A 72089-nucleotide genomic window follows, 5' to 3' on the forward strand; every position below is an offset into this window, starting at 1 on the left:
CCATCTTTAACAAAAAAAAAAAACCCTTTGACAAATACTTAGGAATATAAACTCATATGGAACTTAGCCTTTAAAGGCTTTCTTCACAGAAACTTATTCAGAACTTGTATGAAAGGGTTGCCTCTGTTCGCCAGTCCCCATAATCAATGGTCACATTCGAGCTCAGTTTGGGGCTGTTTGAAGGCCCAGACTATAGATAAAAGGAGCCACCAAGCTACTTTGAATTTACAGAACAAGAAGGATCAACTGGAAAGGAATTTTAAAAAATTATGACTAATTCAACTGACCAAAATGCTTTTACCTAATGCAGAGGGTCTTGTTTTAATCCCAGCCATTTATATTTCTGAACATACCCAGTGTTTTATAACACTGTGGTTTTGTTGCATCACTGCCACTTCTTTTCAGTCAGAATGAATGTAAAAAAATTTCAGCAGAGAAGGTAAACTTGTCTTCTTTTTCCCTCTGGGATAAGAAATCATTGAAACATCTTAAATGTTTTCTACTCAGAGCTGAAGATTTTTTTCTTGTAGCCATTTTTCAAATTTCCTTTGCGAACAGAACATTTTTCGAAGAGCGTTGCTGCACTTCAGTACGATTTCTGAAAACAGTTCTGTGCAGAGTTTAGTGAAAACAATGTTCTGGACTAACGGGTTATGATGAAAAATGAAAACTTAGCTCTAGTCTGTATCTTTTAATTAATTAGCCGAGTAAGTTTAAATATACAGAAAAACTATGCCCAAGTGAAGGAACAGCATGTTTAATATTTTTGATGGTATTGTCCAAGCATAATACCTTCATAATTGCATTGAAATTATTTTCCAAGGTGTGTGTCCAGGAGCAAATCCCAAGGCATTAGAAATCTGTCTGCTGTGTATGTATCCCGGAATGAGTTATCTACTGTAAATCATTGCCAGGGAGGAGGACTTCTGAAGTTCCCACAACCTCTGAACGACACTGTAACTTACACAAAGGTTGGTGGCTGATCTTTCCCACCTACGTTGCACCTTTCCATGGGGAAGGCCCTTGTGAGATCTGGCTTGGGCTGTAGTAAACCAAAGGAACCTTTGCTCAAGCCATGAGCACAAATGTCCACAAAGTAGAGTTTCAGAGGACTTTGTTGTACGATACCTCGATGAGGAGGCACAGCTTTACTAGTACATCTGGAGGTTCCCGTGTTGGACATTTCTGAGGGAAGTTTAACATCATCCATTGTTTCAAGGAGCTGAGAGGAAGCGAGGTACGGGCTGAGAACTGAAACACACGTCACAGGGCTCTGCTGTTGAAGTTGTCTTTTTAAGGGCTAACAGTATAGTACGAGAAAAGGGAGGGTTGCAAAAATACAGAGGAAGAGTAGGCTGGTGACTTGTGTCTGGCAGAAATGCCTCTGTCGCTTTTGATCTGAAATTTACAGCGATGCCAGTAGTTATGACACGACTGTCACTCTAAGTTGACTTAACTGGACATGAAACAATAATGACAAACAGTCAGAATGACAGTTCTCCTTCTCTTCAGCAATGAGGTTCCTTGTATCTCAATTCTGCAACATTCCTTCTGTTCGCCCCGCCAGACAAATGTGCTTCTGTTATTATGACTTCTCTGTTTGACTCGGCGCAGCCTTGCTTTCAGGAGTTTCTGAGCTTTCTATTCAGTTTTTTAGTCATACCATTTATCAAAGCGAGAGTTTCTTAGTAACAGGTTTTAACATTAACTCTTTAATAGCGACTTTGCTGATGCAATCCATTATTTAAAAACATCTTCTTCCTTAAGAACATTACATTATTTTTCATATAAAAATATAGCCCTCTACGTTTCTTAAGTTGTTTTTCAGAACTGGAGCAACTACTATGCTCTATGACCGTAACTCTTTTTATCATTCTCCTATGATTCAGTAGCTTTTGCTGTCTTATAAACAATCTAACAATTAAGAGCTAATGTTAATGGAATAGATTGTTGTCATAGGATAATGGTTTCCTGCGGCTAGATAAATGCTGTGGCAATGCTAGGACATTTATTGAAAGTAATAGTGAAGACAAAGCTAAGAGATTTATTTTTAAAGCAGGTGCCACGGATCCAGTGACACCATTCTGTTACAATTGTTTTATTTCTGTTTCACTAAAAGACTGATGAAGATGGAAGCATTTTGCTTGATGTATGCGAGCGCAGCAAAGTGACAGTGCCTCATTTCACTGCTACTGAATAAGCTGCATTGCACTTGGCTCGGGAAGAGATTTATTGTGTGGCTCATCCAATCAGAAAACAGTTTATCCATTAACTCCAGCTTTAAAATATGTTGTATTTCTATGAACAAGATGGGGCTTGATGCTTTTTCTCACAGAAGCAGTTAGGCGTAGTTCACAGAGCAGGAGGAAAGCAAGGTCCTACAGTTCTTGTTCCACCGGTCCTCCCAGAATCCCCCTTTCCTCTGTTCCACAGAGGCAGCTGCCCGGGGAGGGCGAACCTGCCCATAGCGTGTTCCCCTCCTCCCAAATCAATGGTTCCTTGTCTCCCTTCTTCTGCAGCAGAGGCTGTTGCCTTAGCGTTGGCTGAGCAGAAATGGCAGCGTTCTTCTACCCAGCACTGTTGTGCAGGGGGTGGAGAGGAAAGGTTTTGACTTGTTTAGTGTTTCCTCTGTCTTTTGAGTTCACAGGAACTGGAGTTTTGGGAAAATACACCTTCTTCCTTTCCCATGACTTTGAAAATTGCTCACCCCTAGACGCTCCAACAGAGAACTGTGAAACGCGGAGCTTGTAAAGCTTCCTAGGCTCTCTACCTGCTCCTGTGGAATCGCAATAAAGCACCTGGATTAGACCAAGTGTCCAGCTCCCACAAAGCTGGAGCTGTTTGCATGGAAGCGCATGGGGTCCAGTGAATTCAACCAGCTTTCTCCAGGCAGATATGTCCCAGTTGCCCGGCCTAGGCCTCGACACATCATTTATTGTGAGCTGTAGAGCAGCTGTCCCAAGTGGCAGTGTTGTGTGTAAGACAGCTGAAGGATATCCCACAAAATATAAAAAATATGATCCCTTCCCACCCACAAAAGCTGGCCATTCCGAAGCATCTTTAAAGTTATATTGTAAAACAGCATAATGACTTTATATGACCATAAAATCCCTGCTAGGATTTCCTGAAGAAACAGACTAATTTTATTATTAAGGCCCAAGGACCTTGATATCAAACCAGCAATTCACTGTTCCAAGGACTTACTCTCTGGAGCTGCTCACAGCACAGCTCTGAATTAACTTCTAAGACCAGAGCTTGAAGGCAGTAAACAACTTCAACCTTTTCTTGACCCCAGACACATCTCACAAAAAGGAGTTCAGTAAATGCACAATTTCACTTTAACCCATGTGTAGACATTCTAAGAACTAATTCACCCTTCATTTTCTGAGCCTTAAGAAAATATTTATACTAAGGAACTGACAAGTGTTCCAGCACTTGTGCCAAAGAGCCGTCAGATAAGGATGAATTCAGAGAGCACCAGAGAGAACATCATGGAGAAAAAGCAGATTAGGGGTACCTGTAATCCCAACAGAAGGAATCTCAGCAGCCGTGAGGTGCATCAGGCCATCTGAAGAGCACACAGGTGACAGAGCTCCAGCAAGCACATACTCGTCCGACTAGATCTCTGCAGCTGCAGCGTATCAGACTTGATCTTCCAATGGCTGCGCTGTCTACAATCAGTTTAGGAGTCACAGGAATGTTCTAGGAGACTGCAAATTCCCACACCTTTAGAACATTGGAGTCACTTACCTAAGGACCTTTAAGGATGCAGCTGCAGGTATTGTAAAGTCCTATGATTTTGTCAAAATATTTTCTGTAGCAATTTAAAGGCCCAACTCTGGAATCAATGCCTTTGCACAAATCTGCTTTCAGCTTTTTAAGAGGAATTTTAAGTCTTCCAGGCTAGGTGAAAATGTTAACTCTTAAAGATCAACCAGAAACAATAAAACTAATTTCTTCCCATTTAGTATTTTTAAAAACCAGTTCTTCATTTGACCTCATAAATAGAGACGAGCCACGATTTCTGAATTTTTGAGATGGCCAGCGTGGTAACCAAACGTCCTCTCACCACATATTGAATCTGCTCAAGGAATCCTCCTCAATTCAAGGAGTTATTAAACCTCTTTTGTCGATAGGTTCTTCGTATCACACAGGATTGCACACAATCAATCAATATTTAACTTCCATACTGCATATTGCTCCCACAGAGGCCCAGAATTCCCCATCTCGGCTATCCTATCTTTAAAGTGAATCCCCAGCTTCTTGCAGCTCGTTTGACTAAGGCGGCTATGGATATCCTGCCTGGATCCAGCCCAGAGGCTTTATTTCTATTGCATGAGATGATTAATTATGTGGTTTCTTTCTGTTTGTCTGATAGACGCTGAGGTAAGAGAGCGATGGTTGCTTAGTGCGCTATTATTAAAAAGCTGCTTTTGATAGCCCTGAACAGGCTTGAGTTGTGCGCTACAACTAATCATAAAGCTGCTTTCTTGGAAATGTAATGCCTGTTAATACTATACTGTACTTTTATAAGTAAACTCATTTTTGATTGGCTGGAGTTTAACTATAATCAGTAATTAAGGGTCAGCCATCCAGTAAACTCATTAGTTTACACCAATTACATTTGGTTTAGTAACTAATGATTTCAAGGATCAAGCCATTTATTTCTACGCTTTCAAAGTATAATTATTGTGTAAATCAGATAGAGTGTAAATCTTTTCCATACGTTTTGGTTGGTAATTGAGAAATAAAATGGTTTCCAAATGCATTCTCTGTCCAGTTTTTGTTCTGCAGTAGGTCTCTCTGGGGACTCTTTAAAGTATATGGAAAAGGTGATGTCAACAGAAGTGTTCGCTGGGCAAACTGAGACAGGATTAATTAAGAGAGATGAAAGAGGAAAGCCAGCCCCTTGCAAATCGCAGTCCAGCCCTCAGCTTGGACATCACACCTTAAATGACAGTTTACAATCCTAAGTGTGATTCATGCAGATTGACAAGTATTCAAAATAGAAGAGAATTAAAACTCCTTTATGTTTAATGTATAAAGGCCTCTCCAATATGCAGTCTTTAAGATGGTGTAATCTCTGGAGCATTTTGCTTTGAAGTTTAATATGTAGTTCCTCACATCCACATAACATTTTCAACACGTTAAACAAATTAGTCTCTGGTTACAGAAGTTTTTAGACATTTACAAGTTGCCATTTAACTGAATTTAATATGTGCCGGCGAAGTTGCTCATGCACTTGTTCATTTAGAAAAATGCACTTTTGGAATGATTAATAAATAAACCAGCCTTTCCTATCCCTTCAACTTTGGTGTTTATTTGAAAGCAATCTACTTTAAAAAGACATTAATATCCCTAGAATTATGATTAGAATAATTGCTTTTACTCTTCTCAGAACACACATTTTTTCTCATTTCCCTTCAGCACAGACAGCTTTCGACTCAGATATAAGCTTCCTATTATTATTCCCCACTCCCCACCCCAAAAATGAAGAATAGGAATTATACACTTTTCACTAAGGAATAATTAATTTGTCTCAAGTATTAGAACAGAGAATTGTAGAATGACTTTGAATGGTAGTCTCTAAGGGGTAGCATTGTTTGTTCTCTTCGGTCTTTAATGAGCTTTAGTAAATGGCCAGGAAAAATTACGTTCTTTCTGTAATATGAGAGAAGCGAAGAATGAAGGAAGCTATAGAATCCCTAGGAGAAAAAGGAGCAGCCACACATACACGCACACACAGAGCTCCCTGTAGCACATCGCTTCCAACGGTTAGCATTCGCCTTTGGAACCGAGCACTAGAGCTGTAGTTTTTCCATTACAGTTTAAACATATAATCTCCTTAATATTTTTGTAGGAGAGAAAATGCCTGGATGTTTCCCACATACTGACAGTGTCTGGCTTATGTTGGGGGACAACTGCCTGTAGCCGAGCTCTGGAAGTCATTCTGGCTTCCTCTGCTTTGGCATTGATTTTGTCTTTCAAGATTCTTGGGTCTATTTTTGCTGCATTTCCACCTCTAAAAGCAATTTCCCTTTCAGTTGCCCCAGCTCGCTGCCCTGTCTTTGAACAGACTTCTTTTCCCTCCACCGCACATTCATTATCGCTCCTGTCCAGGACGGCAACGGGGACAGCAGGGGCAGGTGCTTGTCTCAGCTAAGGATGCAGACCTGTCGCCACGGATAGGAGTACGCTCAGGAGCACCTTTCCCTTCCCTCCAGCCTCCACACGTCCTCACTCCTTACCTTTTCCCACACCATGTCAGCTGGGCTGAAGCAGCTGTCGTTGCTGCTGTGGGGTAGAGAGAAGTCGACCCACAGCAGTCAAGAGAGAACAGCACGGGCTAAAAGGATCTTGGGGAACAGGAGCTCTCTCCAATCCATCCCACTGGAGCTTTTCCAGTTTGTATGGGATAATTAAATATTAATTGGCTTGCCATGTGTGCTTGCTCTCCAAGCATTACTGAGAGCAAGAAGAAGTTCTGTTACCCACTTCCAGGACATACTTCACTGCTTTGTATTGGGTGTTCGCTGGGGCAGGCCCTGCCAGACACGGTTTTCCCACTCGGGTGAGCATCCCCACTACAGTCACGTCAAGCGCAAGCTTTCCCACTTGGAGAAAGGTCTCAGGTCACACTCCTTGCAGAACAACACTAATCTCTTTGGCAGGGCACTAATTCAGGGGCAAGAGATTCCAGTTCTAACACCCTCAGGCAGAGGCTGAATACCTGTCTCCTGGATCTTGGTTAAATTGCACCAGCCAGGAGACTGAACCACAAAAGCTTGGGAGAGGAAGGGCATAGAAGCAAGGAGGACAGACGTGCAGAACGCAGTGGCGCTCTCTGTCATTGTTCTGTGAAAAAAAACCTGGCACGGATGTCCAGTTCCTGGAAAGCGGTGGAGCAAGCATGGTGAGCAGGTAAAGTAACGCATGGTGTTACCACACCTTAGTCTGATCGTGGCTCTGGATCATGGGAGGTGCTCTCATGACAGACATCAGATTGCTGACTAGAGTTCAGGGTCACGAGGGATGCGAACAGAGATGATGAAAGTGGAGAGCACGGCCTGGACCCACCCCAGTCATTTAGGGAAAAGATAAAAGTAAAAGGCTTCTGCCAAAGTAAAAATCATTTCTCTCTCCCATGGGTTCTCTTTGGTGCAATTGTTAGAGAAGAATAAATGGAGAAAGATGGTTGAAAGGCAGATAGGAGACAGCGAGGACAGGGCTAGTAAGTGAGGCAGAAATGTTGGAAAGAAGACAAAGAGGAAGAAACATAAGAAAGCAACAGGAGGATTGGACAAAGGAAAAGGAAAACCATGACTGAACAAGACACTTCACCTCTCATTGCCTCAGTCTTCTGGCAATAAAATAATAACAGTAAGACAAACACAGAGAATTTCAGTGCCTTTGAAGTCCATAAATATTTAGGAGACATTTAAGTGTCCTGTTGATCGCGATTGTTTTAAAAAGAAAGCAGGAAAATTTAAGAGAATGTTCTGACAAGACTGAATCACTGCTATCAAGCGGAAAAAAAGGAACAGGACTTATGTGCTTAATTTCGTATCTGTAACCAAGTATTAAAACCCACACCCAACCACACTTATGCTTTTTAATAGTAGAAAAGATTGGGCCTATTTCAGACCAGTAAAACACATGGTTTAAGGCATGCAGCCGCTCTTTCTTCAGTAACAACCTACTGTGACTCCTATAATTTATTCCTCCCAAGATTCATTTGAACATCTGCAGTATCATTATTTGAGTTTGTTATACTATTAGCTTTAAAATTTTATAAGCCATACAGTAGGATAGGTGACAAGTTGAAAAGTTAAGGAGGGTTAATTTAGAAGTTTTAAAGCAAAGCTATTTTTGAGTTATAGAAGTGCAAAAAAGCATCTGAATCCAAACCTCCATGGTTACATTTAAATAACTCAGAAACTGCTGAAAGGATTTTCTTCGAACCTCACTCAAGACAAATCCCTCTGGGCTAAGACCAAGCATGAGAATTTAACTCAAAAGGTGATTGTTGTCTGAAGGGAGTTTCCCCTCCTCCCCCTGTACCCCCCCTCCTCCTTTTCTTGTTTTGTTTTCAACGTTCTGAAAAAAATAAATAGCACTGAAAAGTAATGGTTTGGCGTGTAACTGTTTCATATCCATTTTATCATTATAATAAGAAAAACGCTGTTTGTAAAGTACCTTTTTATTAAAACCAGGCCCCCTGCTTTGCCTTTAGCCATTACCAGCAGTTGTAGTACCCACATCTAGCAGGCGTTTGATAATGCCGTAACTGGGCGGCTCAACGGAGAAGCATCGAGCTGTACTCTCAGCCCCATCTGCAGCTTCTCTGCATGCCTCAGCAGCTCAGTGCAGCTATAATACTACCCTAAATGGACAACTGAGGATTCCCCTTAACTGCAAGTCTGGAGAGCAGACAATCAGCAGCTCTGCAGCACTCTTGCCTTTGCTTCCCATCCCCAGTTCGTGGGAGGTGAAGCCTACTTCTACGCCTGAAGGCTGACCTAAACTATGTTTTGATTTCTCACTGGCCAAGGATTGGGAAAGCAGAAAGGGAGCTGGTAGTCAGGCTTTTCTCAGCTCACTGATTGTTAACTCAGTGCAGCTGGCGACCTCATTCATTCTTCCCCCTTAGAGCTGAGACCAAGGGACTCACCTGCTAGTCGAGTAGCTGTAGGAACCCCGGTAAAGGAAGAACTTGAACAACGAAGGTGGAGATTTCTATCTTCTCTCTCAAAGACTGTGAATTCAGCCCTCTTTAACAGCAGTATCGTGGGTCCTGCTAGCCTGATTATCTGGATTTATGAAAAAAAGAGAGATAGTGGGTTTTTTTCCCCCTGTTCATTTCAACTCTCTTCCATGTTTTTTTCTACAAATTGTCCCAGACCTTTCCCTCCCTCTTCAATCCAGGCTTGTTTCTGATTTTCTGGCAGCACCTCCCACAGTTACTCACTCATTTGTTTGTTTGTTTTTCCATTTGTAACTTTTGCCCCCTCCAAAGAGCTGGCTTGCCCAGGGAAATTACAGTAACTTATTTCATTTCCAATGCATTCAAAAAGGCATTTGAATTGTTCCTTTTCACTTAGAGCAGCTTCCAAATTTGGAACTTGTGAAAAACTGAAGGGGAAGGCTTGGAATATATTTGCTGAAATAATTCACCACATTTAATCCAGGCAACTCAGATACATGCGGAAACAGCTTCTCTTGCCTATCTTCCATATACATGACCTGGATTAAAAGCTGCTTTGGGCAAGGGCCAGCTCATTGTTTGTGGCCCTAACACAATGCAGCTTGCATGCTGTGGCAATACCGTAATACCTAAGGATTTGTTTCAGGAGACCCTGATTTTGAAAACAAAATACATGCTTCCTGATGACTGCTAACACCAAACAGTGGGAAGCAGAGCCGAAATGGGCACAAAGAGGAGAATCAGGAATCCAAAGTCTTGGGTTTGGTTCTTATTTGTTTTAATTTTGGGGAAGTCTACTGTAAGGAAACAGAGAGGCCCTGAAGTTGAGATCAAAACGTGGTAGCTAACAGAGGGATAAGCGGCTCCTGGAGCTCCTTGCTGTACCACCCTATGGAAGCAGGCAAATCCTGGCAAAAGCTGAAAAAAACAGAAAATCTAAAAAAATATATCACAATATTTAAATAATCAGAAAGCTTTTCCATTCATAAGTGTCCCATCTGCTCTCCACCACCAAACTTCTGGGGTATCATTTTTCAGTCAGCACTTGGCACTCAGCACTTTAAGCTGTCTGCTACTATCTCATTCATACAGCTTTTTCATCGCAGGTCAATATTATCTGACTAGGTTCAGATTAAATCTTAATACACAGTTCATCTGGAAAACCCCAGCTCCAAGTGCATTGAAAAATTGCAAACAAACAGTGCAGTTTCCATGGATGACAGCATATTAAAATGCATCCCGAAAGGAAGAGTAGCTGGAAAAAAGAGAACATGAAGGTACAATTGCAGAAGAATTGCCCTTCTTTTTCAGCTGAGATTTTATGCAAGAGTGAGGAGGAAGGTGGGAAAGAGAAGAAACGTCTGCCTCCCCAGTGCTGGCTCTGTAGCTGGTTCACATCAGCCATGGTAAGATAGGCAGAGAAACAGCAGATCTGAACACGCTACAGGACGATGTGAAATGAGGAAGAGTTCAGTGCAGTTCAAGGATGGCAAAGTGTAATGAAGGCAGATGGAAAGTGAGAGCTGAAACTGAAAGCGATGAGCTGAAGGAACCCAATATGAGGAGGTGTTCAAGGCCAGGCTGGACGGAGCCTTGGGCAGCCTGATCCAGTGGGAGGTGTCCCTGCCCATAGCATAGGGTGGAACTGTATGATCTTTAAGGCCCCTTCCAACCCAAACTATTCTATGATTCTATGACACAAGTTTAATTAATGAAGACAGGCAGAGCAAGCTGAACAGAGAGACTCCCTTAAAATATCAAAATTTATCTTTATTTGGGGCCACTAAAGTAAAAATAAAGGCAAGCTATGTAGAAAAAGCATGAAAGTTGATGAGCGCAAGATTGGGTTCAGGGATGGGAATACTGAGGAAACCTGAGACTGGGGAGAAGCTCTTCTGACAGACAACAGCACTATCTTTAGTGCTTAGTGCTGCCCTCCAAGTACCCAACACGCTGCTCCATTAGCAAAAGGGATCACAAATTACCTCCTAATCTGTTTAAGCTGAGTCAGCCAGATTCATTTCACCTGGTGATGAACATGGATATGAGCTAACCAGGCTGGCTTTACTTGTAGTGCATTAGGGAGTGCTTGCTTGGCCTCTTCTGATGGCAGAGCAGGGGCAAGCAGCATGAACGTGGTGTTGTTTTCAGCTAGTAAATGGTGTCTAGGCACTGGGGAGGAAATCTGCTTGGTCTAGGAGAACACGTGAACATGTCAGGCTGGAACCAATCCAGACACGTGGAAGGATGCAAATTTCTTGAGGCTGAGTAAGACTCCAGGAAAAAGTGATCATCAGCAATATAGAGTGCAAGAAAAGTTCACCTCTCTACGTCTCACTGATCTGAGTAAGAAACACTTTTAATGTCTTTGCTGGTGGTGCAAGGATAATCTCTGCAGAGGTGTATCTAAGTGCTTGGGAGAAACAACAGTTACTGGTTGGTTGGTAACTAACAGGAACCGAAACAGAAGGTTCATGATTTTACTGTCTCTGGTCCAATAGAAAACTGTAATCTGTGCTACTTAAGCTTCATATACCCAGCACTTGCAAATGCCAAGTAATCAAAATTTTCCCAACATAAAAGTGAGCAAAGTTGAGGAGCAACTGTGCGTACAGGATCACTGGGACAGTATTCAGTGGCTTTTACTCCAGGGTAATAGCTTAATACCCACAGTCCTTCAGGGATTTGCATCAAGTGAGCTGGCACAGTTAGGGAGCCCATCAAAACCTGAGCTTGCATACCATTAATTTACTTCTATTATCCAGAGTGGTTATGTTCTCCAAGGTAGGTCGATCATGGGAAGTTTGTTTTGCTTCAGCTATTGCTATGACAATTCAAAGAGAGGGAACAAGAATTTTGGTTCTAAAAACGGATGCAACTTAGAAACATTAAAATAATGTCTTAAACTGAAACATGGAACTATTCTTGGTAGCCCCCTCTGTGGTGCTCACTGTAATTATAGCTTAGAATAATCCCAAATCAACTTTTTGTAAGAGAGAGGCCACCCCTGCTGCACTTTTTAGAGGGACTGCAGCTCTAAAACCTTTGTGTTTACTTTTATATCAGTCTTCTACATTATCATTTAGACTGCAGCTTTCAATATCTGACTCAGTAGGACTTGTGTTTCTCAGTTCACCACCATTTATGTCCTTGTTTTGGGTGCCTGTCATGTTGCTGGTACTTTGCATTGCAAATATTAAGAAATAGAATTTGCAATCCAAGTCATTCACAGAACATTCTTATACAGCACATAATTTGCCAACAGCTAAATTAATCTTGCTTCACAATGTGAGGCTCTGTACGTGTGGTTTCTGATACAAAAGGTTCCAGCAAAATCAATGGTATAGGCATCACATTAACTCAGGTCCAGCTTTTTCAGGTCCATGAAGCTTAGTCATGTGCCTGCTAATTTAGAACTCAAATGTAAGCAAGAATCTCAGCTCTCCTTTTTAAACAGTGTGAAGTTTCAATCCAATTTACCTTGCATAGATGAAAACATAAATCAGTAGCTGGTCTCCACTGCACATACTAATTTAATGAGCTAGGGATTTGACCACATGTGTATATACGCTCTGGGAACCCGAAGACCTTTCTCTATATACTGCATTGGGTTTGGATGCGTGCCAAGGAACTATCTGCACACGCAAGGGAGGAGAGAAAGGCAGTCTGGCCCACCAGATAGCACCAAGGTCTAGAACAAGGATGTGAGCAACAGGTCAGGGATCAAGCACCATCCATACCCTCCAACTGATGATCGAAGACACGCACATGCTGCCACAAGTGGCACTACAGCCCGGACAGCAGTCCCAAAGCACAACCCAGGACAAAGGCTGGGGTCACCACCGCTCAGCTGGAAGGGCTTTTCAACCCCTTTCCTCAGTTAGGAGGTAATCCAGTACAAGACAGATGATCTCCTGGAAGAAAGCTCCAAGAAGAGGGTGATACAAAAGCTTCCTCAGACCTACATTTTGGCTCATTGCCTAGTGTGCTACAAAACAAAAGGCGTTTGGTGGTTTTGTCTAGGTGGTCTTCAGAGAAGCGTGTAATTACAAGCCTGTCAGAACGCAAAATTAAGTTGATAATAAAGACAGAGGCTAAATAATCATGCACGACCATCAAGTGTGCTCTGGCACGGTTCACATTTGCGTGACTTTTGTTGACCTGACAGGACTGTGACCTGAAATACAGACTCCAAAACAGCAGTGTTTCCTCAGCTTCTGTCTCCTCTTCGCCTTGTCCCAAAGACCACTGACCCAGAGGGATGAAGCCTTGAGGAAGGGATGGAGCCCTGCACTTATCATTCTCAGACATCCGTTTGTCTGAGTCCATTCATAAACAGCTCCCGTTTGCTTAAGCAGTCTGAGCCAATTCTCTTCACACACTTGCCCAGGCAACAGCATATCAAATCCCAAATTCTTGTTTCCGTGGTGTGAAATAGGGAAAACAGACTTCTTTGGGCAGGTGTTCTTGAGCAGGGAATCTCAAAAACATGACTATCAATGCCAGGTGTCTTTGGCTTCACAGCGGAGGTTGAAGTAAAGTTGAGGAAAAGCAGGATCAAGCTAACAAACAGGGGTGGGGTATAGGAAAAGAAAATGCTGCTGGAACATTAATTCATCATTTACTACAAAAGCAGAGATTGCAAGACACATCCAGATAGCACTGCTGCTGGTCACCTCTGGTGAGACTCCTCCCTGTCTGCTATCAGGTGAATTAAATCTAGGCCAGGTTTTGCTTAGGTGCCAAAGGAAAAAGAAATTATATTAACCATCTCTGTGACTCTGAACAACAGAATTAGTAATGATCTTTACACTTGAAATTTATTTTGAAAGCGTGTTTAGCTTAGCTTATCAGATCAAGCTTATTAAAAAATCAAAAATTAAAAGTCCTGTGATGTGAGAACAAGTGACACCGAGACTGAAACGTCAGCACATCCCCAGCCTGCGGGGTGGGAGGGCCATCTGCTATCAGCACTATGGAACGTACTTTGGGTGGAAAGTTTCCTTGCAGCCGCAGGCTTTGTTAGAGCAACTGCGTTTAGCCTTAGGCTCTTGTTCTATCTGCAACTCTAGTACAGAGCACCTCAAACCTAGGTCCTTGCCAAGGGCCCTAGCGTACGCTCTTCAAAAGGGGACTTCAAAAAGTCCTCTATGCTGGGCTGTCTTGGTAGGGCCAAGCTGAAACCAAAAGAGCTTCCTACAGGCACAGGAATCCCTGCTGTCAGGTCCCAGATCACAGTATAAATAAAACTTGTCCAGAAAACACACACACACAGAGGTTTTATCCCTTGAAGAAAAGCCAGCAGAAACAATCTGACGATATTACTTTCTCTCTCTCTTAGCTATATGGGAGTGTCATTTATTTTTGCATATTTTCATTATGCAAAGTCACATTGGACCTAAAAGGGCAAGTATCCCCTTCATACTGCTAGTGTTTGGCTTATTAGAAACTTTATCAGAATGTAAACACGGGAAGGTTTGCTGCAGAGTAACGAGGTTTTAATACCACACCACGCCATGTCAACAACTCAGAAATGTTTTAACAGGTTAAAACTATTTTTGGTAATTACAACAAAACAGAAAGGAAAAGCGTTCCCTCAAGCCGACAACATACATTTTATACAGAAAGACACAAGATACGAGACCATGAAAATTGCACAGACACAGATATTTGAGATGTAACTGAGAGGCAGAAAAATATATTAAAATGATCATCGATTGAGAAACACGGAAAGAAATCTCTCACTAGGAAAAAGCAGATTTTTGCAGGTCTCGGGGAAAGCACAACAGACACCATTTTTGTGACAGCATTTAACACTTTCACCTGAAATTCTAAAGCCAATTCTGGATATTGATGACTGTACCTTTTGATAGAGCTATTATTGGGCTTTTTACAGATAGAGAAATCAGGTTTTGGAATGACTGAGAGACTCCCCTAAGGTCAAACAGTAAGTCAGGGGCAAAGACAAAAACAGTCTAGTTCCCCCCAAGTCTCATTGTCAATCTACTCCAGTAACAGATTGTGCAACATGAAAAATTATCTGTTCCCTGTGAAAAGGTAGGTTTTGCTAGGAAAATAACAAGTTCCACCTGTCTCTCCAGCTGATATTAGCAATAGTGAAAATTTCATTCTGCTGCAAAACTGCCGATGCAGCACTTGTAAAAAACCTCCAAATTCATGTGCAGATTGGAAACTGCGGCGCTTGCAACAGCTGCAACCACCACACATTTTCAGAGGGTCATTTAGATCATTCAGTCACAGAATCGTTAAGGTTGGAAAAGACCTCTAAGATCATCCACTCCAACCATCAGCCCAAACCCACCACGTCTACAAAACCATGTCCTGAAGAGCCACATCCACACATTTTTTAGCCCCTCCAGGGATGGAGACTCCACCACTGCCCTGGGCAACCTCTGCCAGTGCTTCACCATTCTTTCAGTAAAGACATCTAAACTCATCCAATCCAACTCTGGGACAGACAGCAAAGCTCAGGTGGCTTGCTTGTATGTAAAACCCTCATGCCTGACGTGGGGTGAGGCGATGCTGCGCCCTGCAGAGGGTTGCAGCCCCCCAGTCAATATGGGACACACCAGCACCACAGCCCCACCACCCTCCTGCACTGCCAGCAGAGGGAAGATGCTGACGGGCCGTACGCACGTGCAAATGTTTAAATACTCGTCGCTGGGGACTACAGGAAAGCCTTACAATAGACATTTCGCCTTGGGATGTTTTCTCTACTCTATTGCAAAAAAGCAATAAAAATATGTGCTACTCCAAGGGCTCTTTCTCTGCTTAACCAGCCTCTTTATTATTATCCAGCTTCTCCCAGAACATACCCTTTCTCCCAACAAGCCTGTATTGCTCCAAAGGGCAAAGCTCAGGTCTCAGGCAGGGGTTGTCAACACACGCCTTTTGCACTTGTCTGGCTTCTTTCCATGACAGGTCAAACCAAGAAGGATTTGAGGGACGTCCATCTGCAGGCCTGTACAAAGCAGACACCTTTACCTTTAGTCAGGTAGCCTGTGCACACAGACCACTCGGGCCGTGAGCAACGCCGGCCCCACAGGCAGCCCCGTAGCCCAGCCCGTTGCACTGAAAGGACACTGGGCAAAAAGGGGCTTGGGAGTGCCAGCCATCCCCATCCCCAGCAACGAGCAACCTGATCCAGTGGAAGGTGCCCCTGCCCATGGCAGGGAGGTTGGAAATGGATGGGCTTTGAGGTCCCTTCCAACCCAAGCCATCCTATGAGAAACCAGCCGGAGGAAGCTTGGAAAGCCTGGTCTTTTTATTCTCCAGTATTAAGACTTTGATTAGCTCCTGGCGCAAGACCAACACTCCATCTGAAATGCTTTAGACAACCCATCTGTGCTCGGTTTGGGAGTCTGAGGAGCGCATGCCGTGGCCCACTCCTCACCGGTGCCAGGCGAAAACAAGAGGAGAAGGAGGGGGTGAGGAGCTGAGTGCAGAGGAGCTCCCTGGCCCCCATGCTCTCAGGAGGAGCACTCACCCCTACACCCTCCAGGGCCACCAACCTGTCCCAGGGGCTTCCTGGCCACCCTGGGGGTCACAGGCAGGGTCCTGGTAGCCCCCAGAGCCCGGCCACCGCTCCTTCTGCACCTGCCATGGCCACAGAGCCTCTCCCTTCCCATCTCACTCCCAGAACCCCCGGGGTCCCTCATGAGTCCCCACACCTCGTGATGAATTTCATAATTATTCAGCCCTTACTACCAACACCGAAATTCATCACTCAAAGCAAATTAGCCGAGATTCATTAGAATAAGACATCTAGTAGGCACATGTACTTTATTAGCCTCTTACACCAATAGTTTTAATTAGGTACATATTTCACAGCTCTAGAGCTGCTCGAGTGAAGGGCTGCTTTTATCTCTTTTATTTACAGTAACAAGCTATCAAACAAATACCACTATAATTAAACTCAGATGCAAAAAAAAAAATAAAGAAAAGGAGATATTTTTACATTTTCATTAATGGTGACCTACTCAAGCCTGAGGGCTGGTAAAGTTATAGAATCATAGAATGGTTTGGGTTGCAAGGGACCTTTAGGGGTCATCCAGTCCATCCCCCTGGCAGTGAGCAGGGACATCTTCAACCAGATCAGGTTGCTCAGAGCCCCATCCAACCTGACCTTGAATGTTTGCAGGGATGGGGCAGCCACCGCCTCTCTGGGCAACCTATGCTAGTGGCTCACCACCCTCATTGTGAAAAATTTCTTCTAAATATCTTGTCTAAGCCTCTCCTCTTTTAGTTTAAAACCACTCCTCCTTGTCCTATTGCTACAGGCCCTGCTAAAAAGCTTTCCCCTAACTTTCTTATCAGCCCCTTTTAGTTGTTGAAAGGCCACAATAAGGTCTCCTAAAAGTCATCTCTTCTCCAAGCTGAACAAGCACAACTCTCTCAGCCTCTCTTTAAAGGGGAGATGTTCCATGCTTTTGATCACTTTTGTGGCCTCCTCTGGGCCCACTCCAACAGCTCCACGTCTTTCCTGTGCTGAGAGCCCCAGAGCTGGAAACGGGGCTCCAGGTGGAGTCTCACCAGAGCAGAGCAGGGGTACAATTCTACAGGGGTAGAATCCCCTCCCTGGCCCTGCTGGCCACGCTGCTTTGGATGCAGACCAGAACACGGTTGGTTTCTGTGCTGCGGGCACACTTTGCTGGCTCGTGTTGAGTTTCTCACGCACCAGCACCCCAAGTCCTTCTCGGCAGGGCTGCTTTCAATCCTTTCATCCCCCAGCCTGTACCTACACGGAGGTTTGCCCCAGCCGAGGCGCAGGACCTTGCACTTTGCCTTGTTGAACCTCACGAGGTTTTCCCAAGCCCACTTCTCCAGCTTGTCCACATCCCTCTGGGTGGCACCTTGTCCCTCAGGGGTGTCAGATTCAGAGATTTAGAATCACAAGATCCCTAGATTGGAAAAGACCTTTGAGCTCATCAAGCCCAACCGTTCCTGTCCACTACTAAACCACATCCCTAGGCACGTCATGCACCCCTCCAGGGATGGGGCCTCCACCACCTCCCTGGGCAGCCGTTCAGCGCCCCAGAGCCCTTTTGGGAAGAAAGTTTTCCTAATATCCAATCTGAGCCTCAACTGGTACAACTTGAAGGAAGCTTCAGGAGGCTGGTGGAGGGCATTCCATCCCCTGCCAGCCCCTTCTTCCATGTCACCTTCAGGTAGGGGAGGAGAGCTCTCCTCAGAGAGACACCCTGGTGATGAGAAAAGTGATTAAAACCCAGAGCGCCTCTAAATTATTAATGAGGAATTTAAATGATGTTATAAAAGAGGGAAATACAGGCGAAAAATGTTACACATTCATGGGATTTTTTTTTTTTTACTCATGCATAATAATAAGTTGAAAACACTTTAGTGCTAATACTGCCTAAATTAAATGGCTGGGGAGGGGGGGAGGAACACAAATACACCGCCCTGTGTTTGCCGCGCCCGCCCGCCCGCCCGCGACTCCGCGAGCAAGGGCGCCACCTGCCGGGCCACGGCGGGAATCGCGCCCGCCCGCGCGGGGCTGGGGGACGGGGACAGAAGGGGACACAAGGGGACAAGGGGCTCTGCCCAAGGACATGGAGCCAAAAGGGGCTCTTCCCAAGCACATGGAGCCAAAAGGGGGCTCTTCCCAAGAACATGGAGCTAAAAGGGGCTCTTCCCAAGCACATGGAGCCAAGAGGGGGCTCTTCCCAAGAACATGGAGGCAGGAGAGGCTCTTCCCAAGAACATGGAGCCAAAAGGGGGCTCTTCCCAAGCACACAGAGGCAGGAGAGGCTCTGCCCACCCCTGGGGCTGCTGTGGATGGGCAGGGGGCCGTGGCTGTCTCAGTCCCACTCCTAAGTGGGTGGTGGGGCTGTGGTGTTCGTCCTTACACTGTGTTCTTTGCTTTCTCAACTACAGAGTAAAGATGCTTTTTTAAAAAAAAAACTTGTCAGGTGTTAACAAAGTCCACTTGCTTGGAGAGTGCACCTCGCCCGCATACATAGAGTCACAGAATCATAGAACCACTAGGTTAGAAAAGTCCTCCAAGATCATTGAGTCCAACAGTACCTGTCCACTGCTAAACCACATCCCTGAGCACCTCACAGAACACTTTGGGTTAGAAGGCACCTTAAAGATCATCCAGTTCCAACCCCACTTCAATAGGCAGGGACACCTCCCACTGGATCAGGCTGCCCAAGCCCCATCCAACCTGGCTTTGAACCCCTCCAGGGATGGGGCAGCCACAATTTCCCTGGGAAACCTGTTCCAGGGCCTCACCAGTCTTATGGTGAAGAAATTCTTCCTTATGCCTAGTCTAAATCTGCTCCTCTCCAGTTTATACCCATTGCCTCTCATCCTGTCACTACAAGCCTTTGTGACAATTTCTCCACTGTGGCAGCCTTTGGAGGCTGGTGTTGGTCTGTGCTGTAAAACCATTTAAAAAATACTGCAGGGAATAATCATAGAATCATTAAGGTTGAAAAAGACCTCTAAGATAATCCATTCCAACTGTCAGCCCAGCAGCACCATGTTGAATAAACCATATCCCCAAGTGCCATAGCCACATGTTTTTTTAACTCCTCCAGGGATGGAGACTTTCCCTGGGCAGCCTCTGCCAGGGCTTCACCACTCTTCCAGTCAATAAATTTTTCCTAATATCTAATCTAAACCTCCCCTGGTGCAACTTGAGGCCATTTCCTCTCGTCCTATCACTTATTACTTGGGAGAAGAGGCCAGCACCCACCTCACCACAACCTCCTTTCAGGGAGTCACAGATGGTGATAAGGTCTTCCCTCTGCCTCCTCTTCTCCAGGCTAAACAATCCCAGTTCCCTCAGCCACTCCTCATAAGATCTTGCATCCTTGTGCACAACACTAGCAGTTGGTAGCAAGAGGATAAAAGATCTCCCCAGGTCAAAGCTGCCAGTAGCATGCACCTCCCTTCTCTGTAGAGACTTCCTACGCTGTCTTTCCAGCCTCCCTGTACCTAAGAGCTGTTTGTGTCATCCGAAGAGTTGCACAACACTTGAGGGTCTCATCTCTAAAGACCTCTTTAAAGGTTTTACACAATCAGACAGTCATTTGGATCATCTACCACAAATTCCAGGCATCGTTTTCTTCACTTATGGCAGGGGGAGAAACCTGCAAGTCCACAAAAGTAGCAGTCACTGGAACACAACCTTAGCCACAAAGTCTCCCGGACCTCCGTGTTCCTCCAGCTTATTTCCTTGGGGACATCTTGTACTTCCAGGTGCCTTTCAATCCAATAAAGCTGCTTTTGGTAGCTCTGCAAAGCAGAGAGCCACCATCTGATTACAGCGGCAGCAAATAAGGCAAGAACAATCCCTCGCCATTCTGGACTGTAAGGCCTATTATACAAATGCTGCAAGTCCTGCTGAATGCTAACTGGCAGCCAGGACCAATTACTGAGTAATGGGCTCTCCACATGCCCCTTTCCTTAATAAGTAGACGCAGTCTGCACTCACTTTTGGAGCTCGGTTGTCTCTGGTTGTAACACCAACTGAATGCCTTGCAGTGGGCTGGCTGCACAGTGACTAAAGCTCAGATCGTTATAGCGAAGGCTCAACCAAAAGAAACTGCCACACTTCTCAATTGGAGCAGATGAAATAAAGGCTCTTGGACACAGTTCCTACTCAGGAGCCTGCCAGAGCCTAATAACTGCAACATGCTGTGATTCTGAAATGAGTGTGTCATGGAGAGATACCCAGGCTAATTCTTAGGGAGGTAGGTTTGCCTGGGTGAAACTCTTCGTTAGCACAGTGTTATTTCTTCCACTGCTCCAGCCGTTCCGGTCCCTTTCTCCGTGGCAGCGCACAGAGCACATTCGCTATTGTGAGCCGTGGGGGTCAGCCGTGATGCCTCTGCACAAAGCAGGGACATTCAGGTCAGAAACAAAAATTTGTGCTTTATTTCCTCCCTTGCTTCCTACGAAATCTCCACCAATCCCATTTTCAGTAGCCCTTTGCCTGGAGAGCGCTACCTAAAATTTTAACTGAATTTTGGGCACTATTGTTCCTCTACATTTTCTTTCCGAGGAGGAGTCTTTCCCTGTCTTTAGCTAGACGGAGATGTGAACAAGGTTACAATGAATGCTCTTGAGTTCCACATTTTCTCCCTAGATCTTCAAAAGAACATCCTGAACAGAAGATAACAGAGAAGATCCTGTGAAATCACGGTGCAATAAGATGTTACTGCCAAATAATCCCGAAGTATCTGAGATAGTTTCCACAAAGAAAGCAGCAGGGACTCCTAAAACACAGCTCCCATGCATCCTTATTAGGAATGTGACACCATTACTTTCACAGCTAATACTGTGAAAGGCTGCTGAAATGTTCAAAGGAACTTGGGTAGGTTTATTTTTCTCTTCGGAAAACAAAAGTTATCACTAAAAACCTTATAAAAAGTAAGAAACTTTCACCACCTTGAGACTCTACAGGCAGCAATTACATGCATAATTTTCCCCACAGTTTATATCCTTCAGCTGTTTTACATTTTTGACACTGGGAGGAGGGCATTTGTAGCCAGGTAGTTAGCATCAGGTTAATATCGAACACAAGCAGCTGCATGAGCGCAATGCTGTGACTGAGATGCATGCCTGTCAATGAATTGCAAACCGTGGTTTCTGCAGCAGCCATGGTTTGCACCCCACGTGTTCCAGACTATCCGACAGTACTGTAGACAAGGACACATCTCTCTGCGTGCCAGAAGAGAGAAACGAGTCACTGTATTGAAGGCCAACGAAAGTTTTAGGTTCCCCAAAAGGCACATTAAATTCCAACTTCATGGGATTATTACCATACACTAAACTGATCTGGGCGTCTTTGTCTCAAATTAATTTCTTCCTAATTTTGCATATACATGTGCAACACGGTGAAGTAAGGAATGATGGCTGTTCCACACTCCTTCCCCTTCGTGTATTTTGGTTCTATGCCTTGACAGCCCATTAAATATAGCTATCAGGATGAAATTTCCTTCAGTGTTAGTTTTAAAGCGCGTGTGGGAGGTGGGAAGAGAACCCACTGAGTGCACTAGTTCATTGTGTGAGCCAGGCAGTAAATACAGATGTGGAGCTCCATATTCATGCCTCAGCACGGGTATCTCTTCAGTGTTGCACCTGCAGGTATTTATATGATCACACACTGAAATCAATGCAGCATGTGTGGGTGTGTACAGCTGCACCTGTACATATAATAAGATGTTCGAAGAAATCCACTAAGTTTTTTGCAATCCCACTTGACAACATTCTTGTATGTTTTGTCCTGCACGTTCAGTAGCCTTATTCCTGCTGCGGAATCTTTCTCTGACTGGGCTGGACTGCCGGGTGTATCCATCTCCCTCCCGCATCCCAGAAAGAAAACTTCCTACTTTGCCACTTCCTCACTGCTTCCATTCTAAAGATCAAATCCTATGAACCATCTGCCCGCACAACTTCTGCTGAGCTTAAAGTTGCTGGAACTGAAGCTGGGCACAGAAGGCAGTTTGCGCACCCTTTGGGTCTGCTTATTTCCCTGCTTCATAAAGATCATGTGGACTTTCCCTACAAGGCAGCTAGTGACTGGCAAGTCCTGCTCTGGCACAGAAATATTATACATCCTGGGATTAGTTTTGACAGCCTTCTTTCAGCCAGCAAAAGGACACAAACCTAATATCTCATGGTTTATGTGCAGTGTAGAGCCTAGTACTTAGTGTACTAAAAACACTGTTAGATCAGTCAAAGAGCACAGGGAACACTGACATTGTTCTCCCTGTTTCTCAGAGGAAGACGCTGAGCCAAGATATCCCAGTAAGCATCAAACATTAGGCGAAATTTTGGAACATCCTTACTTACCTGGAATTTCAAGCTGTGAGGTAATTTGAAGCTCCTTAAGACTGAAGAATTATCTGCCAGGATGGGTAGGTATCTCATCATCGATGGTAACGAGAAAAAACATGGAGAAAATTAAATCATTACTGCTACGCAAAAGTGCTGTAACCACTTTAACAGAGAAAGTACTGCTTGGTCTTTAGGGCAAGGGACTGTCAGTAGAGAAAAACCCCTCCACTCTTATGGTTTTTGCTCATAACTGGCTAAATCAATCATTCCATGCCTTAGTTAACACACCTATATCACAAGTATTATAATATCTCAAAATATTTCCTTTTACCAAAAAAAGAGGTCTCCTCTTTTCCCAGTGGCAGATTTTCTTTCTCCTTCCCTTCTGACGGATGCTTTGGCGAAAGAGAGATTTGTTTTATGACATTTAATGTGTTTGTTGTGCTGACATCACAGAGTCAACGAGAACAAGTATTTATACTTCTATTATGCCTTCATTGAACTGAACAAGGTGTTCAACAGGACATTTTAATTATAATCCCACTTCTAACAGCGTGAGTAAAGGTGTTTAAAAAACACAATCAAGCATGAAATAGAACAGTAAACATGCCATTTCAATTACAAAGTTATGTATAAGCACATTCTTGCACAGCACAACATTTGAAGACTGCAAGAAACTCTAAAATCCCATCTGAAACCCTGAGAGGTTTTGCGCACAGGGTTGGAGGAGCCAAAACGTTCTCTCCTCACACTCCTTGTAACCCTCACAACTGAGTTGTTGATTCCAGAAGGAAACTCACAACATCCCAAATTGACAGGTTTTGTACAGATTTCTGTGAAGGAAAAGCAGCCATGAGCTTTTTTTTTTGGTCAAGTCAGACAGCAAGATCCCCACACAGCCCCAGAGAGGAGAACGTGCTCAGGGATCTGGTTTGGTAGTGGACAGGTATGGCTGGACTTGATAATCTCGAAGGTCTTTTCCAACCAAACGATTCTATGATTCTATGCAAATTGGAACAACTCGCATTTCTACCATGCAGATTAAACTTGAACCAATGCTGGATGCATTAAGTTCCCAAAGACATCTGGAGATCATAATGTAAAATCTGGTGCTATCTCATGATCTGGACTATTATCTTTTCCACAAACTGTAATGTTCTATTTAATCAATTATGGGATTGTCTGTGATATTGAGTCATCTTTCAGAAAATCTGACCTGGAAATTACTCTGTTATTGTGATTTGAAATTAATAACTTTCTCAAGAATCTTATAATCACTTAGACGAATCTACAAATACAGCAGCTAATTAGGTGATGTATATAAGAATCAGTATTTAATAATCTGCCAAACATACATGCATTCAATTGACAAGAAACTATACTGGCAGCCGTAGATATTTAATAGCACAGCCAGCATTAAAAGTTTGACTGCTAACCCCTTTTCAAAATATAATTTATTACTCTCCTACCAGCCATTCAGAGCTGGAGGAAAAACTCGGCATGTTTTTTCCGTTTCTGGAAGAACCTGTCTTTCTCAAAATGCCAGAGCACCTCATTAGTGGAAGCCTTGGTTAGCTTCTAGATAGCTGGCAGAGGTGCTTTGCTGCGCTTGTTTCCATCCGGTTTTCCCCGCTATTATGAGTAAGTAGAAGTAAAAAGCATCGTTTTCACTACCTTTAATGGGAGCAGAATCTACTTTTACTTCAGAGCTGTTTTCCAATCTTCTCCTGCTACTACACAGAAACGCATGTGAGGTGAGACCCGGCAGGGAGGTGACTTGGTGGTGAGGGTTCCAAAACCCAACGCTAAATGCAGATACCATATTTGTGACTAGTTATGCACATTTACAGGCCCTGACAGACCTTTAAGAGAAGTGCTACATGGAGAAGTCATTAACTGAGATTTAAATCTGGGAAATATAGGAAATATGGGAAACCTAAAATTTAAGGCCCACCTTTAACATCTCCCTACTTCAAGCAAATCAGCAAATGGGGCAAGGCTGTGAAGTTCATTTATACTAGAAGAAATGAACATGAGACCTACCTGCTTCCTACAGGCCGTCCTTGAATACCCCACTTTCGTCAGAGGAAAACTGTGCTGCTTTTGCTGTCGTTTGGAACTGCCAGAGCCAGTTGAGGTCCTCCCCAGCTTCTGGATAAATCAGGTTCCAACCTCTGCAACTGAGAAGATCCACAAAAGGTTCTCCATGGGTTTCCCACCACCAGATATACCTTAGGGCATAATTAGAAACTGGGAACATAACTAGTTAGTCCTGAATAGCTATGAAGAGTAATGATGCATGGGAAGGAAAACGTCTCATCCGATGAAGAGAATATAATTTTCAAGGCCAGTTTTAGAAAGCCATATTTTTTATCTGTACTTTAAACACAGAAACAAGCATACAGCTTAGCACCCGAAAGGTTAGATTTTAAATTGAAGCCATCGTTCAAACACTTCCCTTTGCAATAAGAAGCAGAAACAGCCTAGGCAAAGACAAGCTTAGCTTGCCTTCCAGCTCCCTGTCTGCCTCCCCTGTGCAATTCAAGGGCAGTCTCAGGGCTGGTCTACCTGTGCCTACCTGCAGCAGGTGTTTGTTTCTCTTCCCCAGGCATGGGGATGCTCAGGAGATGGAGCCTGTGCAGGAGGACATCCTGACCACAGCTTCTTGGCTTCCACAGCCACCAGCTGGGCCACCACGCAGTGCTTCGGGGCTGGGCACCAAGTTCACAGATGGAGAAGGAGCAGGGAGCAGTGACACCAGCTCCTCAACAGGCCCAAGGGTTGTCAAGACCTTGCAGGCACGAAGGCAAAGGAGAGTGAAAAGGAGGAAGCTGAGAGGCAATACAACTGCTTTGCAGAGTACAGCTACAACAGGAGCTGTAATCACAGGGAAAACAGAGTGTCTGTCTGAAACACTATTTCTGCTTAATTGTGTAAATACAGGAACTGTGACTTCATGTCTCACACTTCAAGAGATGTACTCTCAGGCTTGTTTTCTTGCATATCAGAGCTCTGAGAAATCAAAAATGTGTCTCTCTATTTCAGTTGTGGCTCGAGGTTAATCTCTAGAAACAAGTAATGTAACATTTCCATCTATCTTTTCTCCTCTTTTGGCGGTTTATAATTAGATTAATATGCTATGACAATTTAAACAAGACACATCTCAGCTCCTGGCCTGCTCTGTAATGGTTCAGCTGCTACATGTGCTCCAGCATATTTTCCTCAGACAGGCTGCTGCTGGAGGCAGGGGGGAGGCAGGATAGTGCCCTTCTGTCATGAGAGGTTTCATTGCACTGATCATTGTATGTTTGACAGATTCTTTGTCAATGTCAAGTGTCTTTTGTGGTTAAGCCCAGTAAAGCTAAAACAAAAGGTCTCCGAGATATTAGATATATAGTGACATTATGGAATTCACTTGGAGGCAGTAATTTTTTGTCAGCCTATGAAAAGAAAAATGAAGCTAATGGGAAAACAAAAGGAAGATGCTGGCGTGCCTTTTTAGCTATTTTTGTTTGTGTCAGACATTATGATTGACATCTGGCCCAGAACACCCCTTCAACCATTGAGGCTGGTGTCATGAAACAGAACAAAGAGAAACTGCCAGCCAAGAAAACACCCCTGGCTCAAAAAGCACTGCTTTCTGTTTATTTTCTTTTAAGTGTTTCATTTTCAGTAATCAGCATCATTACACAAAAGTAGTGCACTTGCATGCACCCCCCACTTACTAATTTCCTTCATGTTCGCTTTCTTCCTGCCTGCTTGAGCGGCACCAGCGCGCTGGTGTGGTGGGATGACAGTCTGTCATAACAGCGATGTCTGAGGTTAGTGAAAACTGACGGGAAAAACACAATCCACTGCCCTTTAACTGAAATAGCAGCTCTGGTTTTTGTGGAGTTGGCAGGCAGCATTTTTAAACCCCTTTCATAGCAAAGGCAGTTACAATGTGTTTTCCTCTGTATCAACAATTTCCATCATGAAGCACATTATCTACCTCGGTTGTTGTATCTGGATATCACCTTTGAAGAGCAGTTTGCTGTTTCTTGTGCAGGTACTTCTACTGTTTTAGGCGCCCTAAAAGAGTCAAGGGATTTTTGTGGCGATTCTCCAAGTGCAGGCCAAATACAAAGCTTTAAGATTTGTTTAAGTGTGATTTTGGGGAAGTATCAGTGACCAGAATAGGTCCTGCAGACACACAACATCAAGTAGTCTTTCTCAACTGTGTTCTGCAAGTGCTGTAGAATTTCAGAGGCTTGGTCAAAATTATTTATCATCAGGAGGAAATAATTTCTTAGATTTCTGACTCCATCTTGAAACCACGATGCTGAACAACAGGCTGAGAGAGTTGGGTTTGTTCAGCCTGGAGAAGAGAAGGCTCTGGGGAGACCCTGTAGTGGCCTTCCAGGACTGAAAGGGGCTCCAGGAAAGCTGAGGAGAGGCTTTTTACAAGGGCAGGGAGTGATAGGATGAGAGGAAATGGCTTTGCATTGGAAAGGGGAAGATTTAGGTTAGACATTAGGAAGAAATTCTTCATGAAGAGGGTGGGGAGAACCTGGCCCAGGCTGCCCAGAGCAGGGGTGGCTGCCCCATCCCTGGAGGGGTTCAAGGCCAGGTTGGATGGGGCTGGGAGCCCCTGATCCACTGGGAGGTGTCCTTGCCCATGGCAGGGGTGGGACTGGATGAGCCTTAGGGTCCTTCCCAACCCAAACCATTCTATGATTCTAAAACTTTTCACAACACAAGAGAAAGACGGTCCACCAATCACTGCCCTCCTATGCTTAAATCATATCAGAACCCTTACTTTACCAGAAAAGAGATCTTACTCACTTAAAAAAGTCGAAAGAAGTTGGCCCTTGAATGCCTCTTGTCTGCTGGAGCTAAACGTGCCTGCGCCTTTTTAATAGGGTCCCTTTCAGTATCAAACACTGGGGTATATTCTCCTGGTGAAGCACACACTTAACTCCCCACAGCATTAATAGCAGATATGCTCACACATGGAGCGGAGAATTCCTCTCTGCCTCTTTGCACAGTGCTCTAAAAAGAACTTTGAAGAAATTGAGAAAAACAGAGAGAGCGGTATATTAATTTTAAGGAGATGAAAGCAGTACATGTCATTCCTAAATTTCATGGAAAATGCACCGTTAGTAACAAAGATGAGTAGAAAATTTCAAAATCATTTTGAGCAGCATTAAAATCAGTCTTCCCTGATTTTCTGTTTTCCCCTTCTTTTCAAAGCACATACATTAAACTCATTTTATGCTTATAATGTATATAATGATTCTAGACAACATAAGAAGGACACTGGGATTCTTCCTATTTCAACACATAAAGTGGCAAGCCAATTTATGCAGCTTAAACCATTGCTAAAGAAGATGTATCAAAAATTGCCTGTGATCATTACAAATAACAGCCTGAAATGTTCACAAGAAGCTGTTTGCTTATCATATTTTCATTAAAACATCTTTTCACCTGCTTTGCTTTTCCCATGCCTGTAACCTGCATTGTAATCAGTCTTATTAACTGAGAACATAAATATGATTTATTATGGTCTGATAATGGAAGCTGCATGGACCAAGAGAAGGGATATATTGTCCTTTGATAAAATGGCTCTTTTCTCTCAAATAGAGCTCTATCATGAAAGCATGCAGAGTGTAGTGAGTGATTATTTCCTGAGGGTGAATGATGGCAGAACCCTACAGAAAATCTTCTTGTTGGCCATGACAGCCTCCGAGTGTCCCCAAATCTCACCGAGTTTGACAACCTGCAGACACTTTTGATGAACTGTATTCTTCTGTCAGAGACAGCCTGTCTGGGAGGAGAAAAGGGAACCTTTATCGTCTGATCTGCTATTATTGTCTTGATCTTTTATAAGCAATCTCTAATGCACATGAATATAATATCCTTTCACACAAGTGCCAAACATAATAGAAATGTAGTTAAAGGACCCTTTTCCTGGTTATGTAAATGTCCTAATACCATAATTAGAAAAGATGGTTTGTGAATGATACCAGTAAGGAAAGGGTAATCAACATGTTTTAACATTATCTTTCTGTTTTAAAGACCAAAATATGTGATAAATAGAGTTTACGGTAGATGTGGGGAACCAGCGAGTGCTGAAGCTTTTACCTAAAAGAGAATAGTTTTGAGCGTAAAACTGGTGTTATATTTTCATAAAACACATAAATGGCAGCTGGTCTTAAGCCAGGAAAGATTACTGGCAGATATGACTTAAAGAAAATGAGTATTCCGCTCAAAATCCCTCCACGGCTGTTATAGAAGGAACAAAGCGTTATTATTAAGTAGTGTATTTGGACAAAGGGGTGTTCAAGACCTACTAAAGTTCGCCAACAAATCTCTCTTTTATCTATGTCCAGAAGAACAAGCATAACAAAATCTTTTTCAATTAACAGCTGTACACATTAGCAAAACACCCGTCTTTCCCAGCTCAGGCAGTCTGGCTTATTTATCACAAAAAATGAAATGTTTGGGGGGGAAGGTTTCCAAGTTGCCCACTAAAAGCAGGACACTTGATTTTTCATTAACCTTTTGACATCAGGAGCTGGGATGGTCCAGTATTAACTACTAATGGCCTTTTGCATTACCAGTTGGTGTTGAGAGAAGTCCCAATTGTCAGAGTCAAAAGGTTAATCAGCAATTTCACACCGGTGATGTGGTCAGGGTTTGCATGTTACCGCCTAAACAGGAGGAAGAAGAAAATAAAGTCATTAAAAAAAAAAAAACATGCCCCAACATTATTAAATCCCTCTTGGTTTTTTTTTTTTTTTGGTTGGAAAATATTTCACGATGTATTTACTAAATATTCTGACTTTTTAGAAGTGCCAAACTTCGCTGAGAAGTCCAGGTCCAAATATGTGACCAACTTGTTTGGTTTATTCTGTTTCTCATAAGGAAAAAAAAAGAAAAAGTAGCAGTTTACTTACCCACCCAATGTTCAGCCTAGGCCAGCAAGACGGAAAAGTCTCCTAGGTCTGTTATCCATGGAGATTTTAAAAAACCCCTATCCAACTGCTGCTAAATCAGCCTGGGAGTTGTGTCCTGTCTCTTGGAGGCGAAGACACCCGAATACCCATTCATTCAGGGTGAGTTTCATAGTGCAGATGCCATTTCAGGGATAAAACATGTCCAGTAGGAAAAATCTGAGTGTAGACTTTTCCCTCCTGCCCCCTCCTGCTTTTATTGTAGGAAATAAGTCAAGAGCAGCATTCCCTTAACAAACACGGACAGCAATATTATTTCATGTGGAAGTGCTCATATAAACAGCCATGCCAGTACCTCAGCTGGTGTCACTCGACCAGAAATAGCCACAGCGTACTTTGACTTGTGGCCCAAGAGCTCTCGTAGCCATAGCAAAACCAGATTTATTTTCCAAAAGATAACAAAAAAATATTTCTGAAAATATTAGAGCTTGGCATTTGCTCCAACGACAACGTTCACACAAAATGACTTCGCAGTTGCCCTGGCAATATCTGAAATTGTTAACCATTGTTTATCTTGTGTTTAGCCCTAATCGAAAGCCTCCTGATGTCACCATATGGATCTGGCCAGTTGCTCGATGCTGTCGAGACAGTCTGTCTTTCTCCTATGGCTACGACAAGTCGGTAGTGAATCCTGCCCAAAACAACACCCTTCATCCTCGCTATTTGCTGCATCGCATCATGCCTCTCATCTCTTTCTCCAATTCCAACAACATCTACGGCTCAAATTTTTCCTGTCTTGATTGCTGCAGTTTTAATGGGGACAGAATTTTGCCCTGAAATATTCTGCAAAGAATTATCAATCTTTCCAAGTGCCCTGTTGCTTAGTCCACCAATTAGCTGACTGCGGAGCCTGAGTGTCCTTGTACATCTTCCCGGTCCCCATCTGTACACTTGGCTGCATATGTTTATGCAATTAGAAATGGTGAAAATCTAATAAAATTAGGACAAACCTGAGCGAGCCATAATTCTGTTTAATCTCTCAAACTGGATTGTTGAAAGCTTGCTGAATTCCCCAAACCTCTCTCAGGTGCCAGTGAATGAGTCAGTATCATACCAAAGATCTCACAGCACAGCAGACGTAAATTGTACTTCCAGAATCTCATACACACCCTCAAATAATGAACCTAATGTCTCTGAAGTAATGTCATGAAAACAAAAAGCACAGTTTCTTCCAGTTACCAGCATCATACTCGGTGGCTCTTTCCTTCAAGGGAGGATCACCAACTTTTTCACGCTGGGCTTCTCTAGGTCCCCTTGGCAAGCCCTGTTGTCCCCAACACGATGGGAGAATGAAACTTTCTTTCACCTCCATGTGATGCCTCTCCAGAATTTTCTTTTAAAAAGCCTTTTTTACACTTGTTTTCATATTGCAGTGGTAACTGGTGGTTTGCATGGGAATAATCATCCGTCTGGAATAATCCCAGGCCACTTCAGCCTTGTGTCCTCTTATCACCCACCATTCAGGAGAAGCCAGGAAAGGAAGCGAAGAATGATTTTAACTGAAATTAGAGGGAGTTTTGTTTGAAAGGGAGAACAGAATTATTTAGGGGTAGGCATTACACAGCCTCTAAAAAGGGAAATCAAACCCCCTGACAGGCGTGTTAACAGATGTCTGCTTCCCGTTGACTGTTTGGGTATTTAATGTACAAGATTAGTTACAACAACAGGTCTGGACCTCCAGGTTCCAGAACAACACATTAAGTGCTTTTATCTCTAATTTATGCCAGGAAAAGTACCACCAAAAAGAGTTGAACATCACTATAGGCAGAGAATTGCTTTGCTTTTGTCCCCTCCAGTCAGACCCACTGCATTGTTGTAATGCACATGTAATACATAAGCAAGGAAATCTCCCTGCACCGCTCCAGGCGGCCTGGCCTAATGGGTATGTGGGGATGTCAAGATAAACTCCAAAATTCAGTGCAGCTCAAACACCAGTGCTTCTTAATAAAACAACTCTTTCAACTTATCCTTTCAATTTTTGATAGAAAATTAATCTAAAAGGCGCCTACCCCTACCATGGCAGAAGCAGTATGAGAAATAAGGGGGAGGACTGCGGAAAGCCTACTCCACGCTTAAGAGTAGAAAACAAGTTTGTTTTCCAGCACATCTGTTTCACGGCGCGTTGTTACAGCAAAATGAATTCTTGGAACTGCAGGATTTCCCTGTCAGCTTTGACCAGGGTCTGTGCTTGACAGGGCTGAGCGCTGTGCCCTGAAACGAGACTATCACGGGCATCTGTAAAGGAACCGTTGGCATCACCGCTGAGAACCCACAGCACAGAGATCTCAGACCGAGCCTTCCCATAGAAAGTCCGAACATAAAGCAGGGAAGCTCATCTTGGTCTTGGGAAGCAGAGATTCTTTGTCCCCTGCGTGATCTCAAACAACATGTTTCCTCTCTCCAAGCCTCAATTTTTCCCTGAAATTGGGATTGACAGCTTCCTGTCTTCTCTCTCTGGACTCGTGGCTTTTTTGGCTGGTGGCTGTTCCTGATTACGGGTAGGTCTGATGACTGTGAGCCTGACCTCCAGGAGGCCTCTGGACACTTCTACATTATATTTGATAATGAAGCCTCCTGTCTTATCCAATCAAGACCAAAAAAAAGTAAGTCAGAGCAGAGGAAACTGGCTCAGCACAAAATGGCAGCCTCAGTGGAGGGAAGTCAGAGCCATTAGCTATTGACTACTATACAAATACTGAAACTGCATGAGGGATTTCTTTTTTTTAATTGCTATTTAGGGATTTAAATGAGATTTTTAAAGAGAAAGAAAGACAGAATGTTTAGTCTACAATCACTCTTTGCTGCCAATACAAGCTATCATATAAATTACTTAGACACTTTTAAAAATACATTATTTACTCAATAACCCATAATGGGTCCATAGCTCCTTTTACACGCTATTATAGAAGTACATAATTGCTGAATTTTCAAATGGATATTTCTTCTAGGCAATAGTCTGTAATGGCTCCTTCAAAGCTCTTAGGCTTTTATCATATGAAGGCCTAAGTAGAAAATGTTTAGTTCACTGATCATTGACCTAATAGAGAGCAACAGCTTCTCTGGAACAACTCTTGTCTGCTAGGACAGGTGATGTATGAATGACACTTCAAAAAATTCTTGGAAGTATCTGCTAGGGAAAAATTACCGTTCATGTGCAAAGCAAATACTGCTGATGAGGTCCTGTGAGTTCTTTTGTTTGGGTCTGCTTGGTGTAGGATTTTAGTTTCTGTGCAAGCCCAAGAACAAAATAAAACAGTGGAATTTGCGTATGAAATGAGAACACAGTCTAGGTCCTGTTTGGATAAATGAGAGACATTTCCATGTTCTCAGAGGTTATTCAGCTCAATTAAAAATTGTCTCAAAAGAAAAGGCAGGTATTTGGCATGCATTACAATGTGAGAAGCTGAATTCTGAAATCAGGGATGCAAAGGATGCCGCAGTGGGACAAATCAAATTGATTAAAATTGTACGGAACACAGAAAAACCCACAGGTCTATCCTGAGTGTGAGCGATCCAGAAAGGAAAACGGCAACTTGACATGTTTTCAGTGCTACTGCCGTGAATCTCAGAATTACTGAGTTGCTGCTCCCTGCTTACGTTTAGCTTTGAAGTTTGCTGCTTCCATTTCAGACATAAAGGAAGGCTCAGGGTCCTTGATGTAAGAAAACACATTTTCTCTCCCTGCAAACTTTGAGTAGTAAAAGCCCAAGGAGGCACGACTGGAAATGAACGTCAACTGAGTCTGATTGCAGGACCAGAGAGGGTGGATGTGAGCTGGGGGCAGAGTCAAGCACAGACCCTCAGAGAAGCTGAAGGATACCTGCAGCTCTAAGAGTGACGGGCCAGGGAGAGCTCCTTGCTGGGTGGCACGGTCCCTACATGGGTTTGGGGCTGGTGGTGAGGGACACACAGCTCACCAAAGGAGGCTACTGAACGGCCAGCTCAGAAGCTGGATGTGATCTTAACAACTTGTGCCATCAAAGCAGACCAACTATCTTCAGAACAGCACACGTTTGTATCTGACCTGACATGAGAAGCTCTCCCATGCCTTTTCTCAGTGGATTTCTCCAGCCTAGTAAGGCTGCCTGGGACTTCTAGTATTCTGGCATGATTAACAGAAGAAAATACAGTTGCTGGCAATTCTAATAGTCCTTCTGTTTGATGCATCTGATCGAAGAGGAACTGAAATCACAGCCCAATATGCAACCAGGCTGCACCAGTTAGCCTCATCATGCAAATGAGGCACACTTGCAGGCGAACTTATTAGAGATCAAATAGTTTTAGGCACCAAGGATAATGAAGGCAGAGCGCTTATGTTGCAACAGTCAGAGCTGGAATTTAATCATGTTGTTGATATCTACTGCAGCAGCGAACAAACGCAGCAACAGCCACAAAAATCAAACCGTTAGAATGAAAGGACGGTATAAACCAGACAAATAATAACAATAAAAAAAGACTCAAACCAAGAAACTCAATGGTTTCAAGAGAGAATAATCTTGCAAGTTAGACCTGGAAAGACTTGGAGCTCTGCTTCTTTCAGCTGAGCAGCTGGAAAAGTTGGGGTTGTAAGGAGAATCTGGTGGGGTGTCACTGTCTGTTCCAAGAGAGAAATTGTTCCTACATACCTGTGGTGATGATCCTGCAGGGGGAGAGGAGAATGCCCCACAGATTGATGCTTGGACATCAGCCACGAGGTGCAACATAGCCCACACTGGGAAACAGCATCTCCTAGGGGAGAATTCGGAAAGAAAAAGAGAAACAGCCTCTTGGAAGCTTGTTATAGTTGTATAGAAGTTACACAACCGACAGAGTGGATTAGCAGTCTGGTAGACATTAAGAATAAATAAATTCTGCAGAGGCATTAGCCCCTTCTGTCTCAATAAACCCCTCACACGCTCCCACCATCCTTTATGCAAACACCTGGAGAGGCCTGGAGCAGACCCACAAAGGTTTCCTTGTTTTAAGGAGCGAAGATGAGATCCAGCAGGTGAAAGCTGCAAAATGGAAACATTTAGATTCCTTTTGGCAGGCAGAAGTAGCTAAAAATACTGTTTGGCATTTCTTCTAATACCAGTTGGTAGTAGAAGAGTTCCGAAGATGTCAACAGGAAGCCCTAGAGGTTAGAGGGGATGATGTAACCGCATGTGACATAATGCTCGGTGTAGAGATTTCCTGGAATTGATTAGTGCCATTCATGATAACAGCAGCCAGCGAGAGTGTGAGGACTGGGTGAAGGCCCAGGCAGCGGTCAGGCGCTGAATATTTTTCTTTCCATTTTAACGCGATGTCTGGTCTCATTGTTGCAGCCCTATAATACAATAACTGCGTGGTGTTCCCATGCTGCTTCGTCTGGGAAGACTTTGAAGCAGCCCACGCGCAGCTACTCCCACGCAAAAGGTCAGAGACAACTGGAGAAGAAGAAGGACGCTGAGGACTCTGCCGTCCTCCTTCCTCTAGAACATCCTCCCCTCTCTTATTCCTTGAAGCATGAGATGCAGTCAGGTCGTCCTCATCAGCCCGTTGTTCCATGCCTAGTCTATGCACAAAAGCAATGAAGTGCCGTCTATATTTAACGGAGGCCTCTGATCTCGGAGAGTGGGTGGAAATTGATAGCGAGTGGCATGGATGCTGACAATGGGACACCGACTCTGTGGCGTTCTTAAAACTTTTAATTGCATTTTAAAGTAATGTAACAAGGCAATGTTTAACGAGGACTTTGTTTAGGAAATTCTGACTTTCTAAGCTAATTAAAGAGAAGGCAGGGTTACTGCGCTAGGGCAACAAATCCAGGCTGCCGAGTGTCTATAGTACAGGAAGATGTAGCTCACAGTCAATTGGCAGCCTTGCGAATCTCCAGCCAGGCAACATGAATGATGGTTTTGGGGTTTTTTTGATTGGAAAATAAATTATTATTATCGTCATGATTATGTTAATAGGAAAAAGTAAAGGATAGGCAAGTAGTTTTTTGCCGGGGCTGGTAAATTTTCATGACACTTCTTGCAAAGCTGTCATATGGCTGGGTTAGATGAAACTGGAAGGCTTTATGCGCGTAGCATTTAACTTTAAACATTCTTCATGGAAAGTTACACGGCACATAATTTACATATTCAATACCAGTGACAATTTACTTCTCCCATCTGAGCAGGGCTTTCAACTATGCCACTTGAACTAAATTAATAAACAGTAATTAGAGAATGTTGTGCGAGCGAGCTGTTGATGTTGAGAAGATTCTAATCAACACCTTCTTTTAAGGGCCAATTAAAGCTGAATGTATGCAATATAAACATCTTCTTGTATTTAGACATGAACTGGCGAACAAGGTAAAAAATAAAAATCAGAACAATTACAGCAGGTTAGAGATGATCTAATGGAATGATAAATCTTCATTAATCGTGAAAGCAGCAGTAATTTCTAAAAACCACTGGCCACTTTCCATGGTGAAGTGGTAGCAACTCGTGCAAGTTAATTCTGATGAGGGCAAACCTTCAGGCTTTCTTTGACAGGCTTTTCTCTGAAAGCAGCTCTGCATCTGCCTCCAATTTCCACTGCAGTATTCACCTGCCTGCAAGAGAATTCTGCATCTGAAGTGAGTCCAGAGCTGCAGTAGAAAGAATGCTTCCCTGGGGGCAGGCAGTAAAGGTGAACGTACCCATCCCATTAATACTGCTTCACAGCAGAGCGAGAGGCTCCCTGGCAGGTGATCTGGGGGAGGGTTTGCACAGCACAGCCCTCAACCCCACTGCCAGGGGAATATGAACACGAGGATGAGCCTGAGTGAGGGTTAAAGCTACCCCAAATTGTCACACATCTGTCATTGGGGAAGAGTGATGCAGGGACAGAGCAGGTAACGAACTTGTCCCTGTTGCCCATGTGGACTCCTTCACCCCACTGGAAACATAAAGTGGTTTGTTCCTGAAAGGTGAATTTAAGACAACCCTTGTTGCCAAACTTCCTGAAAGACAGAGCAAGGGCCACCTCCGATTTAAACAGGGATGATCCTTACTGTACCAAAGGGAGCCTGAAGAAGCAACACAGACTTTATGCGTTACCATTATGAACTGTCAGTAAGTTAAAAATAAGCATAACTCCATCCAAACCACAGCTCGCTGCTTCCTAAAGCACATCTAGAAAAAAATAATCATCTAAGCTGGTGCAATGAAGCACATGCAAAATTTGTCCTCCAAGTTAGAAATTACAGCAGGCTAATAAAGGTAAAGGAAACATCTGTTCCAAGAGCGCACCAGTATCATTTGGAGAAAACGACTGCATCACTCACGGCCATTTGGTATCCAGACATACCACCACCGTAATGGGATGTTGTCACCTCAGGCTCTACTGACATCTACAGGAATTTTACTTGTTTAAGAGATATAGGATTAGACACATGATCAGTGTTTCTTCTCTTTGAAAATAAGCATTGCCACTGACCATTTCCACTGGGGTGCGAGATCTTTATCTCGCGACAGTGTTTGGATCCGCTGGTGCTATGTCCTCATTAGCTATTTAAAAGTATACGTAAGATTGGAGGTGGTGAGTGGACTTGTAAACCTGATAGATCTAATGTGTTCTTACAAGCTCTTCTAATCCAAACCATTGAAAATACATTAGTAAGGCCAAGCCAGCACTTTAAAGAACAACACAGCAGAAGCCTCATGTCTTGAACTTCAGGACACAGCAGAAGGGCTCTTGCAGCTGGAGCAAAGCCCTTGGGCGTCGGAGGGGAGCGGGAGCAGGGAGGAGTGGGAAGCAGAACACAGAATGGGAAACTAGACCTGGGAAGAGGGTCACCAGCAGCATCAAGGTGCTTGGTGCAGGAGTTTGGGGACTTCTGAAAAGCCAACCACAGAGAGGTTTACCAGGAATGGGAAGATGCAAGCAATATGAAGGGAAAAGAACTAACAGCCTGTGTTCAATATCCTCTGCACTGTCTCTATATCCTGAGAGATTATTGCATTTATAGGCAAAAAGTCATAAAAGCTTTCTCCAAGATGCTTCCTAAGATACGAGCGGGTTTGGAATTTCAGTCTGTGCCACAGTAAGAACTAGGAAGATGGGTATTCTGGTATGCTGGACTTGTTTTTTCTCCCAAGAGTTCAGTTTAATGCCTAATAAACTCTTTTTGAAGAAACTAGGACACAAATATACAGGCCGGGTCATTTTGGAGGTGCTCAGATACATGCAGGAAGCACCCCCTCAGCAGCAGTGTTCTAACCTTCAGCAGGGCTAAGAACTATGATTTGTTTCTGTTTCTGAGTTGCTTTTAAACCTCAATTCAGTAAATGTGTTGGTGATTTTCAGGGTGTTCTGAACAGTGGAAGGCAGCAAAGTAAATGTCTGAAGAATACTGATAGCATGAGACAGACTCTAAAGTGCCATTTACTCCAATGTTTGCAGTTTGATTCAACATGTAACATGCAATATGACTTTTATTCCGATCAGATGGAATTTTTAGGCCTGAATTTGCTTGCAAAAACCATATCCTATCAGTAAGTACACAACAAACAGGGAGGTGTGGAGGAAAAAGCTGGTGTAAGCAGGAAGGGAGTGAGTCTGCATTAATGACCTCTATAGATTATTTGTTTTCCATTGAAAGTTCTCTCCTGCACAAATTCACTCCTGTCCTTTTTTCACACCTCTTCAGATCCATTTCGTGTATAAATTAAATGAAATTCCACACTTGCTCTTAACACTTTTTATATGCAAGCCAAGCCTTTCGGCTTTTCATACCTGGACACCTATTTTTTTAAGACACTCTTGGATAATCTCTCTCTCTCTTCCACAGGCTGGTGCTTTGGCCCGTACGCACCCCATGCGTTCCCTAAGGCTCATGCAGAACTGCAATGGGTGATTAGTCCAATTGAGTCTCCAGCAATTTCAATGCCTTATGCAAGAGTAGATGGGGCACAATATGTAATTTCAGCTTTTTTTTTTTTTGTGAGGGTTTTCAATCCTTCCGTGAACTAAATCATTTTATCAGTTCCTCTCTCTTTCTTTCTTCCTTTCTTTTTTTTTTATTTTTTTAAATTTGTCCCATTAAACTACAGAACTGGAACATATTCATGAATAGTTTCTTTCTGCTTTAACTCAAGGAGTTCCTGACGTAACAAAAACCTGGTAATTAACTGGCTCGAAGACTTTTACAATAGCCTCTTTAAATAAGCCCTAGTATGCGGCACTTGCAGGACTGACTCTGCATTGCTGATACTGCTGCAACACACCCTCTATTGAACATGGTTTGCTATTCTACCTCAGCATCACAGCAGAGGGGAGTTGGAACTAGGTAATCTTCAAAGTCCCTTCCAACCCAAACCATTCCATGATTCCATGATCAACTCTTGGCTGTTTTCTCTACTGCTCACCTCCTTGGAAACACCAAAGGGTCGCTGCTCTCAGTCCATGTATAGAATCATAGATTCATGGAATGGTTTGGGTTGGAAGTGACCTCGAAGCCCATTCATTTCCAACCCCCCTGGCATGGGCAGGGACACCTCCCACTGGATCAGGGGCTCCAAGCCCCATCCAGCCTGGCCTTGAATCCCTCCAGGGATGGGGCAGCCACCCCTGCTCTGGGCAACCAGGGCCAGGGCCTCCCCACCCTCACAGTGAAGAATTTCATCCTAACGTCTAACCTAAATCTTCCCTCTTCCAATTTCAAGCCATCCCCCTTTGTCCTATTACTCAATGTCCTTGTAAAAAGCCCCTTCCCAGCTTTCTTACAGGCACCTTTCAGGTGCTGGGAGGCTGCTGGCTTTGTGCTGCTTCCTCAGACGCTCCGGTATCAGTGGGCCACGTGCCACCAGTGTAAGGACCAAGTGGTGGGTCCCAGTGAGGCTGAGCCCAGCCTCTCCTCCCAGATCATGTCCCAGGCTGCTCCGTGCTGTTGATGCTGATCTATTTTGGCACATCTTGGCAATCCCTGTTACCTTCCCCCAGCTCCGCACCTACTCAGAGCAGGCAGGGGCTCTTCCTGGGAGAAGAATCAGGCTCCAGTTTTTCAGATTTCACTCAGCAGCGTGTGATTTGCAGCGGCTGCTGCAAGTTGGCTTTAAGCGTAGTTGGTTTTGCCTACTCATGCTGATCTCCCCTGGTTACAATACATTCTGTTTCTGATGAAAATATTACTCTGAGTGTTTCTCAGGCTCCACCGTACTTTTATGCTTCCTGCTATCTAGCACAACCCTTATTGTTGCAGTTCCTAATATTTTGCATCATTTGCAGATCTAGCAATTTAGTTTGTACATAACATGAAAGAAAATATTAATGTTTATCTTCCCCCAGTGCTCCAGACAGATTGGTTTACTGTGGAACAATTGCATACATATGTGCTAGCCTATATTTCTTGTAAAATCAAATTGTGCAAGGATGCCTCAGCCAGAACAAGCCATAAAGCTAGACAAGGCATGGAAAAAACCCATCCCCAAATATGTACTGCTTAAATTACATAACTATAAAAAACAAAGTAAAATTGAAAAGGGCAAAGGAGACAAAACGTAAACACAAGCTTTTACACGCTCTGTGTAATATAGAGTGATTGTCATTTTGACATGCTGGGATCACGAGCTGCCAACGTAGTTCAGGAAAGAAAGGGATATCTCCAGAATTATGGCAACGCTGCTTGCTCGCATCAAAGCCGGTTACAAGATCTGTGCCTGTGGTTGCCAGGTCTAACTGCCTGTTTGGAGACTAAACCAGGACAAATAATTTCCTAAGTAACTGTGAAGTGTCCAGAAAAACCATGAGTCTTCAGAACCCCCTTTGGGAACACAGCCCTCTCAGGGCGCTTGTAACCACCTCCCTCCGTGTCTCGCTGCAGCCGAAAGCCCCCCCAGAACCTGCTGCGCTCAGGCCTTCGTGGGACATCAGTGAGGCGATTGTAACACACCGCTGAGTTGATTTTGCGCCTTTGAAAAATCTCCCCACTCACACAAATACTCCATCACTGTCAGCTGAAGACGTTTAACTTTTGAATTAATGTTATTTTCAAGAGGTCAGACACGTGACAGTAACAACAGTCTTTTGCCAAGCCACGCATTTCAGGTCTGCATCTGAATTTCCCCAGAGCCCAGTGCTGTTTAAATACGAGTAACTGACTGTGGTTCATCGCTAATGCAAAACTTCTGTTCTCTGGACTCCTTCAGGGCTCTGCTCACGCTTCCATCCCCATGCAGGCACGGGGAGGCAGAGCCACTCAGTGCCCTCTCCTGCCTAGCAGGTCAGCGGCACGTAACAGCCAGCAGCTAAGAATAACAGCAGTCATTATTCTTCCCATTTTGTCCCCATCCCAAAGACTGCTCGGTGTCCCAGCAGAGGTTTAGATCACAGCCACGCGGTGTGTGAAAACTTAGGTCTCCATCAAGGGCCAGAGCAGCGAGGTTGTGCTGGGTGGGTGCTGGAACAGGGGCACCTCTGGCAGTGTGGCTGGTGCTCCCGGGGTGGTGGAGAGGAGGGAAAGCCTCTGGGAAGAGGGCAAGTGGCTGCCTACACTCATGGCTTGGCTTTCACAGGGGAAGGGAAAGCTGGTCTCCACTCTAAGGATGGTCTATTTTATATTACATTGCAATTGTATGAAATTGCAGGAGTCTAGAGAACAAGTCTTAAGAAGAGCAGCTGAGGGACCTGGGGTTGGTTAGCCTGGAGAAGAGGAGGGTGAAGGGAGACCACGTAGCTATCTTTAGTTCCCTGAAAGGAGGCTGTAGTGAGGTGGGTGTTGGTCTCTTCTCCCAGGTAACAAGTGATAGGATGAAAGGAAATGGCCTCAAGTTGCACCACAGGAGATTTAGATCAGATATTAGGAAAAATTTCTTTAGGGAAAGAGTGGTGAAGCATTGGAACAGGCCGTCCAGGGCAGTGGTGGAGTCTCCATCCCTGGAGGAGTTCAAAAGGCTTGTAGATGTGGCAAGTGGGGACATGGTTTAGTAGACACGATGGTGTTGGGCTGATGGTGAGACTGGATGAGATCAGAGGTCTTTTCCAGCCTTAATGATTCTATGACTCTATGAAATACCAAATCAGTGCTCTGTATAGTGCCTTTTGGTGGCTGTATAGATCTAGGACTTTCAGAAGTATTTCAGGAAGTGTTATTTGAGGAGGCACATGCAGCTGGAAGGTGTCTGTGCTCTGTCTTTGGTGGAAACAAGGAACACGCCTGCCCCACCGCAGCAGTTCTTGTAGCTCTGGAAGCCATCAGTTGGTTGCAGTGGGTGTTGGGACAGGTCTGGTGTGCGCATGGTGCCACAGCCTAGACCCCATGACAAGCGGATTTGTGCAGTACTGTTTCACTATTAACAATACCGAGCAACACTGCATAAACATTGCCATTAGTTTTCCCTGCAGTAATGCTATAAATCCCACTCTGTGACTGTGAGCTGCTGAGAGGACATTGGGGGACATGGAACCCCTCTCTGAACCTACCTCCAGGGAGCTATACATGGCCAAATCCTCGTCTCTCTGTCTCTCAGCACAGGTTGAGTCCAGATCTTCTGTCAGTTTTTGTTTCCCAGCCTGCTTTGTAACTCAGATAGTGTTTTGATTCACTTGGCTGGCACGAAGTATTTTCACCACACCCTCGTCTCCTCAGACAAACAATCTCTTCTCTAACCTCTGGCAGAGCTAAACCTAGTGAGTAAGAAGAAACAGTGGTTAAGGAAGAATAAATAAAGCCACCCTGAAGAAATACCTACCCAAAGCAAGATGAACGGGCATCATCTACCTGGACAGTGTTGCTGCTAAACGCAGGAAGGATAAATCGGACACGTCAGGTGTGCTAGAACACCTGACAAACAGGGAATGATGCTTCTTGAAACTGTGGTTTTATCTCTGCTCGTTTGGATCAAACACTTGTAATAGTTGTGGATTAATTTCCTTCCCATAGTCAAAACAATAAAAGGCAGGCACCATTTTATTAATTTCCAAACCAGCGTCAGATAAGCAGAATTGCATTTAAAGAAGTAAACACCCTGCCACAGAATTGGAGGATGTATAAGCGTTTGGGGCTTTTTTCCTGTGTCTATAAAAGAGGAAGGTTTTTAGCATTATGAATAGATTTAATTTTTTTTAAAGTTGTGCTACAAAGCACTGATAAGGCAATGGGAAAGCAGCGGAGATTGAGGCAGAGCAGGAAGAAATACCACCCATATTAGGAGACAGCCACTTACTGAGTCGCTGCCATTTGAATAAAGATGCCATTGTTCAGCCAGAAGAATGCACATATTCACAGGCCCAGCACAGAATAGCTCAGTGTATCTAGAACTCCAGAAGTGTCCAAATTACAGCCCCAGGGCCAAAATTGCCCTTGAGTCTTTCTGAAGAATGACCCTCTGCTTAATTAATCAGCGCTTTAGCTGTGAGTGATCCCAGGACACACTTTTCTCAGGCCTTTTTCTTAGCCCTGCTTGTTCAGAACAAACCTCTAAATGTTCTCTGGCTGATTTTTGACCATTTTTTTCCCCTTTCAAGATTATTATTTCCTGTTTTACTGTGAAAGCTCATTAGAAATGAAGACCAGCATCTAGATGATCTCAGTTCAGTTTACTTGGATAGGGAATGACTGACTCGGGATGGAGAGACACTGGCTCCTTTTCAAGGCCAACCAAAAAAAGGTTAAGTCTACAGACTCCCAGAATATCGCTACTGCAATTTTCTTTCCATATACTAAGGATGAATTATAGCGGGGCTGATGAGTTTCTACATGCCATTCTGTTAGTCATATTTGATCCCATCACTGTAACTCCAGCTGCTGCGCACGGGATCCCGACCAAGATCTCTTCCCCATTTACTCTGCACGAGGCAAGTTTGAGTTTACAGTGCTGAAAACTCCTTCTGGCTTTCACAGTCCAGGTTGTCTGGATTCCCATAAAGCTTTTTTTCTGCCTGGAACAGAACTGAGATACAATGGCAACTAGAAATGCACGAATTCAGTGAAAAGCACTGTGCAAAATTTTGGACTTCAACTTATCACCATGCTTTGATGATAAAATTCATCTTATTCTGATTGAAAATAAGATTAACAGGGAAATTCAAAGGTTTTGCTTAGAATTAAAGCAGCAACATCTGTCTTTTTTTTTTTTTAAACAGTTGTCTTTTCAGTGAAAATCAGAAGAATGTTGACTATCTCTACAAACTTGCAACAAAACATATGAATGAAAAAATGTTGAAGTTTTAAAAAAGTCAGCATGAATGTTTTGAAAAGCTGTAAGGATGATGCAATCTGCAGCCAGGGAAGCTGGAGCCATACTGTTTGATAGGTCCTATCTTATGATATCCAATATTAAGCAACGTAAAATGATATGACCGGATGGCCTAACTAAATTTAGTAGTCTGGTGATTTGCCACTCTACTAAATTTAGTCAGCCCGTAAGGGGCATTAGATATCTACAGCCCAAATGATAAAATCTGTCTTGCTGTTTTAGGCTCCCAGCGACTGCACAATATACTCTGTTGCGCTATTGAGAAAGAAGCAAATCTGAAAGGGAAACCAGGGTAGAGGGGAACCAGGACCCTAGGGAATGCAGAAGGAATCAAGGTGTGCAGATCACACCCTTAGGTTCAACACGACCCCGACAGCAGGCAAAGGTGCATGGGTGCTCCGCAGATACTCAACCCCAAGGGAGAAGAGGAGGAAGGCTCTGTAGCTGCACTAATCCTTCCCACCATAAAGCTGCCACTCCAAACCTTCCTTTGTGCTAGAGTCGTTACAGGTGGGAGCTGGGCTCTCAGACCCTTACTGCTCTTAAAAAACTTATGCTGGCCGTGTTTTCATACTGTTCCTTCTACGTTTTCCATTCTGGGCATTGTAGTCCTGAGAGCAAACAGAGCAATACATTTCTATATAGATTTCCATGCATCTCTGAGCCAGCTTTACAGCTATGACAACTGCTAAGTCACTTTTCTCAAAAACATATTCAACGTGTTACTTACCCAGTTCCTGTTGTCTAAGGGGGTTTCTGCTTCTCGGTCCGTGTGCACTGTGATCTCTCTGTTAGTGTGAATCCACGTAGGACACTTTTTTCTTAAAAAAAAAAAGTGAAATCTAATACGGTTAGAAGCTTTTAAAAATTCTGATATTAATGAGTAGAGAAGAAGAGTCATTGGACACAAAAGGTGGCATGGTAACATTATTCCCATGTCCTTAAAAAGAGTTGCATCCTCATATAAGAAGATACAGGATGCCTCATGTAACTCGTTTCTTGATTACAGACACAAATAGTGCCCCTGTGCTCACTTCAGTTCCCAGCACAGTAATGGAGACTTAGCCCTGATATTCAGCAGGTTCTGCAGATCCAGCTTTATACTGAAGGCTGAATATCATTAAGTATAAGTTAGCTTTGATCCTCTTCCTATGCAGGCAAATTTAACCTGTCTGTAGTTCTGTAGGCATTATTATCTGCAAGAAGTGATTTTATTGATCATAGCTGGGTGTACACGTTCAACAGTTAGACTCAGAACAGGGGTTTTAACAAATAGTTTATCTCAAAATAATCACCGTAGAAACTCCCCATTTCCTTAACCCTTTACACTAAAAGGGAACAAATAACTCCTTGGAAAAGTACTCTCTCCTTTTGCCTAGCTTCTAAAAGTAGCTTAGAAGTAGGTATGAAAATCATAGAATTGTTAAGGTTGGAAAAGACCTCTAACCTCACCCAGTCCAATCGTCAGCCCAACCCCACGGTGCCTGCTAAGCCATGTCACCAAGTGCCACATCTACATGCTTTTTGAACCCCTCCAGGGATGGAGATTCCACCACTTCCCTGGGAATAAGATCATCATAGCTATTGTCTGTATGCAGTCCATCCATGTAAACATAATGTTTTGGAAACAAGAGAAAGGAGAGGAACAGAGTCTCAAAATTCAGGCCATTTTGTTCATTTATGACATTCCTCATGTATGACATTCATTCAGAATTTGCTCTTTTGAAAGATTTTTAAATCTGAGTCACCGATAAATGGATGTGGGAAATGTGATCATCCTCTCCAAGTCCCCTTCTTCAAAGCTTTGGACAGGCTGGCCGTTTCGACCACAGTTGCATGTGAAGGTTGCATACGCCTCAGCCAGATGGGGCTCTCACCAATGTCACAGAGCACATACCCACCAACGCCCCCAGCCACCCCCACCTCAGAGCAACCCTATCAGACACCAGAGAGTCTACCCACAACATCTGAACACACCGGGAACCAGGCTGCCCTAGTTCTGCTGCTCACACAGTAACTTGTTTTTCTTTTTATAATTATGTCTTAATCATTCTTTATGCTGAAATAATCATAACATATTTACAAACAGGCTCTATTTTAATTTTTGCCTTCAGATCACTCTCTGGGTGGCCTCATACTGCCACTTCCAGCCCAAATGACACCCTTCCTCTCAAAGCCAATTTGGGATTTCTTTTCTCAGACACGAGTTTGCAAGGTATTTTTGTCAAATGACTTACTCGAGTTCAGATGTTACAAATAGACCTGCCGGTGTAAAGAGGCAGAGCAGCCGCTCTGGATCTGACCCAACGCGGATTGGGTTTCTCGTTGCTGTGTTCTGTAACTCTAGAACCAAACCTCAGTTGTGTAGGGTGGCTTCACAACCCGACAGACGTGACACTCACCTGCTCACTCCAGTTGTGCCTTGCAGGTTTAGCACACGTGAATACTTACTGGCTGGTAACCACTAGCATCGTCTTTCCAAACATCATTAGCTTTTTCTTTGTGGCTATTGCTGCTTTTTCTTTCCTGATACAACTTCTCCTTCATCTGGCGTGGCTTTTCCAAACTGCTTGTGAATATTTGGAAAAATGCATTAGCTTCACATTGCTCTTATGACTAGTTTCATCTTGCCATGCTAATTTACATATATATGACCTTAGAGCAGCTTCCAGGACTGAAAGGGACTCCAGGAAAGCTGGGGAGGGGATCTTGATCAGGGAGGGCAGGGATAGGATGAAGGGGAATGGTTTGAAGCTGAAAGAAGGGAGATGGAGGTGAGATCATAGGAAGAAATAATTCCCTGTGAGAGTGGGGAGGCCCTGGCCCAGGTGCCCCATCCCTGGAGGGGTTCAAGGCCAGGTTGGATGGGGCTTGGAGCCCCTGATCCAGTGGGAGGTGTCACTGCCCATGGCAGGTTTGGGAATGGATGGGCTCTGAGGTCCCTTCCAACACAAACTGCTCCACAATTCTGTTTCATGTTTTACAAACTTTCCCCCCCCACACTTTCTAACCAAACACCTATTTTCTCAAGGCTTTGCTTCTTCCTGATTGTCAGGCCTTTGTTAAACAATTTTTTTTTTCTTTCAAAATAAGCGGTTCTATTGCTCATCTATTTTAAAATCATAATTAACTTCATCTCCTTCCTCATTTGCTAATGGGTCTATTTTCTCTCCAGTATTTCCTTTTCCCCTGATACACTCATAACATCTCTCTTGTTTCTTTCTCCTGCCCCTGTGGCTAACTGTAACTCACTCTGCCTTGAGCTGGGGAAGGGGAGACCTTCACAACACAGCCCTTAGAACTTCCACACCATTTTATGCTTTCAAAGTCTTTTGCAGACATCAACTCATTAACTTCCATAACATGCCAGTGAGGTGGAGAAGTATTATTAATAGCTTTATTTTGGTGAGGAAAATGAAGGGGAGGGCTTTAAGGTCCCTTCCAACCCAAACTATTCTATGATCATCATCAGCAAAGTCCGACAGCTGAGCTCAGGGAAGGGAGTGCAAAATCTCTTTCAGCTGCCACTATTTTCATATATTTCTCAGCTGGAGACTCCATGAAGTTACCCACTTAGGTTTCTTTTCAGTTCTGCCGGTCAGATGTTCCTACACAATATTAATGCATCTGGTTAAAAACGCTGTGGGAGAAACAGTGCAATTGTTTGCCTAGAGGATACCTTTAAAAAACTATTGTCACTTTATACAAGTGCCTTACAAACATCTTTACTCTTTGACAGCCATTACTCCTAGAAAAACAATTTCAAAACCATATGCTCAAGGTGCTTGAGCTAAGATTTAACTAGCCCTGTTTACACAAGAACGGATATTCTCATGCAAATATGCCAGCCTGGGCTTCCTGCAATTCTCTTTCGTTTTGTTAAACCCACACACCACTACACACGATCCTCACAGTGTTTCGTAGCTTGTGGTCCATGGACCACTGATGGGCTGCAAGACATCAGGAAGTGGTGGATGAAACAACTACACATTTTCCAGGGAAGACTGAAAGCCCAAGGATGTTCCAGTGAGCAAACAAAGAGAAAGAGGTGAAACCAATTTAACAAATGAACAATCAAGGCCTATCTTAATTTTTAGCAGGTTTGGAAATGAAAAGCATTGTGGTTAGACACGGAACACAGCCTGGGGATATTTTTTCATGATCTTAAATGGTGGTTAAACACTGCTTTGTGTGTCTGGAAATCTCAAAAGTTACATGATTTCCATGAGACTCTTTTTCTTCTGAGCTAGTGTCGGCAACATCTCCATCACCCTGGCTTGAACTGCGGTGCATCACAACTCCGCTCGGTGGCAAGGAGGGCGTAGAGCTTATTGCAATCCTGCTGACCGAGGTGATCCTTACTGAGAACTCTGAGGAGTCCTACCCCCTTCCCTCTCTGTCTATGCTCCCGTGCAGCCAGGGTTTCAGAGGGCAGGCAGAAGCTGGTGCCGTGCTGCAATTTATGGGGCTGGCAGCCAGCAGAAGTGCAGAGCTGCCTTTTTCCTCTCTGCTGGGGGACTTCCCAGGACTGGAAAGTGAGATGTGATGGTCTAGTTACTCCACCTCCAGTGCCTTTCCCAGAAGCACCTGGATCTCCACTTGCGTGTGTGTGCAGAGCGGAAAGCAGGGGAAGTATCTGGCCCTTAGAAATGAGTTGGTTAAATTCTGCGGAGCAGGAGAGGCTCAACACACAGCCTGTTTAGCGCTTCCAAAGTGTGCTGGCCAAGTACCCACTTCAGATGTTTATGGAGGTTGCTTTTGGAGGGCTGCAAGCTTGAATCTGTGCTTCCAGTTCAAGTTCTCTCACAAATTTGAACAAAAAGCTTGTAAAGTTCAGCATCTTCCAAATTGCCCCATATAAGTCACTACTGAAACCATATCCAAATGGCTTCCCCCCACTCCATACCTTCCACAGAAATGACCTAAACTTTGTCAGGTTCACATGTCCCTAGAGATGATCTCATTTCACTGCTTCAAAAGAGCTTTGGTCTGCACAGCCTGTAGCAGCAAATTTACACTTCAAAAAGCAGACAGCTTTTTCCACATCTTATTCACTTAATGGGTGAGAATGTAAAATTAGTTCCGTTGCTGATGAGGACCTTGAGCCAAATGAAAAGTGTTCATTTGTCAGCACAGACTTACAGCCTGAAACATGATTATATAGCTAATCCAATAATGGGTTTTGATGCTGAGCATTTATTTATATACAGTATGTCTTGTTATCTGTTGATAATCAGGGTCTACAATTTACTCTCTTTTGTGTCATTAGACACAGTAACATCTTCCAGACGTATTACATTTACGTGTCAACATACAAACACACAGAAACCCTTTCTGGCCAAAATAGTCTCTTTGCCTATTTGCTTTGAAACAGCATTTGAATTTGAGCTTTTTGTAGCTTAAAATATTAGTAGCAAATTAATCATTTTAGACTGAGAGCCTCTCTGCATCTTAATAGATTAAAATTTGAAACATAAATTTTGGCTCCTTATCTATAACATCGTACGCATTGATTTATTCCTTTTTTGCCTGATGCGAATATCAATATCTAATTATCTCAGGTATATATTTGTATACATTAAATGGCCCCCATCTTAAAGTATTCCATGTCCCAACGTCAGATGATATCTTAAACTTTGCAAACCATGCAAATGCCACTATTTGATGGCTCATAAAGTTCATATTTTACAGAACAGAAAGTAGGTACAACTTGTTAATGTTAATACCAGGCATAGATCCTACAACAAGTCCATTAAAATCAAACAGAAAAACAAAGTAGTTTGCTTGCTTTTTCAACTTTTTGACTAATTTCTGTTGCTACCTAATACTCCTGCAGTTGTGGGGATGACTGTAAATATCTTACATTGAATTACTGAGATAGTTTACTCTTTGTTTAAATATAGACTACATAAAATTCAAATATTTAAAACAGGGAGGCATTTTAACAGCTATGCCATCGTGTGATACATTACAATGTTCACCAGATATTAAACAAAAAGGTCTATGGGAAAGTTAACTCACTCCAGTATTAAACTGGGGGTTAATTGCAAACGTGGGGCACACCTGCAAACTCTGCAAACAATCCTGCAACACCACACGAGGCAATTTCTGTGCTAAAGCTCTGCCTGCAGAAACACCCAGGAACACCTCAGAGGGCTGGGTGAAGTCTCCTTTCAATCTGGCAGCCAGGAACCTTTTAGAAGTCAAGCTATTAAGTAAAATTTCCCTTAAAGGGTACTGCAAATCAAGGGTGCAGGTGAGATGCGATGGATGTCTGAGCCAAACCCAAGCTTTGCCAGCGCCTCTCCTCCGAGCAGGATCAGGCCTCCCTGGGTGCTTTTGTTTAGCTGAAATTTACTCTACAATAAATACTTATATATTGCTGCAACACGATGTTTTATTGGGCTGCACTAGTTTACTAAAAACAGCAGGCTGGTAATAGCAGCGCTTGTGGTTTTGCCTGTAATTCATTTGTGCATGGTAATGCACAGGGAGAGATATGATACAAGATAATAAGGCAAATTAAAAAAACTACTAAACTCAGTACTTGCAATATACAGCATATTAGGACTGTGTTCAGGCAGGCTGATTCTTCGGATACTTTTATTTTTTGTTTTACCTCGGCAAGGTAATTCATTAGGTATTCGCTTGGGTAAAGAATAAATGAACATAGCATACATTACATCCTCACTTTAGTCGCAGAAACAAATCTTTCCTGTACCCGCCAATGTAATCTTCAGAGTTTTCCTTATATAAAACACCTCAAGAAAAATGCACCTCGGTAAGATTTACACTTTATTACTCTAATGATTCTACAAACACTGCCACAATGTGATGAAAGGCAAAGCAGTCCTGATCTGATTGAGAGCTAATAAAAATCAGTACTGAAAACTGAAAATAGCACCCTTATCATCTTTCTTTCATTTAGACCTGATTACTAGGGGATTATAATGCAATCACAGCTATGTGTGAGAGGTAGCTATGGGAACCAGTTTTAACTGTTTATCTAGCCAAAGATCTTAATTTAAGTTTGAACACTCTGATTCATTTATATGTAAGACACCAAGGAGACAAAACGCAGAAGAAACAGATGCTCACTTGTTCTTTCCATTTAACTTCATAAGCTACCAGCCAATTTGTCTTTCAGGGACCAAATTAATTTCTGATGACAATGTGAGCAAGTAATAAACTAGGCGTTCCTGTCCTGGGAAACTTGTTAAGGCCATGTAATGTTCTGGAGTTATTTAGAAAAAAACAATTTGCTCATAGACTTGCAGGGACATCTGTAACAGAGTTTTCTTTGTCCCTGTGCTGTTACTCATTTCTGGGGGCTTTATGACACCTTTTCCAGAGGTTGATTTGAAAAAGTTCAAAAGGAAACATATTGGCCATTATTTCTTTCCTGTGGGGTATTTTTTTAGACTGCTCTTTTCCCCCCTTCATATTCACGAATCAAGCAAACCTCAACTCGCTTTGCTGCTTCCACCCAGCCAAAGCAACAACCAGCCAGAAAGCCTAACAAAATGAATCCAAAATTATCCGGGGAAAACAGTTTGTCAGAAATTTCGAGGGAAGCACAGACACCTGCAAACATGCAACAGAGCGCTGAGAGCCTGTTCTGCATTGAGATGGAAGGAGCTCTGCCCATTAACGCTGTCAACTCTGTGAAGCCACCATCATTATTGGGGAAAAAAACTACCAAAATGAGGTGGCGAGAGAGAAAAAGAGCGTGAGGTCCACCCTAAGAGCTTGCATTTTCGGTATGGGCTGTGTGTACTTGCTCCTGCATCGCTTACTGAACCAAAATGTTCTCTATCTTTCATTATCTTTGCTGGTGCTATTTCCCCATCTCGCTATTTATTCCACATGTCCAGCTCTTTACTCCGGTAACGCTTTTCTATCATTTGGCTCATTCATTGGGGTTTTCTCCCTCCACATCTGAGGTTTTCTCCTAAGTAAATTCCTACAGTCTAATGCCTGTCCATTAGCACATCGAAAATCGCTCCGTCTGCCGCGCTTCACGTTCGTTTACAGCTTATGCGCTTCACACCAATGTTCCTTTTCCGGCAGTTCTTTTGAAGAAAGTTTAAAGTAAGTTGCAAAATGTTTCTTTTTCATCTAAACAGGGAAATGGATTTAAGAAAAGGAAGAGAAGAGCCTGAAGGTTTAGCCCTTTCAAATTTTAAGCAGAATTCAAAACACTGTTGGAACGCATCTGCCAGAGAAAGCACGAGAGCACCTGCATTTTAAGAGAGAATCTCTTCCCTAACTCCTTCCTTGATAATAGCTTGCACAAACAGCACCTTTAAACCACATCAATCCCAGACACTTTCCATCCATCCATCCAATTATTATTTCCCTTGGCGCTGAAGTACAACTGCCTCCAGACTGAAGCTTCTCAGCAACTTGCAGCCCACAAGAAGCGGCGATTAAAACTATTTGGCTGAAATGATAAAACAAGAGGAATTTTGAACAGGTAGTTCAAACTGGAACTGAGCCTGGATACCACACAGAGCAATACTAACTCATGATGTAAAGGCCAGATGGTTTGAAATATAAATTATAAGATTGAAGTTCGGAGAGGGAAAAACCAAGAATTTAATGAATGTTAGAAACTTCACTATGGTTCCTTTTGTGTTCGTGCAGCAGGACCTCACCAGCACCACCCGAGCGCACGGCACATGGCCTGACTGTATCTGTAAGGAAGGGAACATCATCATTCAGCTGCCTCCTACTTGCTTTCTTTCACCTTCAGTGACTACGTTAATGCTCTGAGACATGCCCACCCAACCTTAGCCATCGGCCGAGCACCAATTAGGACATCAGCAGCAAGGATCACTGCAAACTTCTCATGAGTGGGACTCACAGAAAATTTAAATTCAGCTTTAACGGTGATTTAGTTGCATACCACCCTTGCCACACAGCTTTGAAGGCTTGTGTGCGAAGGCAGGATACATACCGAGGCCCTACAGATGAAAACACAGCATTAATTCATGTTTTAAGAACACAGAGGAAGGAAAGTTCACACACTTTAGAAATAACCACAACATTTTGCAAATGAAATGAGTGCTTGGGAGAGCTGAGAGCAGCCAGTGCTCCGACATCCTCATGCAGAGGCAAGCGGGAACTGTAGCCAGGACATGACAGCAGTGCTCCCTTAAGGTGGGAGCTGATGAAATTTCTCACCTGGCACTCCACAGGTTTGGGACATATTGATTACTGAGACAAATTTAATAAAAAAGAATGTAAGAGTATAAAAGAAAGACAGGAAGGGTTGACTGGGGGAGGTTTGACTGGTTATTTGTGGAGGTCTGCAACAAGTTTGACAATTTGTGTTGACCTGCTGGGAAGAAGAAGCCACCTTGGGAAGAAAAACAGTTTTCTGGGCTGCAGGTATAGGAGAAAGGTGGCTGGGGTAGGGCTACGGTTTATATACTATTAATCCTCCACAAAGTAAAATGTTAATTAGGACACAATTAAGGTCTAAAGTATCCTTACTTAGATTTAGGGGGATTGAGATGAGATCTCAGGAAGAAATGTTTTGCTGTGAGGGTGGGGAGGCCCTGGCCCAGGTTGCCCCATCCCAGGAGGGGTTCAAGGCCAGGCTGGATGGGGCTTGGAGCCCTTGATCCAGTGGGAGGTGTCCCTGCCCATGGCAGGGACTGGAACAAGGTGAGCTTTGAGGTCACTTCCAACCCAAACCATTCTATGATTATATGAATGTGATAAAGTATAAATACCCTGAGTCATAAAGGATAAATACTGGGAAAATCAAACAATTCAGTCCCCTTCAGCACTTACTCAGAGCCCCTGGCAAACTCAGTAAGAGCAGTTTAAGGTGGGGAAGTGCATAAAGGAGAGGGGGTGAAGAGATGGGCTGAGACAATTTAGGAAGACCCGTTCCATGGAACCACAGCTGGTATTTCATTCCCTGCGAAGCTCTGAGACCTGACTCAACACCACAGGGCAAAATCCCTTAGATATATCATTTTAAAATTTGCAACAACCTAATGATTTACTTTTAAAAACTTGCAGATCAGGAAGACGTTAGTAGAATAATGAAGAACTTGGCATCTAAATAACTCTATAATGTACTTCCAAACCCAGATATTTTCCACTCTTCCACAAAATTCAATATTGTATAATATATTACACATTTCTACACAGAAAGTTTTACATAACCTATCTTTTTTTCAATGAAGCTGTACACGTCGGTGTCGGATATCTGAAATGCAATTTTGATTAAGTTCAGAAGTGGGAAAACCACAGCTGGGCTGGAGTCAGGTGAGCCTGAGAAAAGAGAAAGAGCCCACAGGCCTCTCTTAATGCAAAACGAACCTGTAACGCCGCCTCTAGGGTATTGAGCCCATGAGTCCAGAGGAGAACTGACTTGAATAGGGTGGGAGATGGGGAAGCAGGATGCCTGTGCCCTGGCCTAGTTTGGTGTTCTACAGATTGTAGCCATCGTATTCCTGCTAAGACCAAAGCAACGTGAGCTCCCTCAGCAGAACATTAGGGTGCAAAACAACAACAAACAAGGAAACGTTTCTTTTTAGCTCAAAAAAAAAGGTGCAAAAGGCATATGTGAACTCTGTGAGAGCCCTGTCACTAATGCCTCAGTCTTTGTTGAGATGACCCCAGCCTGGGTCACCTCTGGTCTCGGAGGGCGTCAGTCTTTGGAAGACCAACAGGTGAGCAGATGCTCATCCTCTCTCAAATGCCTCAGTAGAAAATAGATTTTTGTTTCATGGTGCGTAAAAGCTGTGAAATCCATGAAGCTCAGAAATCTCAAGGACATCAAAATAAATCCACTCCTGTGCAGTGCTAATACAGGAAATTCCAGTGTGAGGGAACACAGCCTCTGTCCAACATACCACAACCAGCAGAAGAATGTGGCTTCAGAGTTAAAAACTTTTAACTGGTTCCTAGTGGGCTCGTCCCTGAGTCGGCTTTGCATTACAGTAACAAACCCAGGGATCTGTGCAGTCAGAGATGGATTTCTGCTGGCCTGGCCATGAAAACAGCAGAGTCACAGCCTGCTGGGCGTCCCATGCGGGCAGGCTGCCCTTCACCCATGAGACCAGGCACACATGAAACATGGAAAAGGTGATTTTCTCTTCCTGATGAGCTGGCGAGGAAGCAAACAGTGCTGTGAAAGTCTCTCCCTTTGAGAGAAATGAGTAAAAAATACCCTGAGGCTACTCGCCTCTCCCTCTCCTTGTGATGTCAGTGAAAACCATCAACACCAAATATATTAATTTAACTAAGGAGCAAATATAAATTGAAGCTTAACATGTATCATGAAAAATGCTTTTCAGTGTCTCCTGCTGCTGGCAAGACTACCAGGTAGCACACACAGTACTGTCCGTACCTGTCTAATAGGAACCTGACAGCTGAGACCTGAGACTCAAACCATGCAGCCCATATGTGGCCCTTCATAAGTAACTGCTCTGGAAATGTCAGGGAAAAAAAGGAAAAGATGAGAACTGGACCCTGAACCTGGCACAGCTCCAATAATGGCATCATACAACCTGCCACTCTATCTTTCCTTTGATAAAGAGATGGCAACAGGAAGAAAAAGATGCAAATCTTGGGCCTGAGAGCCCCTCTGAAGGGTTCTGAGCACAGAGGCATCATGCTTGGGGACATCGCAAGGGTGGTGGCAGAGCATGTGGTGGGATAAAGGACACGGCATCCACCTCAACCTTCCCTTTCAGCTGTACCTGCCTCTGTGGCGTGGGGCAGGGACAGCATGGACGCACCTTGTGCTTTGAATTCCTGACCCAAGACTGTCCTTTACACTGATGTGACAACTCAGCTTTAGTAAATCTAGTTTTTTAGGTTTAACTGTATCATCAGTGCTAGCCAGTAATCACAAAAGCAAAATCCTCCCCTTTTTTACATGCTGTCTCCATCACTCAGGTGGGAGCTAACGACCGGAGAGCGAGCGTTACTGACACATGAAAGCTTGGTTGTTCCAGCTGGATGAAAGGCACCAAACCCGAGACAAATATTTCGTCAGCCCTCTTGGGGAATCTCACAAGGCCATCTCCCATCCTGTAACCGTTCTGTGGTTAAATAGTAGCTTCAGTTCTCTGATGTTGCAATGCAGCACCTTTCACAGGGATTAAATTCCCTCTAAATTAATTCAAAGAGAAAAAAAAATGCATTCAGCTTAGAGTTATTTCTATTGCCCGGTTCTTTTATATGAATCTGATAACTAGTTTCCTGTGACAGAGATTACATCTTGAATACTTAAAGCCAATTTGGAAATTTCTGAGACAAAACAAAGAGAGATCTAAAATATAACACACACAGAGTTTAGCTAAGTGTAGGACATTAATGCAAGGCATGATTGGGAAACCAGCAAGTAAATTGGAGGAGGAGAGCAGACTCAATGGATATCTCACAGCGTTAGTACATGCTGTAACTGGTCATTCAGGCATTTCTAGTTCTGAAAGTACATTTTTCGTAGCTTAAAAATCCCAGAGTTCAACAACTGAAAAAAAAAAAAAGCCAGAATGAAGGATAGAGTGCAGCCAAAGGATAGCCTTTAACAACCATTGCAAAATGAAATCTAAATATGCTTACATATTAGATAAACGTTGGCTTCCAGGGAAGCTTTACAACACTTTAATTCCATCCTGGACTGGGATATATGGAAATGTTTTGAATTTCCATAAGTATCCAGAGCTCTCTGCTAAGCTAACAAGCTGATATTTCTATTCATATCATAGAAGCATTTTTTTCCCCTGGAGTAACTCAACGGGCTCTCTTTAGTGACTTTTCTTTCTTTTTTTCCTTTTCAGCTGCAGTACAATTTCATTAATAGGATGATACAATAATTATTCTTCTCACATTCTCATCAGTTTCTAATAACTCTACTGCCTGATTTTTTGCCACATGTCCAGGAACTATACTTTTTTTTTAAAATTTCAGTTTTTTCTCCTTTCTTTACTTAAAACTCAGCAATGCCAGTGGGCTCCATACAATTACAGCACCTTCTAACTGGCCACTGTCACTCCCTCTCCCACCAGAGCATATTTAACTTCTTTGAGTTGGGTTTGTTTGGCCTGGAGAAGAGAAGGCTCCAAGGAGACCTTAGAGCAGCTTCCAGTCAAAGGGAAAGCTGGGGAGAGGCTCTTGATCAGGGAGGGCAGGGATAGGATGAGGGGGAATGACTTTAAATTGAAAGGGGGAAGACTGAGATGAGATCTTAGGAAGAAATATTTGCCTATGAAGGTGGGGAGGCCCTGGCCCAGGCTGCCCAGAGCAGTGGTGGCTGCCCCGTCCCTGGAGAGGTTCAAGGCCAGGTTGGATGGGGCTTGGAGCCCCTGATCCAGCAGGAGGTGTCCCCGCCCATGGCAAGAGTGGGACTGGATGGGCTTTGAGGTCCCTTCCAGCCCAAACCATTCCATGATTTCATGATTTGAAAGCTTTTCTTAACTCTCATAGCCGAAGAAGTAGTGACTAGTCCACAACCCATGGCGCACACACTCCCCACATACACACTGCTCCTGTAGAACAGACAAATTCAGGCTGGCCTTGACTTTCCCTAGTGCAAGATATTGTAAAGTGAGCAGGGAGACCAAGTGGGTTGTCTGAATGCTGCAATGGCCCAGGGAAAGCAGGCAATCGTATTCCCTGCAACAGCTGAGGAAAATGCAGTCCTGAAGGCAAAAAGATCAGCCATAGCTGAGAGTTGCAGGCACTTCAGAAGAGCAGAAATTACATGAAATTAGATGAAAAAGCAGAAGATAATTAAAGTAGGTTTCACAGCAAAGAAAGCAGGCACTTTGATTTTAATTGTACTTAAAATTAGGGAGGAGCTCCAAGGCCAAAGACAACGGCCCACGGTGCTAAACAACTGTTGTAACCTGTCGTTGCACGTGATGCCTTTAAGCAGGCCCATCACCGAGGGCTGCGCTCTGTCACCGAACCTGAAACCCTAGACAAAAACCCTAGTTTTTGACTGGTCTGGCCTCCCATGTCAGCTGCATCCCAAGACAGGCAGGAGATCTTATCAAAACAGGAGAGATTAGGAAGAGCAAGCAAACCTGCTCTGGAAAAAAAGATAGGAATCTGGAGAGAGATCCTCTCTTCATGAAAGCAGAGCCTACAGATATGGGATAAAATGGGCGAGCGGACTAGTTCAAAAAGATGAAAAACCATTTGGCTTCTGCAGCCTGAAAGGTGACTCCACACTGTAACTGCTCATCAGGCAGGGGCACACGCAAACCCTTTGATACGGCTGCCCAGGTTGCCCAGGAAGAGCAGCTTTCACAATGTGTCAGCTGGATGCGCAGATAATCATGTGGATATGGGCACTGATCTCTCTGCTAGAGCAGATAATAGAACAAAAAAGAGGAAGATGCCAAGGAGATAGTTGATTCCTTTGGGTAATTGTGACTTGCAGTTTGTTATCGTACTTGAGTGGAACATCAACGGGTTTGGGGTTTTTTTGTGAATTTTTTGGGAAAACTGATAGCATCAGCAGCCAGCTATCTCCTGTCACCACTGCCTTGGTTCTTAACCCAACTAGTAATTCAGGTCTTATGATCATTTTGGGTCAAGGTCCGTGTTAACAGAAAATGATTGCAAAAGGAGGCAGCTGAGGGGAGGCTGTCCTGGGCCAGGGCAGTAACCTTTCATAAGGCTGAAACCCCACACTACAGATAACCCTTTGTCTTCTCTCCGTGGCCGAGGACTGTGAGTGCCCTGGCCAGATGCCCTGTTCCCCGGCTGCAGGAACCTGCTCACATCAGCCCTTGCTTTCTTTCCATCATTGAGGAGAGTTTCTCTGCGTTTGAAAGACTGAAGTGGATACCTCATTAGGCCTTGATTATCCCCAAGCAATTGCTTAGATTTCTGCCCTATTACTGATCTGCCTTTTTTTAGCAGAGGTCGTGGAATGGGCAGTGGCTGCCTTGTCTTCGTTATAATGCATCATTTGAAACTTTTCAATTAGGCTTCAGATCAGGCCACGGTACTGAGACCGCTTTAACGAGGGTGAGTAATGACCTTGTGCCGCACGTGATTTCTGGCACACCATCAGTTTTAATTCTTCTTGATCTTACTGTAACCCTTTGATACTTTGGATCAAGGGTTCTCTTGAAATGCTTTAAGCACACTGTAGGACTTTCAGGGACTGTTCTGACATGGTTTCTATCCTACTTGTCTCAACGTAGCCAGACTGTCACCTGTAAGTTTTCCATATAAATTCAAATTGCCAAAGATTAAAAGGGAGTTGAAAATCTGGCCTGCGCACAGAACCGGGGAAATCTGGTGTGGGTCCCCAGAGTGAGAAAACCTAAGGAGGATTCTGCTATGAGAGCAAGATAACCCCTTTGATGTGCCATGTCCGAGTACAGCAATGCTGTGATTAGAACAGAAAGCTACATTAAGCCGGAGCAGTGTATTTAATAAGAATTATGGAGAGAGAGACTTCCAGAAATTTAGACTTCTCAGTTAATACCCATCTTTACATTACATATGGGTCAAACTAAAACTCTGATTTAAAACACAGGGTAGATCTTCACCCAGTTAAGGTAGCGACAGAAACCACATTGACATCAGCAGGATAAAGATCTCACCTTAAACGCAGGGATATTTGGATCCAGATCCAAACCCGAGCCTTGTAGCTGGAGCCAATTTTTAAACAGGCCACGTGTGGATGAAGTAGATCAGCACTGGTATTTTCAAGGAGCTTTCCCAGGTCTTTGCTCTCAGGAACCTGGATTTTCTTCTCTGGGGAGAAGGAACAACATCTAATTATAAAACTCATCTCCGTAAGGGTTTCCCAGAAGCCCCTTCAAGATTTGTAGGCTCCCAATGGCTGGCACAAGACTTCCACGAGCATTAGGCAATGAAATAGATACAGATTTGGTCATAAAAACCCATATAAGATTTCCATAGCTTTCAGGTATGTTTCCCAATGTTTGCATGCACAAATCCTCCCAACACAGAGACCTCTTCCACAGGAGCAATCAGTTAATCTTAACTCGAGACCAAGCACCAGATGCACAGAGGGCCAGACGCAGCATCCGTGAAGGTGAGGAGCAGCTACAAGCCCCCACTCCAAACCACGGGCAGTACCAGCTATGGAGGAGACAGGCAGTTAGAATGGGACAGCAGCCTCGGCCTTGCAAGCGGGGATGTTTGAGCCATCGCTGTTTGGCTTATGGCTCTGGTCCATCCTGTCGAGGTCCCTCCCTGCGCTTGCTGAGTTTGCCAGAGAAGTGTGAAGTTTAAGGCAGCTGCTCGCATCTCAACTACCTCCTCCAGACAAGCCAAAAGCTCCTCTCCTGGCTCCTCTCCAAAGTCTCAGAGGATGCCTCCCAAGAGAGGAAAGCAACAAGATGTCCAACAGTTCCTCTTCTGCTATACTTTAGATATTGTCATCCTTAAAAACTACAGACTGAGCTACTTAAAAGTAATAAATATTTGTAACTTTGGTTTTTGATTCTTAAAGCTCTTTGTAGATGCAGCATGAGGGGGGCTTTATCTGGAAGGGGAGCAGAGAATCCCATGTGTTTTATTGTGGTTGGATGGCACTGTCAGGGAACTGAAAAAGCTTTCAAGCTTGCTATCAATCACTTGATATATGCAGGAGGTGATCTTTATTGATATGCCTCTAGTCACTAGCTGAAAGTAGTTTGTCTTTCATTATACCCTTTATAGGAGGACTTTTGCACTGCACTTGCCTGGTGGCTTCTGCAGACCTGGTAACAGTGAACAAAACTCATTTCCTAAACCAAGTTTATTGGATAGAATATACATTTTTTTTTCCCTGGGATGTAGCAGGCGGAAAAATCTCTCATCTGACACTTTCTTGGCTGCAAGAAGAGTAGATCAGCGGTACCATTAGTGTGCTACAATAGCAGGCACAGAAAAGAGGTGAGGGAACTCAATGGATTTCACCTCAGTGAAATTATCATTGCTATGTCAGCACCGACTTCTTTGTTAACCCAACACTGTCACATCTATTAGCATGAAAAAAGGCAGGGGTCATTTAGCACAACCCTATTTACTGTGCACTGGAAATACACCTTCCAGCTCCTGCGAGTCTTAACAAAGCTGCACAGAGCAAATCGCGGCAGCGTGCTGTATCTCCATCGCAGCAGCGGGCTCTGTCCCCTTCTCAGCACTGTGCTGTGTCCCCATCTCACATCCTCTAGGCAGCAATTATAAAACCGGTTGTGTTATGGCCACATTTCAAAGCCAGAGCACGGCCTCACGGATGTGTGGCTCTAAACCCAGCAGAGCTTGATCTATTAAACACATAAAGGGGTCTGTGTGTCAAAGGAGTCTGGCCTAATCATGGGACAGAAACCACAAACTCCCAAATTGGAAACTCGGGTTTCTTCAGCTATTTGACCAACAGTCCAGGGCACATCCATACATTCTAAATCTCACACTCCAATAGGAATACATAGCAATGCTCCTTTCAGAGGTGTTGCATTGATTAATAAGCTTGTCACCAAGGATGGAAATTGCTACATAGGTGTTAAGAGCTGTTAACTAACGAAAGACAATTCCATACATTCTGGTGGAATCCAGAGAACTCTAGCAAAATTTATTAGTTTTATTTGCATATATACTCTGTCTGACAACAGTGATCAAGCTGGTGAAAGTTGTTTCAAATGTTTGCTATGTTCCATGACTGCAGAAAAAAATTAGAGTGAAAATTCCGGCTCACAAGGCAGAATTGTGCCAGCTGAAAAAATCTGTAATTTCTGAAATATATAGAGAGCACAAACAAATATTTCTCTCGTCAAATTTGCACACGCCTCAGTGATATTTAGCTTAATAACTGTGCAAAGAAGGACCAGTATTGATGAAGTTAAAGCACAGAACTCCATTCTGCAGGAAAGCTGCTAATGCTTTCCTTTTCAGCCACATGTCCTCATTAAGGGCTCAGGCTTCTTGGCAAACTAGAGAACATCTGTTTTAGGCACTTCTAGCTCAGTTTTTCTGTGGTTCACCTTCAATGCCACATCACCAATGTGAAACACTACAGACCACCCGAGTCTTCACCGGCACAGGGCTCCGGGCACTAGTTTTAGATTCTAAGAGGTCAAACAAGCTTTCCTCAAGTAAAACAATTTCATAGAATTATAGAACAATTTGAGTTGGAAGGGACCTTAAAACCCATCCAGTTCCAAACCCCTGCCATGGGCAGGGGCACCTCCCACTGGATCAGGGAAATAGTTTTTCTAGACTGTATTTCTAGATTACTTAATTCTTTCTGTCAACACTTCCTATACCTTAGTTTGGAATTAGAAACTAGGTCTCTAAACTCCCATTTCTATGCCTTTACCATTAAATCATGGTTTCTCTTGATCAGCTTTGTGAACAAACAAGCAAAAAACATTGAGAAAGACTGGAGGCTTCTGCCTCCAGGACTTCCAGAGAAGCAGCCCACTGAGTTTGTCAGCTAGCAGATAGGAGGCTGTGAGAGTCTCAAGAACATCAGATACTTCTCTGACACTGGCTTATTCTGTGATGAAGCAAATATTTTATCCCCAGATCTTTCCTTTTTTGTTTTTCTGGGCCAAGGCTGTCTCTTAATTTAAGTTGATGCTGCATCCTCCAGCACAATGGGGCTTGGATGGCTCCATGTGCTGCTGGAGTATGGCTTTCTCTCTGTCTTTTTTGTTCTAATCAGCCATTTGGTGATGAAGAGAGACTGATATAATTTTCCATTACATTGCTATATAAAGACAAAAGAAAAAAAACAATAGGCATAATTTCCTGACACATTTGTACATGTCCATTTTGCCAAGGGACGTGCTGTGCATCTGCTGTGAACTGCTGAAAATGTGAGGTAGCTGTGAAACACGATGTTCTTGTGTTTACCAAGAACCACCAGCCCTTTGCCTTTAACAGAAGATCTGTAGCCTAAGCAGCAGCTTTAAGAGCTCTCCTGACTCAGTTGCAATCAAGATACCATCTACTTAAATAAGCATTTGTACTCCCAGTGATTTTAGGAGATGAATTACTGATCTTATTACCATAGTAAATACTCTTGCGGCAATCCACAGTCCAACAGAATATTGCTTTCTGCTGGTACAGTACCCATTTCCAGGAGAACTCTAAGAGTATTTCTAGCCATATGGTAATAATAAAAGATTTTCTTAGTCTATGTTTGCCAGAAAGTCCCATTTGCACAAGTGGCTTTTAAATCTTTGACACTTTTCATGGGAAACAGCTTGTCAGCTATGAAAATATTCCTCCCAGCTCCTGTGTATCAGCCTTACCAGTGGAGTAAGAGATTTGCAGGTGGCAGAGCTCAGTACCAGGCAAAGAAAGCTTTCAGCTGACACGATGACTGGCAGGGTCCCACTACCTGGACAGGCAGAAGTGGTTCTTGGTGGTGGTGCAGCCTGCAGTGCCCTTCGAGGACAGTTCCCTTCTCCTGCCCAGCTCTGTGTCCAGGCAGACAGTGGGTGCCGGAGCAGGACAGGGAGCGCCCGTGTGTAGGAAGCCTCTAGCTCAAGCACACTCCATTTATTTATCACTAAACCATCATCTGGTCAACAGGGAAAGTTGATAGAACTGTTGCCTCTAGGGCTCTGTTCTCCTTGGGAATAATGAAAACGTGAAGCTGGTTAAGGTCAGTGCACAGGAGGCCCCGTTGAAGGTGGGAGCAGGTTAGTCATGAATTACTGAGCATCATCTGGTGTCACAGATAAGCAGAATGGGTAAGAGACTAGGCAGGCTCTACAATAAGGGATGGATTTAATTAACAATTGCACAGAGGGAGCAGACCATAGCAGTTTGGCACAAGGACATCCTACATCTGACAGTTACTTAAAGAGACAGGGAGCACCCTATTATAAAAAAATACATTACTCCTCAATGTGCTTTTAAAATTACACGAGAAACAATAACATATTGTATTACCCAATCTCTCCAGCTCTGCGTGGATACATCAGCACTGCGCAGCGCAGGCTCCCTGCAGATATTCTGCACCAGGGCCTATTTAAAAACATTGGTCCAAACTTGGTTCCAAAAGTACAACTCTGCTGAAGTCAGGGGCTTGTGCAGATGTAACTAAAGGCAGATGTTGATCCATATTAACTAAACTATTAGATACATCAGCCTTACCCAACCATCTGATGCCTTGTCCCATTTCCCAATATTCTGTTTCCCAAAAGTTTATATAAATTCAGCCAGCAAACTTCTGGGTAACCCCACTATTACAGTTTCTTGCTTGGGTTTGGGTTTTTTTCTCTTCTCTCTCTTTTTTAAAGTTATAATTTAAACAGTAAGTCAATTTCTTAATTACTTTGAAAGTTAAAGATGATGATCATCAGCAGATGAGCCCCCTGATGCAGTGGGAGGTGTCCCTGCCCATGGCAGGGGGTTGGAACTGGATGGGCTTTGAGGTCCCTTCCTGCCCAAACCAGTCTATGATTCTATGATCATTACGCCGTTTCAGCTGTTCCTCTCCTCAGTCCATAAAACCCAACAACAAAACCACGACGGAAAGAACCTGAAGCAAACTAAAGTGCAATTCTTATTCACATATGTGTTGGCAAAACAATTAATTACTCCACCCATTCCTCACCTCCTGGGTCTGAATTCAAAGAAGAGCAGATAAGTGACTTTGATGGTCCCAGCCTCAGTCCCAGCAGATGTTTAACTGCGTCCCACAGATCAGAGCAGCTTCAGCAGATGGACTCTCCTCCTGCATGGGACACACCACTCCTAAAATGGGAATATGTGGAAAAATAGAAAAGTACATCCCTGAACACACCTGTCTAAGTAAATAACCTCTCTTCTTTGTTCATCTGAATAAAGCACTGCTCAGTCATTCGAAATAATGAGAGGGGAAATTATTTACTAATCAATCTATAGGGAAAAGTGTTTACAGAGTTCAGAGCTTCCCTACCAGGAATGCATCTGATTTTCTACATTAAGCTTTGAGACCATTCAACAGGCCTTACTCTGGGCCTTTTCACTGATGACAAGCAAGACCCACCACTGCACCTTCATCCTTCCCCAAACACATCCCTTTCCTACAGCCCATCCTGTAGAAGCAGATTGCCCTTTCTGAATCATATTTAAAAATCAGTGCTGTAAATTTTACCCTCAAAAAAAAAAAAAGGCCATAGAAAAGGTGTGACCTGAACGCATAAGAATTTTTTGAATGAATAGGGCCCTTAATATTTAGTTTTGCCTAATGAAGTAAGGCATGAATGTAAAAGGATTACTATTCCCGTAACATTCAATTCACACACACAAAGTGTAATTCATGGAATCTGGCTTTAATTTTTTTCATATAAATAATTAATGCTGCATTTAAAGCATGTTAAAATGTTTTATTTCTTAATCAGCTAATTTGACTGCGAAACAAAGCTGCCTTTATTTTCATTTTCCTTGACTGGAGTTACAGTAGTAAAAGGTCCCCTCTAGCTTTGGCCTTCACTCTCCAGTTTGCTGCTGCCAATTAGTTTCCTAAAGTCACTATTTTACAAAATGCTTCTCACTTTTTAAAAAATGTAATTGAATGTCTGTACATCACAGAGTTTCTTGTGTTCAGACGCGGGGTGTTAAACATTCTTTTGGGTTGACTTGGGTCAGCTTTAAAAAATCTCAGACACTGAAACTTGAGAAGCAGCCGTGCGCTATAGTGTTTTCTCCACATCCTGTTGAGTATTAAGTGGTTATTTAAAATAGAGTTGTTATACTCAGCAACTGACTTAAAGTGCTCGATATAGTTTACAAGACGATTAATTAAATGAGAGCATTGCATGTGATGCACATGTATTTCCATAATCATTCACGTTGGCCTATAGTTGCCCTTTAATTTTCATACTAATTAAAGTAACACATTGAACTGCAAATTGTAAATGGCTGCATTTCTCAGTAGATGTTAACACTGATGTAAGCTGAATGGCAAATAAAAACCCCAAGAATTAAGCAGAGTGGTTTTTGACTCTCATCCATTCAAGTTTCCCTACTCATTCCATTACTGGACCATGTCCATATTTTAACAAAATTGCTTTTTTTTTTCCCCTTGTGTTTTCAGTCCCATATTTTTCTGAGGTACAACGTACTTGGGGTTTTTGTGTTGTGGTGTCTGGTTAGCTGGCTTCATCTGATACAATAGAGCAGTTATACGAAGTTTGCAGTTACAGATTAGGTTTTTCAAGTGGTGGTGGGACTGAGGTTTGTAATCTGATGGGCAGAGAGAAAGAAAACTGAAATGTGCAGCTAGTTCACCAGTAGTTTTACCTCTTAATTACATCTGATCCATTATCCTCCTTGATTCTTGTTCAAATCTTGACACGGCTGACTTGGAACCTGAAATGCAAACCGGAGGGTTATACTTTCAGGCTGCATCAAGGAAGGGGGAAGTTCGTCCCTAGAACATTTAGTGGGACTTGGAAAAGAGAAGCAGCAGATAGGAACAATTATCCTGCGGCTCACAAGGCTGCTGGTATTTTGACTGGGCTCATGCTCTGATGGGAACCACTGCATCCACCTCCAGCAGTCTCTAGCATGTAATGGACATATGGTAATTGCTATTGAATGAGAAGTAACCTTGGAATATAGGCATATGAAAGACACCTTTAAAAAAAAAATCCTTGACTAAAAAACCCTCTGTCAGGGCCAACAGCTCAAAAATTAACAACTAATCACTCCTTTCAATGTGTCCTCCACCTAATTGCTTCCATGATGAGGTAGGGTTTTTTTTTTTCCCTTTCAGAAATGAGCATTACAAAAGATTTCTTTTTAATTTAAAATGAAAAATTCCTCCACTCCCAGGTGACCTATCCAAGAGAAATAATAATAAGCACTCGATTGCTCAGAGAGCATCAGCTCTCACACATATTACAAGGCTGAGCGTTCATGCTCCCTTACACCCCCCACCCCGCTCCCTTCCCGCAGCGTGCCCTATCTCCAGATCCTAACTTGGCTCAGCCCAAAATGTTATTTGTTAAAATTAACTTTCAGATCAAGCTGGAGTCAGTGTACTTGGCAAGGAGGAGAGGAACAAAGGCTGCAAGGGAGGGAGCAGCTTCACGAGGCGGAGAGGGAAGCTGCAGCCCGGAGCAGGAGGCTTTGGGGAGGCAAACGGGTCACAGCAGCAGAGCCAGGTTTGCCACAGCCACCTTGAACACCATGCTGTCCCCAAATCCCTTCTTGTGCACCAAGAAAGGCTTCTCCTACATCTTCCAGTACCTGAAGGAGGCTACAAGAAAGCTGGGGAGGGACTGTTTACGAAGGCTTGTAGTGATAGGATGAGGGGGAGCGGGTATAAACTGAAGAGGGGCAGATTTAGGCTAGACATAAAGAGGAGTTTCTTCCTGATGAGAGTGGGGAGGCCCTGGAACAGGTTGCCCAGAGCAGTGGTGGCTGCCCCATCCCTGGAGGGGTTCAAGGCCAGGTTGGATGGGCCTCAGGCAGCCTGATCCAGTGGGAGGTGTCCCTGCCCATGGCAGGGGTGGGACTGGATGGGCTTTGAGGTCTCTTCCAACCAAAACTATTCTGTGATTCTATGATCTGCCCCCAGTTGTCAGGGCTGAGGTGGTGGGCGCATCCCAACAGGACTGTTCCCCTAAGTGCTTTATTCTAGCAAAAGTCTTCTGAAGTTCAGTCACGGCAATGCTGAACGCATTGCAAAATGAATGGAGTCACACCGAGGGAAGACTGATAGACTATGGTAATAATGCAAGACCTCTTTTTCCCCTCATAAACCAAATTTCCCATACATTTCTGGAAGATTAATTTAGATTTAGGGAGGCTTTGAGTGAGGTACTGGAAAAAAGATTCTAAATGCAAGGCTGGTTTGTACCTGACCTTAACTACGACATCAGCTACCACTGCTTCAGTACATTTATATATGGAATTGTACACGCACTTCAGCTTAATTACCTAAGGACTTTACAAAAGAAAGCCTTTAAAATGTTTTAATTGCAAATTTAGTCTTTCCAAGAGCTACATAACAGTGGCATCATCCACTGACTAATTAACCATGTATTTGAGGAAAAAAATAACTCTCAGCGACATGGACACAGCCCTGCTTGCCTCCAGTAGATGATGCATGCAAACACGTGCGCATACAGAATTAAGTCATAGTTTGAGTTTGTTGGATTTGCTTTTTCCTTTGAGAATGGTTGCTTTAAGCATAATGTTAGATTTATTTTCAAGTTTTTTAAAAGACGGGCAGACAAGGCGCTCAGGGATCTGGTTTAGTAGTGGACAGGTATGGCTGGACTTTACGATCTCAAAGGTCTTTTCCAACTAAATGTTTCTATGACACTACAAATAAGGTGTGGGCTTCCTTTTCCCCTACTGCAGCCTGCAGAGGTTGCCTCAGATGAGCTAGCGCCAGTGAGGCACAGGCAGGTCATTCCAGTTGCTGGCAGGGCAGTTTGTTCCGCAGAGCAGCCCCAGTGGGACCACGGAGCCACCTGCAATAAAATCAGGGCTGAGCAGGAGTGTTACAGGGTGCTGGGCATCCAGGAAAGACACTTACACCAAAGCCAAGGGCCTGGGAAGCCTTTCATCTCTGCAGAATCAAACCCTTTTTACAGACTTGTGACAGCTGGTTACGATGAGCAAATTAAAACTAATTTCAAAGTTACTCCTGGGCACAATTGCCAGGCTTTCATTTAGGAAATCCTCTAAATAAGCGCTTAACTTTAAGCAGGTGCCTAAATCCCACTGAACACAGTAGGATTTATACACCTGTTTTAGTGCTTTCCTGGGCAGGGATGGCCCTCGGCAAGTGGTGTGTCCCATCCCAGCAGTCCCGAAGTCCAGGTGGCTTATCCTCATCCAGGTTTAATTGCCAGTGCCCAGCCAGCTCTGGGATCACGCTGCCACTCACCAGATTGTTATGTTATTGAGCATCCTCCCGTACAGCAAACCTGCCGCAGCCCTGCAGGCAGCTCTCCTGCTAACGAGCTGCGCTACAGCAATCTGAGCATGAGAGCCATCTAAGAAGGTTCACAGTCACAAACTGCCACTGTGGATAGCAACGCTGTTCTTTCAAGCCACGAATACCTTATTAGAGCCATTCCTTGAAGCTGCAGCTGAGGCTTTTTGCCTTTTTAAATTCTTTGGAAGACTGTCATCACGGTCCTGGTGCAGCCCTGGTGCCAGAAGTCCTCTCTTACCACAGAAGCAGAGTGTGGAGAGGGTGCATATTCAGGGTAATCTCCATTTTACAAGACACAGATGAGCCTCCTCAGTGGCAAAATCAGAGCTACCCGAGAGCAGCAAACTGTAGAGCTGGTGGGAGGAGAAAGGAAAGGAGGAGGTTGGCAATATGACAAATAGTGTGAAGTACTTTTTGGAGCATTAACACTGACCTAGGCAAGACACAAAGTTAAAAAGTAGCAAGCGTTTTCAATAAAAAAACCCTCCATGTTTCATAAACTTCCATTCATTCTTGTTACTTAACTGGAAAGCAAACCCGGAGTTTTCATTTCTCTTCCTCTTTCTCTGCTGGCAAGAGGAGGATGGGAAAGGAAACAGAGGAAAAAAAGGGTCACCACTAAGCTTTCTAAGGTCTTTCTTTTTGATACTGTGGCTTGCTTTGGTTATTTTTTCATTACTTATTTTCACTAAAATAAAAGGTCTCCAGAAAAGCATTTGCTGTGGTTAAAATGAAAATTAAATCTGATCTACCATTGAGGTGAAAAACCAGCTGGCTCCAAGGAAGACAATCTCTGCATCAGTGTGCTTACATATTAGAGAGGGCATGCGTGAGTCAAAAATGCACTGACAGACCAGCACAGAGCAGACCCGTTAAAAAAAGGGAGTTTAACAATCTTTCAGCTCCCTCTTTATTAGACCTTAATTAAATCAATGGGTCAAAGCAACAGAGGGAAAAGAACGGTTTGGCTAGGGGACGCTAATCAACCCCTTTCAGTGGACTGAAACATATCTCTTAAGCAAGAACTAAGCTTTAAAACATCTGCCTCTTATAACACATAAACGCAGACATTATTTCTGAAGAAAAAAGTATGCGTAGGGCTTTGTTTTATGGAAAATAAAAAGCTATAAAAGAAAATATTGCTAATAACCACAAAGTAAGCCAGTGAGCATGCTTGAATGAGGACAACCAGGCAAATCTTTTGGGTTTTGGTTGAACACCATCCTTACACATAGTATGAATTTTAGAGAACCCAGTACTGAACTGAGTCAGTTGGTGGTGTTGGATTCAGATGATAGAGCTGTGTTGAATCAAATTGAAAGACAGCAGCTAAGATGAGCAACCTGCCTTGAAGACATAAATGATTACTTGTGGGGATATGAAAACACAAGAACACCCTCCCTCTTCTTCACAGGCTTACATACAGCGTGCATGCCCTGCAGGAACCAAGCCAAACAGGGAGGCCAAGCCAGCACGCCGCACGGCCACGTCCTTCTGTCCCAGCACGAGCCCAGGGGAAGGAAACGTGACTCAGAACAGTAGTTCTCTCCTCTGCTCACTCCTGGCTGTTGGGGAAGTCGACTTCCCCCATGCCTGGGTCATGGCTGGGGACAGGGAACGCCTCCCTGCTTCTTGTGCCTGTCCTGGGTTTTGTGCAGATCAGGGACAACTTGAAGAAATTTGTCCGATTCTTACCCGAAACGCAGACCCAGGATCCAGGAAGCTCCTCTTATGGTCCTGCAAAAGAAAAGACAGATTTATTGCCTTCTTGATCTATGGCACATTAGGAGACAATCTTGCATCCCAGAGATGAAGCAGTAGATTTTAACTAAAGTATAGCAATTCTCTCTCACCTGAAGACCATTTGGAGCTGCATTATCATAGAATCGTTTGGTTGGAAAAGACCTTTGAGATCATTGAGTCCAACCATACCTGCCTACTACTAAGCCTTATCTCTGAGCACCTCACCTACCCGTCTTTTAAAACCCTCCAGGGATGGGGACTCCACCACCTCCCTGGGCAGCTGTTCCGGTGCCTGAAAACCCCCCTCAGAGAAGAAATTTTTCCCAATATACAACCTAAACCTCTGCAGGTGCAACTAGAGGCCATTTGCTCTTGTTCTACACACGCCATTTAGCCAAGGAGAGCAGTGGCCTCTCCAAAGCCCAGCACGGCTCCGTGCAGTTTCCATGACAGGATGCATCCAGGAAATATCACCAAGTTGCCACATAGTAACTTGCCTTATTGCCACAATAATTATTTGTCTCTACTGCTTAAACCACTGTTGCATAAGAATGTTAAAATTTTCAAGGCACTGGGTGGGATACCTTTCCTGGAAAACATGCTCTCAACAGGAAACCCAAATACAGTGCTGGAGAGTTATCTTAAGTAGATTTAAATAATTAAATCCAAAATTCTCAAACCACTTGCTGTTTCAAATTTATTTCTTTAATAACAAGCTGGTTTGAGCAACACACTGGATTAGAGTTTCATTTATTCAAAATTTAAGGGCTGTCCCACCCTGAGTGTTATTTTAAGTATTTAGGGGAATTTTTGTGCTTGTGAAAACGAAGAGATTGTTGCATTATAAATTCATTTCCTCTGTTATTGCACAGGCCATGCACAGTGCAGCTGTGAAAGCGCCGTAAGAGCCCCAGCAGTGTCCTCAACCTCAACCTAGATGGGCGAGCCTTTTTTTTCTGCACAAAGAGGAGCTGGCCCTTTCTTATGTCTTCAGCTACGAGTACTTCCTAACCAGCGATGCCGACACCGCTGGGTCATGCCAAAGGAAGAGGCGGCATTTAATGACGGTGATCATTGTCCACTGGGGAGGTGGCCCAGCGTGAAGAGCCAATTTTGTGCAGGGCTTCCAAGAGGGGTCGAGCCCACTGCCCGCAGCGCTTAACCACGTGGCGTAAGCAGCTCCTCCAGCAGGTCTTACCTCGTAAGGAAGGACTCAGCGGCGCTCGCCATCCGCACCAGCGATTTTACAAACAAGCGAGTTTCTTATACGTTCCCCATCACCTCCAGGCATTCATAGCCTTTTTAAGTACAGGAACATTAATTAGATTTTGACCACAGACCCCGGATTTGACTTACCCTGACAGGGTTTCCATTAGTATAATCTGTAGGGGAATTCACTGTTTTAACATCTGTGCGCCTAAGGCCTATCTCACATTTACTGCCGCAGCCTGAAAAGCCTCCCTTGTACGGCTGTGTGTTTCTCCATGCTCCCAATTTCACAGAAGTCATTTCAGCACCAAACGGTAATTAGCAAAGGGATGGGCCTCGGCTGACATGAATGCAATTTATTGTTTTCCACAAGGCCCTGAACCGAGCAAACAAAGAATGCAGTCTTGCTGTCTGGCATTTTATTAACTTGTATTGTGCGACGTACCTTACTGAAGGGAGATCTCCGAGTAAATGCAGCAGCCGCTATGCAGTAACACGCGTGCTTTTGAAGAATATTAATTTCAGTT

The 72089-nt window shown here is 43.7% G+C and overlaps 1 long non-coding RNA gene across 1 annotated transcript; it reads right to left on the reverse strand.

Moving 5' to 3' along the window:
* Positions 1-24166: 24166 nt before the first annotated feature.
* LOC138723610 (uncharacterized) lies at positions 24167-37186 on the reverse strand. The gene is made up of 6 exons (XR_011337899.1): positions 34155-37186; positions 29134-29226; positions 28280-28340; positions 27359-27575; positions 24578-24714; positions 24167-24339 (listed from the first exon to the last, which is right to left on the reverse strand). It is a non-coding gene; the product is annotated as an uncharacterized lncRNA (long non-coding RNA).
* Between the last annotated feature and the right edge of the window lie 34903 nt (positions 37187-72089).

Source organism: Phaenicophaeus curvirostris, chromosome 8 (assembly GCF_032191515.1).
Source record: "Phaenicophaeus curvirostris isolate KB17595 chromosome 8, BPBGC_Pcur_1.0, whole genome shotgun sequence".
In the NCBI taxonomy this organism is placed as follows: domain Eukaryota; kingdom Metazoa; phylum Chordata; class Aves; order Cuculiformes; family Cuculidae; genus Phaenicophaeus; species Phaenicophaeus curvirostris.